Source organism: Prunus mume, linkage group LG7 (genome assembly GCF_029339155.1).
Source record: "Prunus mume cultivar Tortuosa linkage group LG7, ASM2933915v1, whole genome shotgun sequence".
Lineage (NCBI taxonomy): Eukaryota > Viridiplantae > Streptophyta > Magnoliopsida > Rosales > Rosaceae > Prunus > Prunus mume.
Genome location: NC_142704.1, coordinates 15,388,146 through 15,457,679, shown reverse-complemented (window position 1 = coordinate 15,457,679; position 69,534 = coordinate 15,388,146). Strand labels below are relative to the sequence as shown.

Here is a 69,534-nt window from a genome sequence, read left to right as displayed (position 1 = left end):
CTAGGAGTTTGGGATGAAGAAAAGAAAGATTAGAAGGATCGATTGCCAAAGGAGAGCACTCCATTAACCAAAAAGCCAATTGGGTAGCAAAGCAATATTGAAACCCCAAGAAGTCCCTCTTCCCAATAAAATGCATCTACAAAGAATGAGAACATTGAGAAGAGACAGAAAAAGAAAAGAAGATAAGTTGTAAGAAGACGAGGAAGGTTATGTAGATTTAAAAAGATGGAACTTAGAGCATAATTTTTTTAATAATTGTTTTCGTAACTCGACCTAGACTTAGGCCATTCACACCATGATAACGCATTTGTAATTGACATCCAATACACAACTGAGTTGGGGTTAACATGCTCTTCCGACAAAGAAAGGAGGGTAACGTCTACTAATATGGAGTATTGAGTATTAATCACGAGATAGATATGACTGTGTTCGATTCAATGAACAAGTAAAAATGCTTAATCATGCCCAATTAATATTATTAGTTCTAACTTGGCTTTGCGCTGCTTCCATTGAATGTAACACACATTTCTGAAACTGAAAATTTTGCCATATAATTAATGCTTCACAACAACAAATATTTGCTCCATTTGTGTTTTGAATAATGAGAAACTAGCTACCATGTTGAGAATCATGAGGGCATAATGGTAAATTTACATGAGAGATGGGGAGGTGACCAACCCAGATTGGGCCTTGGGCTCGGAGTCCGGACAGAGTGTCTCGTTAATCCAAACAACAAAAAGGACAAAAGCACCCCTATAAGACAACCCTTTTTCATCCAATCCAACCTCGGTTTTCCACATTGACCCTACAGTCTCACTGAACAGTCCTACCACCACCGCTTTTTGTCTTTCCCTAAAGGGAAGGGAGGGACCGGTCAGGGACAAAATGGTCACACCACAAATTTTTGCATTTCAACCCGGGCCCCACTTTTTGCCACGTGGAATCCGACGTGGCGGTCCTCACAAGTACCCCGAACCAGCACTTGCCATTTTGCGATGCTAGACGCCAGGTGTAACCGTCAACCCAGAGGAGCCAACAACTGCACCCAACAACAAAAAATTAAAAACATTAAAATTTTTTTTTTTTTTAGAGAGACAAAGTCTTTCTCTCTCTATAAAAATGAGGTCAGTCAGTCTACTCAACTAAATATATAAAATCACTGCCACTCTCTCTCTCTCTGTTTACTTTCTCACTCTCTCTCTCTCTCACTGCTTCTCTCTTCTTTTTGTTTATTTTTCGTTTTTTAAATGGTGCTATTTGGGTTGTTGAGCTTTGCCGGAAAATCGTGTAGCAGACAATTTTCTCGGTAGCCAAACAGCGGAAGCGAGTCAAATGTGATGGGAAGTGGAGTCTCGAGCCTCTCCTCTTGCTTCCGGCCGGTTCACCGGACCAACCACCACCACCCAGACCACAACGACGTCGTCTTCGCGGCCTCTGAGCCGTTGGACGAAACCCTAGGCCACTCTTTCTGCTACGTCCGCTCCTCAGCTCGCTTCCTCTCACCTACTCAGTCGGATCGCTTCATTTCCCCTTCCAACTCGCTCCGGTTCTCTCCCTCTCACGAGCCGGGCGCGAGGACCCGACCCGGCCTGCACGAGACCGGGTTCAAAGCCATATCTGGGGCTTCCGTGAGTGCTAATAGCTCCACTCCCAGAACTGTCCTCCAGCTTGACAATATTTACGACGATGCCACTGACAGTGTTCTCGGTGGTTTCGGAGGTGGAGTCCGGGGGAGCATAGTCAATGGTTTCGAGAGTACGTCGTCGTTTAGCGCCTTGCCTCTTCAGCCCGTGCCACGTGGCGGCGAGCGCGACCCCTCGGGCCCAATGGAGCGGGCTGGGTTCTTCCTGTCCGGTCCAATAGAGCGCGGCGCCCTCTCCGGTCCGCTCGACCCGAACCCGAACGCGCATGGACCGGACGGCCAGGTTCACTTTTCGGCGCCGCTCGGTGGCCTTTACGTGAAAAAGAGGCGGAAGAAGGGCATTTCGGGAATTCGGAAGGCGTTGTACCGGAACTTCTCGGAGAAGAAGCAGCGGCCCTGGGTGGTTCCGGTGCTCAATTTCGTTGGACGGAAGGAGGGCCCACCGCCGCCCGGGGACGAGGCGGAGCCCAAGAGCGAGACCAATGTCCAGTGGGCTCTTGGAAAAGCGGGGGAGGATCGCGTACATGTGGTTGTATCGGAAGAACAAGGTTGGTTGTTTGTTGGGATTTACGATGGGTTTAACGGACCTGATGCGCCGGAATTTTTGATGGGCAATCTCTACCGTGCATTTTACAACGAGCTTCAGGGATTGTTTTGGGAGGTTGATGAAGATGATCAAACCCCAGGAGCCGAAGAAGCCAATAACACTAACCCACCAAATGTAGCTACAGAGAGTGAAGTTGTTGTAGATGTTAAAATTGATGGAAATGATTCGAATTCGAACCCCTTGGCTGAAGCTGATCGGACAAAGAGAGTGACCTTTCAATCGGAGGGTAGGAGGCGGCGGCTTTGGGAATTGCTAGCTGAGGCTGAGGCTGAAGACGGGCTTGACCTTTCGGGTTCTGAGAGGTTTGCGTTTTCTGTCGATGACGCACTTACAGTGAGCAATGAGGGTTCTGGTTCTGCAGTTAGTAGACGGTGGCTTTTGCTGTCAAAATTGAAACAGGGATTGTCCAAGCACAAAGAGGGTCAGGGTCATGGTAGGAAGTTGTTTCCATGGAGGTTTGGTTTGGAGGATAAAGAGGAGGTTGAGGTTGAGAATACAGTGGAGGAGAGGTCTGCTCCAACTGGTAGGAGGAGGAAGGAGGGTCCGGTGGATCACGAATTGGTATTGAGTGCATTGTCAAGGGCTTTACAAGTGACTGAGAATGCTTATTTGGAGATGACTGATAAGGTTCTTGATACGAATCCAGAACTTGCTTTGATGGGGTCGTGTTTGTTGGTTGTGCTAATGAGGGATGAGGATGTGTATGTGATGAATTTAGGGGATAGTCGGGCAATTGTTGCTCATTATGAGCCTGAAGAAGGTGGTTCAAGCATGGAATCAAGAGGGCACAAGGATAATGGGTTGAGCGCTGAGGATATAACTGAGTCGTCCTCGGCTGTGGCCAATGAGGCTCCTACTCAGGCAATGAAATTAACCGCACTGCAGCTGTCCACCGATCACAGCACGAGCATTGAAGAAGTAAGTTCTCTTGTCATTATTTATGCTGCCTTAGCTCTCATGGTACTGCATTCCTATTTGGTGAGATTGTTTTGCCTGATGAGTTGGTGTGTTTTAATGTTCTTTTAAACGAAGAATACCACTTGTATAAACAATGTTTTGAAAGGCATAAGTCCAGTTGGTTGTTTTCCATGGTCTCTTGGTTCCTTTAGTTTCTTCTGTTCCTTAACAATTTTGAAGCAGCATGCCTTGCAATTTTATCTCCTGCTCATGCATCTTGGTCTCAGATTCTAACTTCTTCTGTATGTCAAGTTGTTGAGAGAAAGTACACTGGTCGAAGCACACTTCTTGCCGATGTGCTTAATGCCAGATATTCTTCTGACTGTTAGAGCTAGATAAATATTTATTTACTTCATACTTTTGCTCTGCGACTTCTTTGATTGCATTATGCCTTTCCAATTATGTGTTTTAGGTTTTGTTGACTTGCTGGAGGTGAAGAAAGTATTGACGTCAGATTTATTTGCTTTTCATGGGTTATACAGTGCACATTCCTGAATGCACTGACTGTGGTCACAGCAGTTTATGGTTCAGAGGTCTCCTTTTTTATTCTTAGAAAATGCCACATTGGTCTTATGCTCCATATGAATCCGACACATGCAGAAGTGAATGGTGAACTTTGTTTTTACTGATCATGTCTCTGTTTGTTCCTTTATCTTCTGATGTTTCTTAAAGTGTTAGGAAACATGTGGAAAATTTAAGGAATCCCAATTCATTGGCAATCTATATCCAGACTGTTTTAATAAACTGTTCCTCATCGTATTTTCCATTCCTTGAACCTAATCCTGTATAATCAACCTCAGCCATCTGTTTTCCCTTGGGGGTGGGGACAGCAGGCTGAAAGAACTGAAGAAGCTTCCTTTTCCCTTCCCATCTAGATGTCTTGTCATTTCTCCATATCGTCACGTATTCTCCCAATGGATAGGGACGATGTAGAAGCTTCCTTGCAGGTTTCGTTTCCTGTGTGCTTTCTTGAATGTGTAATGTCCCCTCATGGATCTATAGTTGATGTACGTTTGTTGATAATTATCGAGGGTTTTCTGTCACTTTCCTGGTTACCTCAGCATTCCAGAAAGTTACTTTTAGTTCTCAATAACAATGCTCCTGGGCACTCATTTTTGTCATTTCATTGGTGGCGTTGTTTGGGTGTTCTGCTTTGTACTTGTCTTGTTGGTTTAATCTTTATTTTCCTCTTTCCTGTCCATAGTGTCCTCTGGTGACTATTATTAATTTCCTTGGTTAGCTTCCTGGCCATGTTGATGCAACTTAGCTACTATCACTATTTTTTAATTTTTTATTTTTAACCATTTCTGTTTACCTTATGCAGGAAGTAATAAGAATCAAGAATGAACATCCAGATGACAAACATTGTATTGTCAACGACAGAGTGAAAGGTCGTCTTAAAGTTACCAGAGCATTTGGGGCAGGATTTCTGAAACAGGTCCTACAGATATACTTGTTAACTGCCCCAATAAATTTCACTTTTTTGCATGGTTTGGTGTCATTCCTTTTTGGCTGGTACATACATATAAGAATATTAAGTGTCTGGTAGAGGCCAAAAAATTGTCATGATTATCTGTTTCCATTCAGTTTTTCCAACTTCCTAATTCACCAAGATTGGCTTATTCTTCATTTTGCTTAGATATTTAAATTATATATCGTATGGAGAAAAGAAAAACTAATTAAGTCAATTTGAGTATAAGATAGTGGTACATCATTCTGTTATAAAAGAGGTACACTGATTGAAGGTGCTTACTTCATAGACTTGAGAACCAGAGCATTAGCTTAAATCTTGCAAGTGACCAATGTGCATATTTTTCTTGTCTGCAAATGAGGGGAGGGAGTAGAATGCTTATTTTTTCTTCGTAACTTTCCATATCCGTGCATGATCCTGTACACATATCTTGGAAAGTTGTGGCATGATATGCCCTGTTCATTAATTGAGCGACCTTACATGATAGCTCTTATTGATATATAGTTTCAACTGTCCCAGGTTGTGCACAGTCAGCTTCAATTGTGTACATATGTTGTCTATACCGTATGCAAAATACTTTGCTCTATGGCTCAATCAATATGAAGATAAATTGCTTTTCTTTGGTATAATTAAACAAAAACAGTATCTGAAGGAAAATGCTACTAAAATGGTTTATGATTTTTGACTGTTGCATGAAACTTTCCATGTACAACTACTTGTGGATGCAGAGTCCAGTGTGAAAAATATTTTACAGTAGGTAATAATGTGATCTGCATTTTTGGTGCAGCCTAAGTGGAATGACACATTGTTGGAAATGTTTCGAAATGAGTACATTGGTACCACACCATACATATCATGTTTGCCTTCTCTCCGCCACCATAGACTCTGTCCTAGTGATCAGTTCTTAATCCTCTCGTCGGACGGTTTGTATCAGTATTTTAGCAATCAGGAAGTAGTTTCTCATGTTGAAAATTTTATGGAGAAGTTCCCAGATGGAGACCCTGCACAACACCTGATAGAGGAGCTTCTTTTCCGTGCTGCAAAGAAAGCTGGTATGTTTCACCAGTTATCCTGCCTATTATATTGTGTAAATTGTTTATGCATACTTTTTGCTGTTTTTTGTTTTGTTTTGTGATTTGAGTGGTTGTGCAAGAATAATGCATGACTTAGAAGGTGTTAGGATGCAGGCACTAGTCTTTACTGTCGGAAATTCTTACCCTCAGGAAGAGATAACTGCACTGACCATAGTTTTGACATTGCCCTATTATTGTGATGTTTTTCATATTTGCACCTATATCCTGTCCTTGGATTCAATTGTAGTTAGTATGTCATATTTCATGATTACGGAAGGACAACACTATTTGTGCTCCCCAAAAGGCCACAAATGGCAGTATTATAAGCACTTCTGTATAGAAGTGCAGGATACAGAAAGGGAGCATTCCTCCCTCTTCTTGCCAAAACAATTTGGTTTTATTGGGCTAACAGGATGAAGGCATATATGGTCTGTTTTTTTAACCCTCTTTTTAACAGAAATTATTTGCATTTTCTTCAAAATTGAGTTCTAATTTGTATAACTTGTCTAGGATAAGTTACAGTGTTATTTAGAGTTCTATTTGATTCAATTTGGGGTGGAGGTGGATCTTTGGGCTTCAGTGTCTGACAAATTTAGACATATTCCTTTCTTTTTCTTAGGGAATGCTGTTTCTTTTGTCAACTGGGAAACCTTAATGGTATTTGGTTGTCAGATGTAATGCTGTTAGTTGTCTGGGTTTAATTGATAGGTTTTTAGGTTTTTTTTTTTTTTTTTTTTTTCAATCCAAAAAATGGGTTTTGATTGTATCTCCAGTGCACTGCTTCCTCACTGTTGCTGTCTCCTGTTCAGTTTTCATGAATAAAATTATCATATTTTATTTTTAGAGGGAAAACGAAGAGAGGGGAAGGTTTAAGTACTTGGAAGTGGTTGCTTATTTAAAATTTTCTATTCTTTAACTAATAAAATCTCTTTTGCTGAGATATACATGTATATGTGCATACATGTGTCCTTCGGTGCATGAGTGCGGTGAAGGTGCCTATGAGCGTATACTGATAATTTGTATTAGATTTCAGTAATAGTTAGAATTTTCCCTGTGCTTTTCCCTTGAGTGATTACACAGAATGCTGAAGCATTAGTTATTGGTGGATAAATGGAGTTCTACGAAGGGTTTGCCTTTTAGGTTTATGCACCTAAGGGTTTAGGTTTTTGGCCTCTCTAAAACATAGACTGCCAAATACTTGTAATGGGAAATGATAGTAGATCTTAAATTTTTCATTGGTCTCATCCTAAATTGAAACTGGGGAGAATATTTCATTTGTTTTTAAAGCTTTGCACTTGTGTAACTGAAGAAACTTTCATTTTTATATCTCTAAGTAGAGGGCTAAATAGAAGGAAGATGAAGTTACTTCTTGCACCAGGTTTGGTACTCTTTAGGTGAGAAGATCTCTGTTTTCATTAGATTCATGTAAAACGAAGAGATAAAGTTGGATTGTGGAATAGAAATTGGCAGTAACGACTACTGATCCACTACATTTAGTTTTTTTTTTCCTTCTTTCTTTCTGATTTTGTCTCTGCTTTTGAGTTTGGCCACTGTCGCTGTATATAATTCTGCAGGGTATCTAGCTTTAAACTGGAACTGTTTTGGCTTGCAGGAATGGATTTCCATGAATTACTGGACATCCCACAAGGAGACCGCAGGAAGTACCATGACGATGTCACCGTTATGGTTATATCGCTTGAAGGAAGAATTTGGAAGTCATCAGGAAAGTACCTTTGACAACTTTATACACAGGCAGTATTCTCTATAAAAAGGGGACATTGCAATTTCAATTTTCAGCTAGAGATATTCTTCAAGCAGTATGGAAAGCTTTGCTGCTGACAGTTCCATGGGTCCATTAGGTTTTTGTTCTCTCACAGCATAAGCATACAACTAATACGGATGGTAATGGCAAAATACTGATGTTAGATATCATCCAATACTTAATAGATGCAAAAATATTGGGTTCAGGACAAAATGAGATTTTGCAGATGGGAGGTTGTTGGGGGAAATGCTCTTTAGGGGAAAGAAATCTTTTCTTTTTGTCCCTTTTCTTTTAGACTTCTTCATTTTTTGTTTAAAGAAAAAAAAAATAGAAAATTTGCATAGGTGGAGGCTCTTCGATTTCATCTGTGCCTCTCTTTTCTTCTTTTCCAGAGCGGAAAATGTGTTTGTAAATTGGTGGGGGTACAGATTTACTTACCGAAAACTTTGAGCATTCCCTTGTCAATACTGAGCATCTGTAATTTTGAAGGTGGGTTTTCCACCATTGCGGATCACAAGAGTTCAAAATTTTACCAACTTTCTGGTGTAGAATTTATGTTGCCTTTTAAAGTTTTGTTTCACCATGAAGAAGTCAAAACAGATAACAAGAGTTCAAAATTTTACCAACTTTCTTGTGTAGAATTTATGTTGCCTTTCAAAGTTTTGTTTCACCATGAAGAAGTCAAAACATATGGTGGAAAACTAGTAAAGGGAAATTAGAAAGGTTGCTTGGTACTTGGTAGCAAGCGCAACCTAAAAGTGAGAGAATTCTTGACCCAAAAAAAGGTGAGCAGGAAATCTTGACCAAAAAGAAGGGGCAAGAAATCTGCCATGAAAATAAGTTTGGAAATCTGGTTTCTACTGTTGGATTGATTTAAGACAAAAGAAAATTTGTGTCGAGGCTAATAAATCAGACTACAAGATTAACGGATGTACTTTGCACTTTGCACTTTGCACTTGAGTTCAAATTTCTCACCCCACCCCCCAGCGTAGTTTAGATTAGATTAAAATAGAGTATCGTTTGTATAAAAAAAAATAAAAATAAAAATTATTGTAAGGCTTGATTAATTACTATATGAAGATGAAACCTTATCAGGTCAGTGGTGAAAGCTCTTTAAAGTTATATATGGATCTCATGCTTAAAAATTAGGGCTACAAAAAGTTTTTGTGAAACATACATCGATCCAAATAAGATAATACATTTCACATTTGAACGAGGATGTAAAAAACTAGAAATTACAAAGTATAAACATACATATAAGCATTGATGAAGGATGACTGTTAGTTGGTCCAACAGTTAAGCTGTGATGGCTGTAGATGGAGCCTGTGACTGCACCCAAGATACTAAATCCTCCCTGGTCGCCACAAAACGACCAGCTTTCTCTTCACTCTTCCTAAATGGTGCAGCCAATTTCTCCACATGAGAAGCAAAGGAATGAGCCAGCCCTTGAGAGAACTTGTGTGTTCCGGTACCCGTTTGGGCTGAAAACAACTCTGGCAACGCCTCCTCACGCTGAACAATTTTGTAGAGTGTTCCCATCCACTCTTCAAGTGCAGTGTGAGCTGCACCAATGGACAGTGACCTAACATCCAAACACCACTCCCTCGAAGTCTTGTTGTGTAAACCCGGATACAACCCGTATAGGGTTCCCAGATAGAGCAACTCATGAGCTCTCTCATGGTTGTTTTTGTTTCGGCATATATCTATCAAGCAATTACAGAAGGGTCTCCGGGATTCAACCGACGTGCCACTGACAACATCCCTGAACTCATCTTTAATTGTCTCAAACCCAAGTTTCTTATCTTGCAGCACTCTGACAAGGGTAACCAACTTGGGATTAGCCTGCTGCAAACAAGAGAGGACCTTATCCTCATCCTCAGTTTTTTCACACAATGACACAACAGACAGTAAGCACCCACAAAGCCTATCATCTGGTTTAACACCTCTTTCAACTGCAACACCAAAGACTCGAACCATATCGCCGAATCTTCTAGCTTTCCCCAAGCACTGAATCAAACAAGTGCACCCCATGACATTCAGCTCAATCCCCAACTCAGACATTTCTTCAAACAACCCCATTGCCTCATCAACATTCCCTCCACTCCCAAAAATGTTCAACATTGCCGTGTAACTCCAACTGTCTGGCCTACAATGCTCCGACTGCTTCATATCCCCGAAAAGCTTCTTAGCTTCCTCGTCCAAACCAAGGTCAGCACACATATTCAACAATGTGTTATACAAAATGAAGTCCATAGGCCACTCGTTCGACCTCATTCGTTCCCATAATTCCAAAGCATCTCGAGCCCACCTAGCCTTGCCATAGATCTTAACAAGCGCTGTCAATGTTTTCTCATTTGGTTTCAGCCCGGATCCCACCATTTCTTCGAATAAGCTTCGTGCTAAACCAGGCTTTCCAGCCTTGCCCATTGCCTCTAACAAAGTATTGTACACAACCAAATTAGGCTGCACACCAAGAGCAGCCATTTCCTGCAAAACATACCTAATGCCATCATAGTCCCCAGCCTCACCAAACATCTTACCCAAGACAGAAAATGCAATGGGGTCTGGTTTCCAACCACTAGCTCTCCCTCTCTCATATAAACTAAGAACCTCCTCAACCTTTCCCAATTTGGCATAAACATCTAAAATAGCAGAGTAAGTCACCTCATCAGGCATTAAACCAGTCTTGTACATCCTCTCAAACCACTCCACTGCCTTGTCAAAAAGCTTGGACCTCTTGGCACAAGTAATTATAGTGGAGTAAGTAATGTTATCAAGCTCAATCTCATTGCTTACCATCTCCTCAGCAAGCTCTTCAATGAGTTGAAACTGCCTCCCAAACCTCAAAGACTTCATTGTGACATTGTAGAATATGGTATCCATGGGAAACGAATTCTGGGCCTTCACCCAATTGAAGAACATATGGGTTTTCTGCCATGGCTTCAAGCTATTGAGTATCAAAAGCGCATTTTCTCTAGTGGGTGGGTGTGGGATTTCTTCAAGAGCAGCCAAGAAAGCACTTTGAGAGGCATCACAATCATTGAGCTTATGAGCAAACTGCCTGAGATCTCTCACCTGAGGATTGTAAGAGTAAAGTGACCGTTTCTGCCTCTGCAGAGAGAGCACAGAGCGTTTAGGCTTAGCGGGGTTCACCCAAATGGACTTCGGCTTGGAAAGCAATTGGGATTGTTCTTTGGGAGGGTTGGAGAGAGTGGTTGAGGTTAGAGGCTGGAGTTGCTCAGACAAAGATAAAGATGAGTTTTTTTTGTTGTTGTTGTCGTTCTTCTTGTTGTTGTGCTTGCTGTTGGGTTCTGCTAAATCTGGTGGAGATTTTGGAGGAGACTTGGTGGACCTGCAAGAAAGGTTGAATCTTTTGGTTGGAATTTGTCTAAACGGTGAAGTGAAGAAGATGGGTCTCTTTGTTTCTGAGGAATTCACAGTAAAATGGACAGCAGAAGTAGCAGCCATAAGATTGATTGAGAGAGTGTTATTTTCGGAAGAACAGGAAACCTAAACTTATTATAATGGAGCTACTGCTAAGGAAGATGTTCTTCTGGATATTTTGTCACCTTATCTAAATGCAAGCAAAATTTGAACGAATCCTAAAATGAATTAACATGAAATTATTTGGGAAATTGCAAAAGTAAAAATTGGGAAATTTTAAAAAGCTAAGGGAAAAAAGAAAAAAAAAAATGGTTATAAGATCCACCACAAGGGTGGGTAGCCTTAACCGGATGTGTGGTAACAGGTAAGCTCGAAAGCTGTTCCCGTCCCTGTCAGGGGAGATGCCAACCATCTCTCCTTTCTACGAACACGGTCTGTGGGTTAAAACTGTTGTATATAAAGCAGTGCAAATTTATATACTTTGTCGATGTGGGATTCTGGTGCTTCTTTCATTTGGGTTTTCCGTGCACTTATTTGGGCTCTTCTAGGCTTGGTGACTAGATTGACCTGGGTGGAAACCAAATAAACGAGATTGGTATATGAGAAGTAAACATGTTTTCCATTAAACTATGATTTGGGTTTTCTTTTGGAAGTGATTTGCATATAATATTTTGATTGAGGGGACTATTGTTTTTTTTTCCCTTTTTTGTTTTGTTTTTGTTTTGGCACAAAGTGAGGCAACTTTTTGTGATAAACAAGTGATTCCCACAAAGAACCATTTCTCCATAAATATAAAAAAATGTAATTCTCGATAGACTTAGTTTGGTTTCAAAACAAGTAATCACATAAAACTAATACGTGCTATCATCAAATTAAAGTTTGACAAGATTGGGCATTCACATTGATAAAGAAATTTCATAGGGAAAAAGAGAGAGTATAAGTGTATGTAATGAAGAAGGCATTTTCTCATGAATTGGTGTTTATAGGTTGAATAAAACAATTAACACACCCAATATAAACTCTAATTTGTAAAAAACAAAAGGACTATGTAAATAAGACCAGGAAAGGAAATAGATTTCAATTTCCATTTCAAGTTTTTTTTAATTTAAATTTGTTTTTATTTTATAATTTGACAAACTAGACAAGTGGAAAATGATAAAGGGCTGTTGGTAACATATTTAGGGGCTCGTTTTTGTTTTTTGAGCCCAAAGACGAATAAAAAATGCGTTCGGTGAGTTATTGACAAAAACACGGAAAATATTTTGGGAGAATGAATTCACGCGTAAAGCGTAAAATGTGAAAACGCCAAAATGACGTTTTCTCCTTTCTCAACTCCAAATTAGAGAATAAGGGATCCTATTTGGGAAAACGGAGAAAACACGGGAAATAGAAACACCTCCTCCTCTTCTACGTCGCTCAAGCTTTCCTCCATCTTCTCTTAGGAAGACTAGAAATTCCTTGCTTCTCACTCTTGCAATCTTCCCACACACTCTCTTAGAAGATCTTGGTAAGAAAAATTTCTATGAAAAATTTCGTTTCAGACTTGGGTTTTTCTATATGATGTATCCGAAATTTTTTTCTTCTATGATTTTGAGACTACCTATGCTTTTGCTTCTTAGTCTCTTAGAAGGTCTTGCTGCTTAGCCTTTTGGAAGATTTGGTACGAAATTATTTTATTTTTATGCTATTTATGTGTTTAGATTTGGGTATGAAGACTGGTGTTATTTGTGTTTAGATTTGGAGTTTTCTTTATGCTAACTTTAATTTTAGTTCTGTTTATGTTGATGGTTGAATTTTTTTACCTTTTTTGTTGTTGTCAGATTGTATTTTTACGAGTTTGCTCTATTTGCCTTTATTTTTCTGTGCAATCGATCTTGACTAGGACTGAATGTTGTCAATTGCAAGATATTCCTTTTGCTTTATCTATTTTCTGGTCAAGAAAAATGTGTATGAATTAACTCACGCATGAACCCAGATGACATCACCAACAATAGATAAGACCAATGCAACCAAAGCAAAAGGTAAACCTAGCAATAAACCCTATTGTCTGCAACGTCCCATTCTTTTTGTTTCATCTGTTTTCTAGTTTTAGTTTGCAATATTTTTTTTTGGCTTTAGACTAGTTTAGGAATGCTATTTGGTAGTTTCTAGTTGTGAATGACATGTGCAGATTATGCAAAAGGTGGTGGCAAGAATTATGACCTTTTTATGTGGTCACATGATGCATTACATGATTGAAGTTTGCTATAATTTTCTTTCTTTAAAAGGATATGGCCTCCAAGAATGTTGATGATCAAGAAAAAATATCATGGCCTCCAAAATAGGAGACAATATTCATACATATATTGCATGAACATGTGAAGAAGGGTAACTTGCAAACATCAACTTTTAAAATGAAAGTTTGGACAAAAAATAAGTGATGAGTTGTATGCACAATATGGACTAAAAGGTACTACTCCACAACTTGGAATCTAAATTTAATAGACTGCGAAAAGTACATCGCGACTTCTCCAATTTGATTGAGCATATAGGATTTGGGTGGGATCCTATTGCAAACACAGTGACTGCCTCAGAGGATGTTTGAGCAAGTTACTTGAAGGTATTATAATAATGTCATAGAGTAAGTCTTTGTATTATTATTTTTATTTAATCGACTGTAGGGGCTTTTTCGTTCCGGCATTTACTGATGGGCATGGGCTGTTGTAAAGAGCCAAATATGTGAAACTGCCCCTGAGTCTGAGTTCAAGAATCAGGCCCCAATAGTGCGTCGAAAGGTTCGTGGAGTCTTAGGAAACACCTTGGCTTCCTTCACCAACAAAACCAACAGTTGCTTACAGATAAATATTATGGCTTAGCATGAGAAGCTTGTGGCATGAGAGCTGAGCATTCATTAGTTTAGCATGAGAGAGAGAAGGCTTGGGTTTCCTATAAGAAACAAAGGTTTATAGTAAGGGGAAGAGAGAGTTTTTGGGAGAATTTGTTGAGGGGAGAGAGGAAGAGATGAGGGAAGAGGAATGAGTGGCTTGAGCAAGTTTCCGACAGCTTAACCAAAGTTTCGTCAAGCTCTTGAGTGGCTTGACAGAAGAGAAAAAGGGAAACAATGGAAACATGGCTTGAAATCGAAGGGTTCCAGAGGAGAGAGGTGATGCTTGCTCTCTCTGGATGTGTTTATGAGAAAGAAAGGAAGAAGATGGAAGAACAGAGCATGAAATTGGACCTTCCAACAATGAGTAAGGATGTTGCTTGCTCTGGCAGAGTTTGCCAGAGGAGAAAAAGGAAAGAGATGGAAGAATAAAGCTGGAAATTAGAGGGTTCCAGTAGTGAGAGAGGATGCTTGCTCTCCCTGAATTTCCTCTGGGTGTTATTCTTTACTGGGTAGGAAATGCCCATTTTTATAGGCACTTGAAGGCTCCAATTTTATCAAGTCTTCTTCTCCATTTTTCCTCACTTTATTCCATTCAATCCCCTTTGGTGAAATCTCCCCAACCCTAGCACATATGAGCAAATCTTTTTGGGGTTCCAAGACTTTCCTGCAGCTGAGCTCCTTCATTTGGGTGAGGAGCCTCTTGCTTTTCCTTCTTGTTTTCCCACCAGAGCTTGCAGAGGAAAGAATGACTAAGGGTGTTGGTCAAAAGGTGGTTTACTTCCAGCAGCCTGTGCACATGAGTTTGCCTTGATCTTGACAAGGTGCTGGGAGTAGCTTGTGTTCACGTGGGTTTGCCTTGGTTTTGACAAGATACTGGATATTTTGATTAATGTGGGATATTTTCAAGTGTTGTGGACTATGGCTATTGGATATTTTTCTAAGATGTTTGGGCCTTTTCTTAAGGTGATGGTCTATTGGGTTTTCTCTTAAGCTTACCCATATGTTTGGGCTGAAGGAATGAACTTGAGTTTTGGTGCTCCCAAGTAGCCCAAAACTTCCACTTCTTGGACCATCAGTGGATCTCGTAAATACTCATAACCATCCATAACACAACCAGCTCAGCAAGCCTCAGGCATTCGCGTGGCTTGGGCCCACTTAAACTTGTAGAGTGGCGTGTTGCTTATTTTCTTGGTGTGGTACGTGTGCAAGCATATATAACGAACTCTTGCGTACCTAAGTTGGGTTTCTTCCCAAGTTAGGTGTCGTATTGGGCTAGAAATATATTTGGGCCTAACCTTAGATTTTTTGGGCCTCAACACCAACTCCTCACATAGGAATTGTTTGTGACATTTGATATAATATAATTTTCATGCTTTGTAGAGTAAGCCAAAATCGAAGCAATTTCGCACGCAAGTCTTAGAGCACTATCAACTTTTAGGGGAGATATTCAACACTACTACTGCAACCGAGTAGTTTGCATTGTGCTTCTAGTCAACTTCCTCCTAACTCAGATGATGAACGTAAGTTAGAAAACAACTTCCTTAACACCGGAGTTCACTTTGATGTTGACTTGGATGATGATGGTGACAACCCTCAACTTGTGAGTGGTAAAGGGAAAAGAAAGTGTGCAAGTGTTGCTCCAGGTGAAGGTATAAACATAAGATTACAATTAATATTATTATGTACATTATTTGTGTCTTGCAAGTAATAAATTAAAATGACATGGTATTACTATGTTGTGGATGCTGGATATTCAAATGTGCCTAGATTCTTGGCAACCTACCAAGGTGAGAGATATCATTTGCGTGATTATAGAGGACCTTGACAAGCACCAAGAGGTCCTATGGAGTTGTTCAACTATAGGCATTCCTCATTACATAATTGAGTGATGTTTTGGAGTTTTTAAAGCTCGTTTTCCAATTTTGAAATTGATGTCTAATTATCCTCCGAGAAGGCAACAATGAATTCCTACTACATGTTGTGTGTTATATAATTTTATAAGAAAAGAAGCTCGTCATGACAGGATGTTTGAAGAGTTTCAAGTTGAAGATATGATCATTGATTCAGAAAATACAACACCACCAAACATAAATGTCTGTAGGAAAGATTGCACAAATGGGCGACATTAGAGACAAGATCGCAGCGAATTTATGGTGGGATTTTATTTAGTGTTTATGACAACATGATTTTAAATTTTATATTGCCTATATTTTCTAATATTTGTGAGACTATGAGAGATTTGATAAGATCATTTTTGGTTAGCTAGCATGTATTGGATAATGATAATTAATTATACCATTGCACAATTTTTAAGAATTTTTTTGGCTTATTAATAGGTCTGATAAGATATGTGCTACAATATTGTTGCCAAAAGCATATTCAATATTTCTGTTATTTTCATATGTTCGTACCAAATACGTTTTCACTGTTTTCGTTATCGGAAAATGTTTTCTAGTTAGCGTACCAGACGCATTCTCGAATCTTGAAAATGTTACCAGATGGACCCTTGTTTCTGCATTGTCTTATTTCACAAAATTCAAACTAAATTAATTTATTGGAATCACATACGTTTGTAGTAATGCTCACAAATTCATAAGATAAAGAATTAATTGGTAGCACTTATCTAGGGGTATATGATACTGGACTCTCAATATCTCGATTCCATCATAACTCCCGCTTGAAAATTACGTCATATATGAGACCTAAGCTAGTCATATATTTTACTTAATGACAATCAATTATAGAGAAAAAAAAAAAAAGGGTGTTGTTAAACGAACCCTAAAATTAACTGAGTACATTTTTTACTAAACTATTTATTAAATTTCTAATGTACCTTAATATAAAATGACTAAAATGGATATATTGAACTGTGAAACAAATGTAATTTTAATAAATACACCATACTCACCATATTCAACCCTAATCAAATGTAATATATTAACCATATTCAACCCTAATCAAATGTAATATATTAGAGCGACAACCTTCTATATTTGAATTTGAACTTTTGTTTTGTACACAGATAAATGCTACAGAGTAGGCTGCATTTGGGTCTATATTTGTGTATTTCTGCATCATAGGCAGTGAAAGTGACATTAAACAATATACGACAGTGATGATTGACATCGATCCAATTAATCCTATCGATATGTCTCTCTGAGATAGAGTAACTTTTTATTTAATTATACAAATCAAAGAAACAAATTTTCCTTCAGCGTATGTAATATTCATTGCCATGGAGTCCAATATCAATATCAAATTGGATTGCATTTACACATACAGTTTTTATATATTTCATACTCATATACATAATATAAGATTAAGCCTAGTTCCATTTCTTGTCACCGTAATCGTTTAGGTTTTTGAACTCTAGAGGCTGTATGGGGAAGAAAAATCCTGATTTGAGTCGGAATTCCTCAGCCAAAGGAACATAGGTTTTTCATGTTAAAACAAAAGTATATTGCAAGTTTTCTAGACGTTGGATATTTTTTAAACGATGTGGCATGCTTGAATTAAAAGACTAGTAGATCTTAGCAGAGAAAAAACAAGCAGAAGATCTGAATCCATTATTAAGAAATTGAACATATTTTGAGTTCTATTATGACATAACCAAGATTTCCAAACATTAATTGTGATGAAAATGTATGGATTCTTAGCCCCCCGGAATTGAAATACGAATGACAATATGAAACTAATTGTTTTTAGCTAGAGAAATGCTACTTAAAAGGAGTAAAGTTCGAATCTAATATAACAACTTCCATAATAAACTTGCCCACCTCTCCTTCCATGACTTTGACTAAGAAGTTTCTCAATTACAACATCAAGGCACTTCATACAATTTTCGCTAGAAAGATCTCTAGTACATTGAGCCGCACCATAAATTGAATACTTGTTATATATCGAAATACTTAGATTCCTATGAGCACATAATGGTGGGTTAACATAAGCTAAGAGCATACTTGTTTTAATAACTTATTAACATTCTGATCAAACAACAATGGGGCCTTAACGAGTCCAGTATGCACTAAAGAGACCCAAACATCCTTTATACCAAATTATAGCAGCTCGGTTGTAAAGGGCAATGTTTGTGAAGCTCTTGACTTGCTGCAGGGATACATCTTCTACAAAGTGTAAGGTTGTAAGGGCAATGGGCGAATAACCTCATTTTGTTTATGGTGGAAATCGTAAAGCCAATATAAATTCTTAACATCCAATTCATACTATAGCATAATTACATTTAGTTTCACTACTGTTGTCAAAGGTGCTACAAATTTCTTCTTTGTGTCTTCCCACTTACAGTGGTGCTCATACAATGATGGCTTGCCCGCTGAAGAGTTCTCTAAGTCAAGCTTGTTGGGAGGCACTAGGTCATCGTGCGCTATAACAAGTATTTTTGAGAATAATTTAAACTCATAATATTTCCTTCTCTTATTCGGGCTTTCAATTTTGCACACAAAAAATTGATCAGGACCTTCTTTCCCTCCATGCCCCTTGGTGTTTGTGGGCCACACTACAAACAATTATAAAATTAAGGAGGTGCAACTTTTTTTTTTTTTTTTCTTTATTAAAGTTTGGATGGGTAAGGAGTATGTGTCATTAGGAATTCGAACATGAGATCATTGATTTACTGACAAATACTCTTATCTTTAAGCTATTAACCTGAGGTGCAGCTATATTGGGCCATTCATCTCATAAACATGTCATTTGGTTCAAGAATTCTGTATGGATAAGGTGACTCAATTGTCTACAACTTGTGAAATATGACAGAATGATCAACACCATAATGATACATGATTAAGTGCAAAATTAGTTTTTGTCTTTTCTATGTTTAATACATTGTTTAGGTCCCCCCCACCCTCACAGCTCCACCACTGACCTCAGCTGACAAATGTAATCTTCCTTGAATTTTCTAAGTTTGAACAATAAAAAACTTTCACATCTTCCTTGAATTTTCTAAATTTTCTAAATTTGAACAATTTAAAATTTTCACTTTAATAAACATGACACGATCCTAGAATGAAAAGACTAAAATAATATGACCCAACTTGACCTGAGCCTAAAATATACAAAACATTGTGAAACACAAGGCAATAAAGGAGAACAATATGGTCGTTAGGAAGGAGAGAGAGAGAGAGAGAGAGAGATAGCAATGTGGTTGTAGAATTCTGTAGTGAGGGCCTCTCCAATATGGTTTTGACTTGGGAGCACTGCACAAGACGGCAAAAGCTGCAAAACGAGGCAATTTGATTTAGTCACGATTCGTAATTATACCCTGCTTAGTGTTTGACCAAAACCAAGTTATTTATATCATTATCGTTTTTTATTTTTTGTTGCCAAAATTGGTATCTTTATCGATTGAAACACCAGAAGATCTCCATCTACCACAAAATCTCAAGATTTGCTTGCTCTTCGTAAATAACGTCTTATTGGTCAACTAATTACTCAGTTAATTAGTTTAGCAAAACCCTATCGGGTTCCATGTTGGGACGTGTCTGCTAATTCAATGCTCATTGAGTCATACATCGGTGTCTTTAACAAGTCAATGATGATCAGAGGAAACATTATCAAGATAATTGTGATTTGTGTCTTGGTGAAGGGGGAGGTGATGTTTGGCTTTTGGGTAATAGTGTTTGGAGGCTGCTTTGATTTGGCGTTTTCCTCATGATCAAATTATTACGAGCCCTAATAACTTGATAATGACCAAATTCATAATTACCCACCAATAAAAAAAATGTTAGAAGATGCAGCCAAAGGAATTCAGACTTTTTCTTTTGCATTATCAAAGATCTCCTACAAATCTAGCCGCCACTAATTTGGGAAAACAATTTGTCACGTCTCTCTAACTCTTCGTCAAATGGTCATGTATATGAAGAAATTATAGAATACTGACCCCTTAATAATTTAGATCACATGAACGAGACAGTTAATGAGAAATACGAAAGATTTTTTTAGCCTAAATATTCAAAAAATATATATATTTTTCTATAAATTTTTATTTTTTATTTTTAAGAATTAGCGATTTCATTGATATCAAAATAGGATTACAAATTGAACACCCTTGAAGCATCAAATTTTAGTTGATGCTACATTTGAAAAGGGTATTTTTGTAAGAGAAGTCCTAGTTAAATATTTATGAGTTGTTCTATGGACACCTCAAATATAACAATATATTATTTGATTAATTTAAAAAAGGGAATGATATTAAGAATAAAAACTCCTAATGAAATTGATTCTAAGTAAGCACTAAAACCAAACGCAACCAATTCATCAACATGTTTGAGTAAATCCAAAATCAAATAACCATCAAACGTCTTTGTTCTTTGGCCTTGGATTTATTGCTAAGTTGAATTTTTGGAGCAACCCCAAACCCTTCTCTTTTGGAGCATTAGTCTGCCATGTATTATGTATATTGACATTTCTGTCAAAGTGTAAGTGTGTGTGTGTTACAACTGCCATTGATGTACATTGGCACCAACAGACAAATGGGCCGAAAGCAGTAGACAAAGAAGGACCAAGATAAGCAAGATAAGGCAATCTTCTCATTTTCCAAGTCCCCATAAAACAATAACATATGCTGCCCTTATTTTGTCATGCCATCGTTGAATTCATTCACAAATAGAGCAGCGTGAGTCATGGCCTTCTTTTTCCATTGACTTCATTTCACATTTAGTCTCATCAACTGCTGCACAGTACTGTACACTTGGACTTCAACTACTTTTAATCATTAATCATACTAATGACAATTTACAGCTGATATTATGATGAGTATACTTTTGTCCTAACTAAAGCTTTCATTTACCCTCATGTCATTTCAGTTTTATTTGGTCAAACAAATATATCTCTTTAATCCATTTCCAAATGGAGCGTGTTAAGGAAAATTTTGACAACTAATTAAGGCGTGGGAGGGAATAGAAAGAGTGGTTGAATAAAAATTATACATTTTTTTTTTGAATTTAAAGTTTTTTTTTTTATAATAGGAATTCATTAATCAAATCATCAAGACAAAATATTCTGGCATGAGTAAGAGTGGCCTCGTTAAAACCTCCCTAAAGAAAACCCAATTGGACAAAACTTCAGGAGAGGAAAAAGAGTACCACACATGTCAAATTACACTTGAAAACTTAACCAAAGACATTGGACTCAGGCCTATCAATGTCCTTCAATTTTTTATTTTATTTTTAATAATCAGTAAATTACATTGAAATCTCAAGAAAGCAAAACATAAGAAAGAAAGGGCCAACCAGAGTGACTCTTCTTTGTAGACATTGATTTAGCCAAGTTGGTTAGAGTAGATGTGCTTCCTACTCTACACCCGAGTTCAAATTCCTCTGCCCGTAGTTTAGATTAAATTAAAGTAGAATATTGCTTATATGAAAAACAAAGTGGCTCTTCTTCAACCCAAGTATTAAAAGCTAGGTTCCTTAATGTAAGGCTCATACAACAATTCATAATGATACTAACTTGAGAAATAGTCATTAGAGCACTTCCACCTGTTTGCCATGGCAAAGGACAAGGGCAAGGCAATAGATGTTACTATACGTGAAATAAGAACACCTGGTTACAATAAGGCAAGGGCTCTTCTTATAGAGATTTGGCGTTGTGCCTACATCCCCTTGGTGATCGCTCTAAGAAATTCACTAGTAATAAGAACACCTTTGGTTACAATAAAGAACCCATTAGCTCTTACTATAGGACTTCAACTACTTTTGATCATTAATCATACTAATAACGATTTACGGCTGATTTGATGATGAGTATACTTTTGTCCCAACTAAAGCTTTCGTTTACCCTCATGTCATTTCAGTTTTATTTGGTCAAACAAATATATCTCTTTAATCCCTTTCCAAATGGAGCATATTAAGGAAAATTTTGACAACTAATTAAGGCGTGGGAGGGAATAGGAAGAGTGTGTTCAATAAATACATTTTATTTTATTTTAAATTGCAAAGTGTGACTATGTATGTATAGTTGATATAATGCATTTCAATCAATGTCCTTCGGTTTTTTACTTTATTTTTAATAATCAGTAAATTACATTGAAATCTCAAGAAAGCAAATCATAAGAAAGAGAAAGGGCCAACCAAAGTGACTCTTCTTTGCAGACATTGACTTAGCCAAGTTGGTTAAAGCGGATGTGCTCCCCACTCTGCACCCGAGTTCAAATCCCCCTTCCCGTAGTTTAGATTAAATTAAAGTAGAATATTGCTTATATGAAAAACAAAGTGGCTCTTCTTCAACCTAAGTATTAAAAGCTAGGTTCCTTAATGTAAGGCTCATATAACAATTCATAATGATACTAACTTGAGAAATAGTCATTAGAGCACTTCCAACCATTTTCCATGGCAAAGGGCAAAGGCAAGACAAGGCTGTTACTATTCACGTGAAATAAGAACACCTTTGGTTACAATAAGGCAAGGGCTCTTCTTATAGAGATTTGGCTTTGTGCCTACATCCCCTTGGTGATTGCTCTGAGAAATTCACTAGTAATAAGAACACCTTTGGTTACAATAAAGAACCCCATTAGCTCTTACTATACCCTAGCTCTATTTTTTTGCTTGAGTCTAAGAACAGCCACTTGAGCGCGACCTGCATCCGCTCAAGCGACAACACACAGTCTTTGGATCTTCACCCCTGTTCTGACTTGTTTCCTCCATTCCTTTAGCATAATTTCGGTGAGCCAAATCAACACTCATTTGTGTCTGAGTGTTTGCACGTAAATGACCACCATGGTTGGTACTAAACTGGATGTCTTAGGTCTTGGGTTAGGGGCATATGCCCAACCAACCCTTCACTATCGAGACACCACTCGAAAGGAATTCGGTCGACACTTGCTATCAGACCTAGCAGGGGTGCCTCATCTCATGGTTGGCATCTTCATGATCAGGTCATATAGGGGTACTCAACTCCAAGACTTGGCCCTGAAGTGTCTAGAACAGCAAAGGCACCGCCTTTCTAAATTTTCGTTTCGAACCTGCAGCTTTCCACATGTCAGCCACTTATTAGACCTCATGCTAGACAAGACAAAGAACAAATGAACCCTAAGCATCACTGCCTCAATGAATCGTGTAAATATCCTCTCATGATCCACGTGGCAGTACACTATTGGACCTCCACTCAAATACCCTATTGGCTTAAAAGTAGCCATTTCTTCCCCGGTTGACGAGACTGTACTTCCTCCCTTTGTCTTTAAAAAGGGGTCTTGGTGCAACGGAGATGAGATCTTCACACTTTCTTTCCCATATAATTCAAGCATTCCACGCTGCTCTTGTAAACCCTTTTTTTCTTTTGTGCATTCCACAAAACCTCAAACTAAACACAGGATTGAATAATTGTGATTGATATTATATTTCAGAACAATTGAATAAAGCTGCTTTTCCATGCCCTTGGAAGCTGGAAAATGGGTTCAAAAAAGTATTTGGTTTTTGGGAAAATTTTGCATCTCCAGTTTGGAAAACATAAGGACTTGCTAGGTAGCTAACAACAATGCATATGGCAGGCAATAGAGAAAAAGTATGCCTCAAGCTAGCAACCAATAAAATAAAGTTCATCTCAAAATTAGACATCCACACACTTAAGGTGTGGGAGGGAATATGAAGAGGGTGGTTGAATAAACACGTTCGTTTGGTACGTCGGACTGTATTGACTAATTTATGATGGATAATATTAATTTGTTCCGGAGAGTACCGCCTGTTTATCCATAATATTATAAGGCGTTTGGTGTTGTTCGGATAAATAGTCTGACTAAGTTATACTGTGTTTTGGTGCTGTTTCAGATAACATCGGATCATACTATTTTCTTACATAAAATTCTTTGATAATATAAGTAGAAATATAGACCATATAATTTGCAACAAAAGCATAATATATTTTTTTTTATAGACAATATTATATATATATATATAATTAAGAAAAAAAGAGAATATATTGAAGCCCAACAAAAGTAGGCAAGAAAAGAATCAACAACAAACTATAGCAACACATAAATAACCAAAAAACAAACCAACAAAGCACCAAAAGTAGGAAAAAAATACAGCAAGAAAAATATAGCCACATGTATTGTTCTAATTGCTAACTTGGGATGATAATTTGATTATTGAGTTGGATACCTGGAGAAGATGAAATATATAAAGGAAAAAACGCAAGAAAACTCAGCAGCATGTATTGAGCTGGATACACAGACGCATGATGATAATTTGATAATTTGATTATTGAGTTGGATACACAGCTGCATGTATTGTTCCAATACATAAAGAAAATAGGCTTAATTATGTATATGCCCCCTGTGCTTTCCAACTTATCTCAGATTACCACTTGTGTTTGCAAACGGCTCAAAGTACCCTAATATTTAAAAAAACCGTCTCACGTTACCCTTTCCGTCAGTTTTTTTGAAGTTCCGCTATTTAACGTTACTATTCATCCCCAAAATTCCATAACAGCAACTCATCCCCTTTGTTACTGTTCATCCAACTAGTTTTTGGGCTGCCATCTCCTCATCCGGCCACCCCAATCGACGACATGGGTATCAAAAGAACCAGCACGTTGTCCTCTACAACCCTCACATCTCATCCGCTACCAACCGCAGTCTAGATCGACGAAAAAAGCAAGAAATTGGCCGATTTTTACCCAAAATCTCCATCGCTCGTTCGGGCGATTCTGAGCACCATTTGCTTCGATCCAGGTATGGTTTTTCAACCTTTCGACCTGTTCTTGCTGCTAGTTGTGTTGGTTATGAGAAATTTCTGAGTTTTGGAGGGTAAATAAGCGATGAACAGTAACAAAGGGGATGGGCTGCTGTTCTGGAATTTTTGGGGGATGAACAGAACGCTTGTAACGGAACTTCAAAAAAACTAACGGAAAGGGTAACGTGAGACGGTTTTTTAAACGTTGGGGGTACTTTGAGCCGTTTGCAAACACAAGTGGTAATCTGAGATAAGTTGGAAAGCACATGGGGCATGTACATAATTAAGCCAAGAAAATACAACAAGAAAAAAAAAGTCAAAAAGGAAAAACTCATAACCTAATTTCCACAAAAATTTAATAAAAAAGGAAATATATAAAGACAGAGAAGATGAAGCAAGAAGAAGAGAGTAAGAGAGAGAGAGAGAGAGAGAGAGAGAGAGATGGATACCTGGAGAAGAGTGAAGAGAATAAACTTAGAGAAGATAGTAGAGAAGAACCCTTTGGAGAAGAAGATGAAAATAGCGTCGTCGGATTTTTCACATAAGTGTGTGTGTTCTTTTTCCCTAACTGTATAATTAAGTGTATTATCTAAACCGGGGTGTGTGAGTTGTATTAGTTAGTCAGGTAATTAAATAATACAAGTTGACACCAAACACTTGATATGGACTATTTACTCATATCCAGAGTCTAAGGCCATCTATAGTCATAGGGCTAAATTTAGTTCAGGGCTAAAAATTTAGTCCCTCAAAATTTTTCCATCTCCAGCCATGCAGGCCTATATTTTAGGATCCTTTATATTTTATTATATTGAAAAGGGGAGTGGGTAGTGCTTTAATGATTGGTTGTTGAAAAGCACATGGATGAGGCCCACTATAAATTTGGCCTAGGCCAAAGCTAGGCTACATTTGGCCCAGTTGGAGGGCTAAAGGGCCAAATGTGGCCCTCCAAATTTGGCCAAAATTTTATTTAGCCCATGGCTAGAGATGAGTTTTGCATTAATTTTGGGTTATATTTGAGATATAACCCAAAGTTGGGGATAGCCTAATATGGTGTACCAAAGAAGCCCTATACATTTTATTTTTTTATATTGCGAAGTGTGAATATGTATGTATAGTTTGATATAATGCATTTCAATCAATGTTCTTTGGTTTATTTTTATTTTTATAATCAATACATTACATTGAAATCTCAAGAAAGCACATCATAAGAAAGAGAACTAAGTGGTTCTTCTTCGCAAACATAGACTTACCAAAGTTGGTTAGAGCGGATGTACTCTCTACTCTGCACCCAAGTTCAAATTCCCCTCCTTGTAGTTTAGATAAATTGAAAGTAGAATACCACTTATATAAAAATAAAGTGGCTCTTCTTCAACCCAAGTATTAAAAGCTAGGTTCCTCAATGTAAGGCTCATACAAGAATTCATAAATAATATATGATACTAACTTGAGAAATAGTCATTATGAAGAAGCCAATAGCAGTAGTATAGTCTTCCTCTCTATTCAATATTTGCACAGTGCACGATTACAATCAAAAGAGTATATATGGTGTAGCTACAAGTTAGGGGACCTCACTATATATGTTGTCTTCAATTAGGTTTCCCACACATAAAGGAAAACCCTAATTATTCAAGCATTGTGAGCATCCTATCTATTAACGAGTAGAATTGAATGGTCAACGTAGGACTCTAAAGAGGTCAAAGTTAAAGGGCTATGGGTTTGGCTTGAAGTGGTCAAACCTAGGGCTGGCCATTTCTACCGAAACTCAGCCAAATTGCTCGAACTAGACTGGTTTGGTCGGTTTGGTTTGGTTTCTTATTTTTTTATTTTAAAATTTAGTAGCATAATTAGACCGAATCGGATGAACCCATCCAGTTCACAGTTGCCAGTTTTACAGACCGCGGTTTGTTGAACCGAATCTATCAACTCCAGAAGACCTTAAACATTTATAAAAACTATACTAAATGGGTTTCAAACCCTTGACATGTAAGTCTTTGTTATGTCAGCATACCATTGTTGTGGTTGATATTCTTGTGTTATAATAATAGTATAGAGATGATATTTATACACTTCCCAATAGGATTTAAAAATATTACAAAAGTGTTAGGGTCAAAACCTTAATATATCTTCCTTTTTCATCTCAGCACCATCTTCTTCTTCTTCCTCCTCTTATTCCTTCTCTCTTCTTCCACTATTTATTCTCTCTCTCTCTCTCTCTCTCTCTCTCTTCTTCCTCCCTTTCTTTCTTTCCTTTATTACTTTGCAAAGTTGTTGTCGTCTTCTAGAGCCCATAGTCCAAGCCTAGTGAAGCCATCGTTGGTGCTTGCCAAAACCGACTGTAACCACCCTGATTTCTCTGCGAACCGACTGAAGTCAATCTCTTGTCTCCATAAAAGCATGGGGAAGAGGGAGTGTCAGGTGATCGTTTTGGTCATTGCTCTACACATGGTAGGCTTTATGGTGCATTAAGTGAGGAGTCCACATTTGGTCGATACGTGGCACAAGGTTAGGTCTGCATCCCACAAATCATGGGCTTTGGAGGCATGTGTCTCAAATTGCTCCCTTTTACAAAAATAGTGCATGAGACTCAACTTCTTTTAGGGGTTGAGCCGACTAGATTTGGACTACCATGGGCTAGGTATGTCCTTGTTTTGACCCAATCACAAGCATTTCTTTAAGATCTCTACACACTGGGTCATATATGGTATACAAGGTGGTGATGACGTGGCCTCCTCATGGGGAACCTTATTAGTCATTCAATTTAGGTAGATAAATATGTCAGAAAAAGTTCCCCAACTCTCTAGTCTAAGGTTCTTTATTGGGTTGAGGCTTGAATCAGCCTTTTGTTCCAAGTCGAATGGTTGATACTTGTAAAATTTGCACCCAAGTTTGGGTGGGTTAGTCTGGCCAGGTTGACTCGTAAGGCATCGAGAGTTCTCCCTTCCCCCACTTTAGACCAACAAGAAACACCTCATTGTTGTTGATGAACTATGCAATTGGCACACATACACAAACCACACAAAATAGAAGTGCACACACACACACACATGCACACTACATAATAAAAGCAAAAATATTGAGAGAACACAAGAATTTATAGAGATTCGGCGTTGTACCTACATCCTCTTGGTGATCGCCCTGAGAAATTCACTAGTAATAAGAACACCTTTGGTTACAATGAAGAACCCCATTAGCTCTTACTATACCCTAGCTCTATTATTTTGCGTGAGTCTAAGAACAGCCACCTGAGCACGTCTCGCGTCTGCTCAAGCAACAACACACTGTCTTTGAATTAACAGCCCCGTTCTGACTTGCTTCCTCTATTCCTTCAGATCTTTTAGGTGAGCCAACATCAACACTCCTTTGTGTCTGATGTTTGCACGTAAGTGACCATCATGGTTATTACTAAACTGGATGTCTTAGGTCTTGAGTTAGGGGCAGATGCCCAACCAACCCTTCACTATCGAGACACCACCTAAAAGGAATTCGGTCGACACCTGCGATCAGACCTAGTAGGGTTGCCTCATCTCATGGTTGGCACCGTCATGATCAGGTCATATGAGGGTAATTAGCTCGGAGACTTGGCCTTAAGGTGTCCAGAACAACGAAAGCACCACCTTCCCAAATTGTGGCTTTAAACCTGCAGCTTTCCATATGTCAGCCACTTATTAGACTTTATGCTAGACATGACAAAAAACAAATGAACCATGAGCGTCACAGCCTTAATGAATCGCGAAATATCCTCTCATGATCCACATGTCAGTACACTTTTAGGCTTTCATTCAAACACTCACTTGGCTTAAAAGTAGCTGCTTCTTCCCACGCTGAAGAGACTGTACCTCCTCCCTTTGCCTATAAAAGGGGGTCTTGGTGCAATGGGAGATAAGATATTCTCACTTTCTTTCCCATAGAATTCAAGCATTCCACGCTTCTTTTGTAAACCATTTTTTTCTTTTGTGCATTCCACAAAAACTTAAACTAAATACATGATTGAATAATTATGATTGATATTATATGTTTCCAAGATGAGGATATATATACAAGTACAAGTTGACTTTTCCTACAAGAAAAAGTAACTAGCTAATTACAAGGAATCCTAACCAAGTAGTTATTCTAATTAGGTAAATGTGAATTACACTAGGAAATCATGGATCATGAGATCCTTGGATTATGGCTCACGCCAACAGTCCAACTCAAGTTGGGGCATAGATATCTCATATGCCCAACTTGTCAAGTGAGTCATGAAAAACCTTTGCTGACACCGCATGCATTAAGACATCTGCTAGCTGTTCTTCTGACTTGACAAAAGGTATATCAATTAGCTTATCTACCAGCCTCTCCTTGATAAAATGCATATCGACTTCAGCATGCTTAGTTCTATAATATTGAACTGGATTATTTGCTATCTCTCTCGTAGCTTGGTTGTCACAGTAAAGCTCCATGACTTTCTTTGGTGCAAAACCAATTTTGGACATAAGTATCCTTAGCCAAAGAAACTTATAAACTCCCTGTGCTATGCCCCTGTATTCTGCCTCAGCTGAAGATTGAGCCACCACATTTTGTTTCTTACTTCGCCATGTAACCAAATTACCCCAAATGAAAGTGAAGTAACCTGATGTAGAACGTCTATCTGTTATATTGTCTGCCTAATTTTCATGTGTATAACCCTTGACATCCAAATTTCCTAGTTTTCTGAATATCAAGCCTTGGCTTGGAACTTTCTTCTAATAACTCAAAATCCTCATAACTGTCGCTAAGTGATCATCGCTAGGAGAATGCATGAACTGGCTAACAACACTAACTGCATATATATTATTTAGCTTAGTATGCCAAAGATAAATTAGTCTTCCCACTAAGCTCTGATATATCTCCTTGTTGGGTGGCACTTGATCAGGATAGATTGCTAGGTGATGATTTTGCACAATAAGGGTTCTGGCTGGTGCACACCCTAACATACCAGTTTCTGTCAACAGGTCTAAAACATACTTTATTTGAGATAGACAAATACTAGTAGCAGAGCGAGTTACTTCAATTCCTAGAAAATACTTCAAAGCCCCCAAATCCTTCACTTAAACTCTGAGGCTAAGTACTTCTGTAATTTACCCATTTCAACAACATCATCACGAGTATCTACCAAATCATCGACATAGATTATCAGTAAAGTAAACTTACCATCCCTACGTTTGATAAATAGGGTATGATCCGAGTTACTTTAATGATATCCATACTTCTTCATTGCTTCAATGAACCACCCAAACTATGCTCGCGGAGACTACTACAATCCATAAAGAGCCTTTCTAAGCCTACTTACCTTCCCATTACTAAGAGACAACCCATAACAGGTGGTATGTCCATGTACACTTCTTCTTCTAGATCTCTATGCAAAAAGGCATTCTTCACATTGAATTTCATGAGAGGCCAATCTATATTAACTGCTAAGGACAATATAATTCGTATCGTATTCATTTTTGCTACCGGAGCAAACGTATCATGATAATCAACTCCATGCGTCTACGTAGACCCTTTGGCCACAACTCTTGCTTTATATCTGTCTATTATTCCGTCCGCTTTGTGCTTAGCTATGTACACCAATCGACATCCAATAGGTTTCTTTCCTTCAGGTTGTGGAACTATCTCCTATGTTCCATTCTTCTGTAAGGCCTCTATATTCACATTCATTGTTTCCACCCACTTTGGGTCTTGCAAAGCTTTTTCCAATATATTAGGAATTTTAATTCCTTCCATATGACTAACAAATTTTGTACCTTGAGGAGACAATTTGTGTGTGGAGACATAATCATCAATCGCATATTTCACCTTTCCTTCTGATGAGAATCTGTCTCGTGGTATTCCTTTGTTTGTTCGTGCATGTAATTTTTTCAAAATTTCAACAATATTTTGAGAAGCACTAGGATTTGAAAGACTTACCACAGGGATGTTCAGTGGAGCATGAGCAGGTATGTTCGAGATAGAGGGATCACTGCTGTCCAGTTCAAGGTTGTTCAACTCGACTGGTCGGCACTGCCTTTAGCAGCTGCTTGGCTCTACTCAGCACAGTTGAGCAGCTAGGGTTCCAACACACTATTTTGTGCTTCTTTCCCCCGTATTTCTATCTCAAACCAATTATGTGCTTCTTTTACTGTATTCTCCCTTTGAAGGACATGATTGGGCATGTGTAACAGAAAAAAAATATCATTCTTCACAAATGTAACATCCATGGTAACATAAAAAGGGCAACTGGAGGGATAGTAACATGAGTAACCTTTTTGTTGAGGTGCAAAACCCACAAAGACACAGTGGAGGGTGCACGAATCCAACTTGGTCCGAGGACATTTATTGAGATGGACATACACCACACAACCCAAAATGCGCGGAGTAAGATTAAGATGGGAACAAACAAGAACATGAGTAGCCAATGTGTGAAGTGGTGTTTTAAAACCTAAAAGACATGAAGGCATACGATTAAGAAGGTATATAGCTTATTGAATAGCTACAATCCAAAGGGTTTGGGGAACAGACCCCCCAATAAGGAAAGCTTGTGCAGTCTCAAGGATATGACGATTTTGCATTTAGTCACACCATTCTGTTCTAGAGTTTGTGGATACGTAGTTTCATGGAGAATATATTTTTCAGTGAAAAAGTCTGCGAGTGTGTGGTTAACAAATTCCCATCCATTATCTAAACGAACAACTTTAATCGAACACAAATTCTTGAAGAAAGAACCAACTTCACTTTTATGCTTCATAATATAAAGCCAAATTAACCGAGTACAATCCTCAATGAAGATCACAAACCACTGAACACCAAAGACAGTAGTAATCAGATATGCACCCCAAACATCTGAATAGATTAAATCAAAAGGAGATGTGCTTTTATTTGCAACAATACAAGTCTCACACTGAAAATCAGAAAGTTTTACTCCACTAACTAGAGATGGAATAAAAAAACTACAAATAACCAAAGGAAACATGACCTAATCGCAAATTCCATAACCAAATCTTCTTATGCTTCTTACTGAAAATGCCCTGAACTTGATAAACCTAACCCGGTGCAATATCATCCATATAGGAAAACCCCACTCTCTTAGTACCACACCCAATGATCTCCTTGGTTGGAATATCCTAAAGAAAACAAAAGGAAGAGAACATGAGCACGCAACAATCCAACTATTCAGTAACTTGCCCAATTGATAATAAATTATGGGACAAATCTTGAACAAGCAAAGTTTTTTGTAAAGAGAGGGTAGGAGTAAGAGTGATGGAACTAGCCCGAGTGACTGAGTTAGATTCGCCGTTGGTAGTAACCACACTTGTTTTGGTAGGAGCAGTCATAGAATGAAACAAGGATTTATCATAGGTCATATGATCAGTAGCACCCGAATTGATAATCTAACTTGTAACTCGTTGGTCGGAAAACACCAAAGCTTTTCCCTGGTTACCTTCGCAGTCAGCACGCTCTAGAATGGATAACTAAGAGAGAACAGTATGAGAATCATCAACTGAAGGAGCTACCGTGGGCGAGGTTGAGACACCCAAGGTAGCATCGACGACAGGGCCAATGGAAGACTGGCCGGCGGCGAAGACAACAACTACACCTTTCTCGCCATTCTTTTTCTTCACCTGCGTCGTATTTCGTTGCTTTTGGTTTTCAAGGAACCACTCTGAAAACCCATTCTTCTGGCTTTCATTGCTTCTAGCCTCTGTATGACGACTCCCATTACTGTAAGTGCAATGCATGTTTTCTTTTTCCTCAAGGGTTGGACGGGGAAATGAAAAACTAGCAGCACGAGCTTTGGAAATTATTACAACAGAGGATTTAGTCTTTCCATCCTTCTTGAGCATCGTCTCCCATCATTAGGCCTTTTTACAAACAAAAACAAACGACTCCTCCAATTTTGGCAATGGACTCAACCTCAACAAATCTCCTCTAATTTTATCAAACACCTCATTTAGATGTGCAAGAAAATAATAAACATGGTCTTTCTGTATCCCCGCCTGTAGAATCTTCGCATCATTAAGGCACTTCATGTTGATTGGACGACGACAGTCTAGTTCTAACCAAACGCTCTTGAGCTCATTAAAGTAAGATGCAATATCGCGACCTCCTTAAGTAATACGGGTTGCTTTACACTGTAATTCATAAATCTATGACTCATCAGACGCATCATAATACATTTAGGCTGTACTCTCCCAGACATCTTTAGATGTTGGTAGATCTAAAAACAGTTCTACCAAATCAGGTTCCATGGTTTTTATCAACCATCCTTTAATAATGGAGTCCTCAATATACCATGAATCAAAGCTCAGAGCGTTTTCCTCAGCTGGAGCCACCTCCCATGTCAGATAACCTTTTTTTCCTGGTCTGACACATAAAGCAACATCATCTTTGACTAAGTTCTATAGTTCTTTCCATTCAATTGTATGGTGAATGGGCCAACGGAAGTATTATTACAAACTATAAAAATTGGTTGTACCATGTCAAGATTTTTGAGGGGTTTCTGAAGCACTGGATTTTGCGATTGCGGTAGGGTTTTCTGGGGTATCTTCGAAAGCTATGAAGGAGAGAACAAGTTTGGATGGGTTAGTGTTGTAGGAGTCTTTTGCCACACTAGGTTTGTGACGACAAGGGATTAGCCTCTGTTTTGCGGCTGCTTTTTTTTGTATTTTTTTTTTTTTGTTTTTTGTTTTTTTTTTTTTTGTATTCGGAGCTAGAGGATGACGATGGGTAGGATTTGTATTTTTGTTTGAGAGACCGGGGTTAACCGGCTCTGATACCAACTTAAAATAAACACATAATTGAATAATTGTGATTGATATTATATTTCTCAAAGAGGAGAATATATATACGAGTACAAGTTGACTTTTCCTACAAGGAAAAGTAATTAGCTAATTACAAGGAATCCTAACTAGGTAATTATTCTAATTAGGTAACGTGAATTACACCAGTAAGTGAGAAATCATGGGATCCCTTAATTATGGCTCACGCCAACGCAAAATACCTACGTCCTTGTAGTTATGAACATCAAGTGTGAATAACACACCACCTTAGTTTCTCATTTACTTTCTCAACCTCATTTTGATCATGAATACCTTGTCCACTCTTTGGTTAATGTCTTGCGACCTAAACTCCAAAGCAAGAAAGTTACTTGGTTCTAGACTCATTCGTTTTACTTGTACTATTTTTGGCTCCTATATAACTGCTTATATCAATCCTACAAAACATCTTCACATTCTTATTTGTATGATCTATGCTGCCAAGGACGGTATTGTTCACATGCTTAAGTGGGTTGTAGTCTAGTGCAAAAATATGTAGAAAACTAAAGGAGGCCCAAATTTTATAAGTTATTTCTACTCCCTAAAAATTTTAGCCTACCCCACTTGCCTTCGTTTAATATTCTTTTTGGCCAAATGTTGTAACTTGCCTTTGTTTAATATTAGTCCAACCTTTTTTGGGTTGACTCTAATATAATATAGCTAATAAAAAAATACATATTGTTATTCAATAGTATATCTTCACGCACTTGCATTCTCTTTGCCTACTTACCTTTTTTTATTTTCAAATTTTACCAAATAACCTTAAACCCTATTCTTTGGCTTTTGTTTGGCCTAACAAAATAGTCCTCTGTTTTCTTTTCTCTCAACCATGAAAAAGTATCTCATATCTCTTTGAACTTTGATTAAGAGGCAATAAAGAATCATAGGTGTTTTTACTTTATTTCCTCTCAAGGTAAACTTGATTGTAGTTTTCAATCTATTTGCTTATGCTGTGTATTTACTAAAGAATGCTATTCTAAATATTTGGGTTTATATTATATGTATTTCTACTACCGGTATTGACAAATTAAGGTGATTTGAAACTCCACCAACGCTACAATACACTCAGGTTCAAGTACAATAAACCTTATTATTTTATTTTATTTTTTGCTTTATGTACAATAAATCTTTATAGTAGATACACTGAATATTAGTGTTAAATATTGGCTTTATGTTCCATGGCTGCAGTTGGATTGCATATGTTTTGGATTGCTTCTGTTGGATTGCATTTGCATTGCTTCTAGCTTTATAGTATTCTTGTTTGGACATAATGTCACATTTTGATGATAATAGACCAACAAAGAGGGGAAAAACAATTGATTCATTCGTCAAAAAAATGGGTAATGATACTTCAATTCGGGAAGAACCTATGCATCTCAAACCTCAAATAGTTGGACCTAAAGAATTTGATGCTACTTCTTTAGAACTGGATCCAGGGAAACGCATTGCAATTTCTGAATACCCCATTAATCAACATGATGAGATTCAAAGGGCGTATATCAATTACGGCTCAAGGCAACAATTGAGAATGTTCGATGGCTTACATTTCAAGCATCCGCTCTTAGAGGTAATGATGAATTGATAGACTCAATGAATCGTGTTGAATTGATAAAATATACAGCTATGAATTTAGTACGTAATACAAAAGATATTCTTAAGGAATTTATATTGGATGGATGGGATATTTTTGTAGAAAATGTGGAATCATTTTGCAAAAAAATGACATCGATATGTTAGATATGAATGCTTGTTATAAAGTTGGTACACGTCGTTCTTGTCAACAACGTGATGATATTACAATGGAGCTACGAAGTTGATTTATTCAATGATACAATAGATTATCAATTGGAAGAGTTAAATAGTAGATTCAGTGAAGGAACAATGGAACTTCTTATTCTTAGTTCTACTTTGGACCCTACCAATGATTTTAAAGCATTTAAGATTGATGATATTTGCAAGCTTGCAGAGAAATTTTATCCTGCTGATTTCACTGTTAAAGACTTGCGTTTGTTGAGGTGTCAGCTAGAACTTTTTGAATTTGAAGTACATCAACAAGATCTTGATATCTTTCAAAATACGTCTACTCTTTCTGAACTATGTCAAGTATTATATAAAGCAAACAGAGCAAAGGCATATTATTTGATTGATAGGTTGGTTCATTTAGTGTTAATTCTTCCATTTTGTACAGCAACTACATAACGAGCATTTTCAGCTATGAAACATGTTAAGACTATACTTCGCAACAAGATGGAGGATGAGTATCTTGCAGACTCCCTTATTGTCTATATTGAGAAAGAACTTTGTGTAAATATTAATTCAAATTCAATAATCAATGACTTTGATTCACTCAAGGAGCGTAGGGTTCCACTTCACTAGGCCAGCTCTGTTTTTATTTTTTTGCAATGTAATATTTGTTTGATGTTTGACAATATGTGTTTAATAGTATATATATATATATATATATATATATGAGAAAAGTAAGCTTATAATAGATATCTCATTATATATAATATAAAAAATTAATTCACCCCTAAAAGAATTCCTAGTTCCCTCCTTGTATGCTGCTATTATTTGCGGTGGAAATAGCCATAGTGCGATGGGATTATATGCTCAAACCAATGTCAAGAAGACGAAATAGTATAATCAGTTTCAAACCGTCAAGTGCATTCGATATGATTGAATGAAATTAGAAGTTATATATTAGAACGTATTCTTATTATTAGAGAGGCGTGTAATTAGATAAGATATATCATACATCCTTGTTATTCCAATGGATGATTAAAAAGATGAATATTGAAACTTGTCATATATAACTTAAATTTACTTCTCACTAGCTATTCGTATGCTTATATGAATGTTTTACATTGCCGTTTGTTTATGTCAAAAACTCTCCCTGCACCATTTTTCCAAATGCCTTAATTTTGGACAAAAGAGGACCAAGTACAAACTGTGAAGAAAAATAAAGTGCAAACTATAAATTTGATCACTGTTCTGGCCAAAAGAGATTTTGATATCTTTATTTTTGTCCTTTTCCTAGTGTGAAATGCCCATATATGGTTCCATATGTTCTCAACTACCCATATATAGTTCTCTCACCAAAAAACTTACAATCCAATCCACAGCCTATAATCCAAAAAAAAAAAAACAGAAGAAAAATATCAAATTCAGCGTTTCTGATAGACTTGAAATCAAGCACTGTTTAAGAGTATCAACAAGCTAAGCACACCTTAGCTTAGCCTGGTCCTAAAGCAAAAATTGAACTTACCAAAAGAGAAAAGCAAGAATTTAATTCCATAGGTTTTACTAGTGTAAAAGCACTAATAGATGTAGACAGTGCGTCAGTTGGTCCCACTTAAAGGCTACGCAGATCATTGATCAAGTAACCATTACATCTCCAGACTGTGAATTAAGTGGACTCAACTAGAGTCTTCATCTTCCCACTAGGTCCTGTTTGCTTAATTCCAAAAAGTTGAGTAAGCACTTTTGTTACTTTCCTTTTGGGCAGTGTGGGGGCCAAGATAGAAGATGACAGCATCACCTCAATAACACAAGGAAAAAGTGCTTTTGTCCGACGCAGAATGATGTGGAAGGAGCTTGGTGACTACTGCAGCTCTACATGGAAACCCAAATTCCCCAAAACCACTGCTGGCTTTGAGTTTAAGAACTTTCAATTCTCTAGCTTTAGGCATCCTCACATTCATTTGTGCTTGTAGATTCATCTACATATCCATGAATAACTAACACTACTAAAAATTTATTCAAATGATTATATGCCTAACAGGAAAAAGTTGAAATGCGATAATATTTGTCACGTTCTAATTCTATATATCTTTTAGTAGTTTATTTCACCGATGTCAAGAAATGTGGATTGAAAACTATCTCACCAATTAACATGTCTATAACCTAATTTAACCGCGGTTCGAGCAAGATAAAAATAAGTTGTATAACATAATGTGCAAAATTGAATTAGAACGATGAGGCCCCATAATCATGTACCATATGATGAGGGGTACAATAGAAAACATGTTGTCGGGTTACTTTACTTGACTATAATATATAGTATGGTTATACTTTGTAACTGTGTTCTAGTATCATAAAATAATTCAAGTTATATATAATCATAAGTTTATCTATCTCCTCACGTAATGAGAGAAATACACAGCCGATGACCTTAACAATTATAAATTATGTACTCAAGAATTGCTCATATATGATTATTACGTGATGGGAGAGATAAACACATAATCTTAATGAGTTACTACAGTGTGTGAACTGAGTTCAAGTTATGTGGACGTGGGCCAGTACCATTTAGAATTTTGTGTACGCGTCAGACAAGCAATCTTTTGAAACTTTCGGTGTCTGTGTGCATTTTTGGACTGTTTGTTCCCCCAAATACCTATATATAAGCACACCCCATTTCCCACTCCTTTTACTCTACCTTTCTTACTCCTCTTCTATTTTGTTTTCTCGACACTGGCCCTTGTTCTAACAACAACTCTTTATTGGTCACATTTTCCCAACTGCCACTGCCCCCACATTAATTTTTTTTCTTCAATTTCTAGCAAAATTTGAATGGTTTTAAGTGTTGTGATAGGTTCCAGTTTTGGAAGTTCTAACTAGTTTTTGTAGTTGAAGTCCTTGTGCATTTTCTGTTTGAATACAAGAATTTGACACTCTTATAGTGAAATTTGAGCAATATCAGCTTCCGGGTATTGCTTCAAAGCCTTAAATTTTGTTCCTTCTCATCTTGTTTTGGGAATTTAAAGAAAATCTGTGAGGGGGGTTGGTGGGGGGTGACAAATCGATCATACGAAGCACATTTTCAAAGACAATGATTCTGCTCTTCAACGGGTTCAACCTGTGGAAGTTTTACTCAGTTCTTGATAAGAAATTAATTTTTGATAAAAGCTTTTATTTCTGGATTTTCCAGATCTTCAATACGTACAGTTTGGGCTCATAGCTACAACTTTCATATCATTCCTCATTATCTTCCTAGCTCTCTGCTGTTATAATTTTCATATATATTTTTTTCTTTCAAATTGGGATACTTTTAAGAATTTGGATTAGTTAGGAGGAGAGTGGAGTTATGGGTGGAGCATCACTACCACCAGGTTTTAGGTTCCACCCAACTGATGAGGAACTAGTGGGATATTATCTTAAAAGAAAAGTGGAAGGGCTTGAATTTGAGCTGGAGGTTATCCCTGTGATCGATTTGTACAAATTTGATCCCTGGGAGTTACCAGGTAACCATTTAAACAATTTCATTACATTTTTATCTGGTGTTTTGCTTTCTCAGAGATTGAATATGTATGTTAGTGTGTATCTGCTTACTAGTCTGAACAGAGGATGCCATAAAGATAGTTTTTTTTTCCTTTTTTGTTCATTTGAACTTCTTTTCTTCTTCTTTATGAACTAAGCCTTGCCAGCATCTCCCTTTTCTGATTGGGCATGTGGGCTTCTTTATTTCCAAAAAGCCAAGCTAATTGGCTTTAGATATTCTTCTATAACAACTCAAATTAAATAAAGTACAAGAACAGTGAAACTTGTTTCCTTTCCAAATTCCAATTGGTTTCAGTAATTCTGGCAATCTGATATATACCTGTGTTTTTATTGCAGAAAAATCATTCCTTCCTAGATGTGACATGGAATGGTTCTTCTTCTGTGCACGTGATCGAAAGTATCCAAATGGCTCAAGAACAAACAGAGCTACTAAAGCTGGCTACTGGAAGGCCACTGGAAAAGACCGGAAGGTTGTCTGTCAATCCACTGTCACTGGGTACCGCAAGACCCTTGTTTTCTATCGTGGACGTGCTCCTTTAGGCGATAGAACAGATTGGATCATGCATGAATACCGTCTCAGTGATGATCTTGCTCAGGGGCCATCAGGTCATCAGGTACATCTACAATGTTATTATGTTTGTTAGACAGTTCCGTAGCTTAATACTACCATTTTCGTTTTAGAGAGCTTTAGATACCTGTTAGTTCAAAAAACTGAAGTTATATTTGGCATTTTGATAATCTCCGCAGGGAGTTTTTGCTTTGTGCCGTGTTATTAAAAAGAATGAGAATGCACAGAAGACAAATGATTCCCATGGAGAGCCCAAGGCCAAGAGGGTTGGAAGTGCTTCGAACAGTGGGGAGGATTTGAGCTCAACAAGAATCTCAAACGAGCCCTTGAACATCTCTGATGATTTATCCTCTCAAGCGAGTTACCAGCATAACGAGAGTCGTTATTCAAGCCATGTTACTTCTCCATATGAAGTTAATCCAATAGCAGAGTTTGAGCCAACTTCAAGAGAGACCAACCCTGCAGACTTCTGGGTCTCGCCTGATTTTATTCTTGATTCTTCGAAGGTATTAATGCAAGAAAAAGAAAACGAAGAAATTTTGTAAGACTAATGCTCATATTCTTATAACTTTCTCAAACATTTTTCCTTGGCTTTATTGCAGGACTACCCACAGTTACAAGAAGCTATGCCTAATTACTTTCCACAGTACAAAAGTGCAATGGCATCATGGCAGTCATATGAAAACACAGAATCACCTTATTCCTCATACTCAAATTTCACAGGGGACGTAACAATGGCCGATAATGCGAATCAAGTAGCCGACATGTCACCTTTCTCTGGACACACAGGCTACATGGGCTATTATGGGAATGAGGAAATGCAATTTGAAGGTTTTGACCAGCCTAGTTCACTGAGAAATCCAACACCCTTCTGAAAAGAAAAGAAAGGACAGAGACTCTGTCATTTCACTGCAGGGTCTGAAAACCATACTCCAATTTGTATGCAAGTTAGCATAGATGGGAGTTTGGGGAAACTTGGAGAACTTTGGTCGCAGGAAGACAACATGGTCATTGTGATGTAGGGGTCTGCCCGGTGCCGGATTGATCAACCAGAGTACAATGTATTATGTCATCCAGAGGGGATATCCAAGACAACGCCTTTTAACGTTGTTTCTTGGCGGTTAAAAATAATTATCACTCTTCTTTTACATATAATGAGTGGTTTGTGTTCTCTGCAGAAGAACTGTACGGACTTTATCTGTTGTTTGGAGTTGTTTCAGAAGTTACTTGTAATCTTCCCCCTTGTCTTTTTTTTTTATAATAAACTATGCAGTGTATTAGTATCTCTGGGTGACAATCACTTTTTTCGATTGCACTTGGAGTTGGTTTTTACTAGCTTTAAGGTTTTACAAAGTATGCTTCTTAAGCTACCTTGTTGTGGTTACAATATATACTGTAATTTTCCTTGCCATGAGCATGTGGAAGCATCTTTATGTATTTGATTCCTTTTCTATGATACTAGAAATTATTAACTTGTCTTACTTCTTGCTTTCTAAATGGTTGATCTCTTTTAACTATTTCCACTTTTCATAAGGCAAAGAACAATAGGTTTGTAAGTATTCAAGGTAAAGACTAAAGATAGTCAGAGGAACAAAGAGAAAAGTGGCTACATGTGAACTGAAAAATAGTACTTGTGTCTTAACTTTCAACCAACAAAGTTATCTTCTTCAATCATAATGCCCTTCAAATTATTGGAGTTTTCCAAACTTAATATTCTCTTGAGATTTAAAGCTAGTGAGAAAGTGCATTTTAAAAGGGTTGATAAGCCATCCCATTAAGAAGTTACATCCAGACACATCCTTTTAAACTTTTTGGTTGGTTTGTAATCAATGGAATTGGTGGGGGTCACTTGGGTTTTGGTGGATAGCTAAAAGAGCTTCACTCCTAGAATTTCATCACCAAATTAAGATTCACTTCCTATTGCACTCGATCTCTTGTTTTTGGCTGATTCCAATCAAAATTACTTTATAACTTTCAGATCTTACAGCATATTTGATAGTAAATGGAAAACTCGAAGGGTAAGGGATTGACGGGCCCCATGATACATTGCCACCACCTTATCTCTTCTAAAGCTTTTTTTTAATGGTTAGCAATCAAACAATGGTTGTCTACAAAGAACAGGGCCTTTGTTCTTCCAAAGGAAAATGGAGTTGAGGGATCTCATAAAAAATTTAAGTTGATCACTGTTCTAAAAAAATTCAGTTTATGAATTTACAGGTTGCAGGGGTTCGAACTTGAAATCTCATGCTCTAACAGGATCACATCCTTTTTGGTTGTGACTTCTGAAAGCAAACCTTTGTAAGACTTCTGTGTTTGGTTGTGAATTTAAGCTGGAATCTGCAGTTGAATGTGGAAATAAATAGTGGAAGTGCTTTTATATACCACACTTGGACAGAAGTGGTATGGGGGTGCTGCTGATGAAAGCTAAGACAGGCTAAGAGCTGTGCTCAAATTGGAGCTTCCAGATTTGTTACCTAATTTAGTAGTTGGTGTGGTTTGATTTTGGGGCAGCAGCCACCCATCAGAATTTCAACCATTCTTCTGCCTCTGAGGTGCTTTAGGAAACCCCAAACTGAAGATTTTCTGATTGAAAAGTGCAGCTCTTTATGGTGTGAACATTCCACCAAAGTAAACAAATTATAACTTTAGTTTTGTGACAACAGATTTAATAAGGGCAGGATGCCTTGGAAAGGCCACAAAAGGTGTCATTCCAGACCCAATGAGTTTCAAATAAATGTCCATTTCTCTCAGCTCAAGTTTTCCAATTGTTCCCTGCCTCCCCCTTCATCACTTTCTTAAGCATCTTGATAAAAAATAGACTATACTATTGTGACTTTAGGAATGCTATCTTAAAAGGCCTATAATTTACTCTTTTTCTATCCAAGACCCACCATTATTTTCTGAAACAGAATCTCCCGCCCCCTAATCTTTCACTCTCAGCACCTACTGCTTGGCGCCTAAAGTATCGAATAAGCACGCCCAGTTACTTTTCCCTTGTAGTGGAAACAAATAAACGAGTATTCTCCACTTGTTTTGGTTGAAAACGAAATGAAATGAGGCAGCAGCTACATCTGCAAAGTCAAATGACCAATGCAAATGAGGCAGGTTCATTTCTTTGCAAGTCTCCTTCTGCAAAATTTGAGACGTTCGAAGAGTGCCTAAAACAATGATTTCTAATGCCACGAAACATGTATAGGCGAAAATCTCACATGTAACCTAGTCAAGGACTAGTACGTGACCAATTATTGTGAGGAGAGGGTTGTTTATTGAACTTGAGCAATGAGGACACCATTTTATTATGTCTAGTACAAACTTGCAATTTGAGGGCTACAATAAACTTCAACTTCTTCAAGGGTTGCTCTAGACTCATCCCCAAAAAGTGACTCCTTCCCATCTTCCCTCTTTGCATATGACAATCCTAATCTAGATTTGGCTTGCCTTAAATCACCAATACCCGAATTAGTATCCGGACCTGCAAAACCCCCCATAACCGGCGCTAGAGGTGGCCCGATAAGCAGACCATCGGCCCCAAATTGTGGCCCGCCCCGAGCATAATCGAAAAGGGCTGCCCCACTGCCTCCTACTTTGGGTAGAACAATTGGGTCAGCTATTTCATTATCTGTCCAGTAGAAGAGGAATGCATCAAAAGTGTCATAGTAATCATCTGTGCTTCTGTAGCCTTCAGGGTTGAATGCCCCAAACTTGAAGGACTTGTTTGTGTAGCCAATTATGGCGCATGGCCCCTTGAAGTCACAGCAGTTGTGGAAATTAGCTGCACTAAATCCATCAATGGTGGCCTTATAGCAACACTTCAGTTCCCTACCTGCTCAAAATCATTTCAAGTCTTAAAGCGTAAGGACCCTATGATTGGATCTGTTTTCATATTTTACGCCCTCTCATAATGATATGTGAACCAAAAGAAATAAAAAACAACAAACCCACCATTATGTTTGTATTGAATATTTTTGGGGAGAGACATGTGACTGCTAGAGGCATTATGCATTAGAGATGTACAAGAATTATGGGTTTTGATTAATGATTAGTGATGCATGTGAAATGCAATTGGGAGAGAGAGAGAGAGAGAGAGAGAGAGAGAGAGATGAGAGAGAGCATATACCACTTAAGAAAGTTTTGCCAAGCAGAGAAGGAGAGAATGGAAGATCAGTTTCATGGTACTTGTTGGTCTGTGGCAATTCATCCTGTTTTCTCTTGCCTATGTTCCACCCAAACAAGCTACATGGGCTGCTTCTTCTCTTCCACCCATAACATACAGTGTGGTTTGAGAAGCAAGAAGCCATGCTCAGATGAAATGGCTAATTACTAATCCACACCCAACAAACACTCTCTCATTCACTGACATCCTCACAAATATTGGCAAGAGCTCAAGTATCTTATCCTCATACTTTCTCTACCCCAGAATTGACATTTGTCAACTATTGGTTTAATTTTTTTAGAGTCAACTGGTTTTTGTTTTTTTATTTTTGACAAATCATCATACTTATATGTTGTAACCCAGTTTGGCTATATCATTATTGTGCATCATATTCATGCTCATCCAGAATTATAATTTATGTAAATCGAATTGTAAATAAAAATAGTTATTAAAATTCTTTATGGGCCTATAATATTATTGAAGCCCATGAAGCACAGAAACAAAAACAATATTTACCGTTAGTTTGTACAATTATTCAACAAATGGGTCCATAGCTCAGTGGTAGAGCATTTGACTGCAGATCAAGAGGTCACCGGTTCGAACCCGGTTGGGCCCTTGAAAACCTCCTTTTTTATGCTTAATTCTTCCAAGTCATTTAGCCGCACCAGATTTTAAACTGAATAATTGAAGTGCAAATTATTTTTTACAATAACCACAACAGAACCTGGAAAATGAATAATCTGATCAAAACAATAACATTGATGGCTTTGGTTTCAATTATTTGAACTAGATTATTATTATCTGGTATGAAGTTATGAATGAACATTTGTCTGTAAAAAAGACAGGTAAAAATATGTCAAATAGTTTCATTTAACAATAAGCCAGCCACTGCCAATAAACAAGACATAGCAAAATACTTTTACATCTTTTATTATCAATCAGCCCCATGACAAGGCAGTTGATTTTGAGCAGGATTCACTGGTGGCTTCTCACAAGTCACAACAATATCCTCAACTCCATGTTGATACTCTTTGAAGCATGCAATCCTTCCCAGTTCTTCAACTTCAGTAATCACATTGTCAAGCTTTGCCACAGTCTCCACCAGCAAGGAAGCAAAAGCTGCAAAAGGAAGTGCTTCTGAGAACTCAAGGCCAGTGATAGCAATTTTGCTCAGCTGGGGCCTCAAGAATTTCCTCTCCGGCTCCTTTGACTGCTCGGTTGTCCTCTTGTTTTTCCAGTCGAGCAATGCTGAGCTGTCGGTTTTCACACTCGATAGCGAGACTCCTTGCTTTTGAGTGGCGTGAGCAGCTGCCAGAGCAAGCATGTTGGTGGCCTGGTTGCTGTTGGAGCCAAGGAACAGTCTTGGTTGTGATTTTATGGCAGTGTTAAGGTCTTGCAAAGCTTCATGGAGATGATCGGAGAGTATCTCGGGGGAGCAATGGCGACGGTTTCTTATACTGCTGGCAAGTTCCCTTAGCCCTTTCGATACTTCTCCCGCAAGTCGAATGCAGGGGTCCTTGAATAGACCTCTAACAGATCTTGGTGTCTGCAAGAGAAATTCCCAAAAAAAAAGAAAAAACCTCATCAATAATTAAGAAAAACACGGCAAAAATGAGATCCCCTTTTTGGCTGAAGCATGTGAAACTATTTTCCAAATCTGTGATCTGTCATAACAAGAAGCATGTGACAGATTTTCTTATTCAGTATGAACTAATTATGAGGTTCTCTGACTCATAATCATAATTCATAACCATCATCATCCTTTAGAATTTTGTCTTTTTCTTTGTCTCTTGGAATGAATATATTACGTATCATATGTATTATTAGAAATTTTTTTTGGGGCATGCATACCATATTGTCTGTTTTAGCTGAATAGATCCATTCAAGTTTTACCTGAATTTCGGTTTGTATACATCCATGTAGAGCAACAACTGTGTAGCCAAAATGGCGAAGAACGTTTCCCAACTTCACGTAGCGCTGCCATGGAAATCTGTAGCAGTGTCTTGAGTGCCTTGGTTCCCAACTTGCATGTAGCGCCTGCTCATATTGCAACAACAAAAACATTCAAGAGGCAGAGAAAGACTCAGTGTCTATCCATGACATCAAATTTAATAAATAAATTAAACCAAAAGGATTTCAAAGGACCTACCATTGTTTCGTCCATAGATTTTGAGTCCAAAACAGCCTTATAACCTTCATATATGGGATCCTCCGTCGATTGGTCTCCAGATACTTCTTTTTCTGCATCGCTGAAGTATTCGTTGACACAAGCTGCAAAATCAGAAGCTACTCATTACTTGTATCATTGGCATAATCATATTAATTTGAGAAGTTATTTAGATTAGGATTAGAAGGTAAAGGCATAATAATAAGCAGCTTTGCATACCTTCAATAGCTCTAGCTAGGCCTTCAAGCTTGAACACTGTAGAATTATGTAGCTCTTCTCCTGACCAATTTGGAAATACCAGTAGACTCATTAACAGGCAGACACCACAACCTATGGCAATGGTGTAGAAGCGCTCATGTGCAATCTTCAGGACATTGTCGATGCGGTAGCTTGACACGGTTATCAGGTTGAAGGTCAAGAGAAATATCACAATTCCATAATCATAGTTCCTCCTAATATAAGGAAAGAACCTCATGTATGTAGCTGCAGATCCTGCCAAATAAAAAAAATAAAAATAAAAACAAAAGGAAAAGATATCCAAATATTAAACTAGTGATTTTTTTTTCTCTAATTTCAGAGGGAATACATAATAGCATAAGGAACTGAAAATTTAACAAATGAGTAAAATTTAGATTGAAAAATTATGCTAAAAAGAACTACTTTAGATTAACATAAACGCCAAGGTCCACTTGGAAATCTTGGTCTTTTTTAGCTCTCTAGAAAATGTCTAAACGTTGCTTAGCTAATAAAGATGAGCTTACCTATCAGAAAAACTGCAGCTCCGATGAAAACTGCTCGAGAAGTCCGACCAGATTTAGTTGCAACATACTCAATGAAAAATGCCAATGATCCAGCTATCAGTGTTCCCAATCCTCTGTTGAGTCCTTTGCATAAAGTTGCCCCTATTTTCAAAGAGCAACAAACACATCAGACACATATATACTTTTGTTCATCACATATGTATCTTAATTAAAACAAGCATAGGCTAATAACTAAGATTCAAAAAAAGTTGAGCAAAGTAATAACCTGCAGTGAACTCTAGCACAACAACCACAGTCATGACAGCCCAAATGGCATTCTGGCCAATCCCAACATACAGCGGCTGTATCAGGTATAACAAGGAGACCAGTGTCAAAGCCAAGCCAACTTTCAAAGCATGGATCACCCTTCTCGGGTCCTCTCGTCCCACCTTCCACACTGTCTCCCAAACCAAACCCGGAAATCGCCTCATCTTATCAACAAGAATTCGCAAACTCTTTTCTGCGTTCCCTTTACTTTTGCCAGAATTTGTGTCATCCATTTCCATGCCTGCATGAACTTTGGGAAACATATAGGAAAACCCCCAAAAAATTTAGAGGACACACAAACTGAAAATGGTGGAGGGAATTGTTGTGGAGAAATTGGCAATTGTAATGCAATACAGTGATCAGATGATTCTGATAACTATATTTTGATACACACATACATACATACATATGTATATGTGCATATGTGTGTGTGTATGTATAATTAAGCAGTACAGGAACAAGACCATGCAGCCATAATTTGGGAAGTATTAAAATAATGGCAAGTATATGCTTTGGCTGGCTGGCTGGCTGGCTGGGAGTCTTTGTTGTACTATGCAGAGAACCCCAACTTTCTCTGATACAGCTTAGCGTTACTTTATATAGGGTGTGAAAGTGAGATTGGTGACTCTTGCTACATTTCACATGCCTATCACAAAAGTGTGCTCATATTAATTGTGGGTTGCTTTCACAGATGGTAAGAGTCAATACACAATAGAAAACTGATTTCCTCACTAAGACTCAACCCTGATTAGAGGTTCCTATAATTCACACTTTTTTTTTTCTTTTATACAGGAGAAATTGAGGGAGGGGGAAATCGAAGTGCAGGAATAATGCTCTTAATCACTTGAGCTACAAGCCCCTTGCCATCTTCACTCTTTTTTGTTGCATAAGCAAAAAGAAAATTCATTTTAACTTTTTGGGCATAGGGTTTCACTGACTGACACATTTACCACTCAACAAAGTCTAAAATTTGTATTGAGAATATACCTTCTTAGATCTCAAACACTTAAACCAATATCTCAACTATCAAATTATAATCTCATACTCATATAAATTAAGATTAATAAGATTAATCTTGAACTTTTTCTCTGCATAAAGATGTCATCCAAATGAAACCCCAAAATTGTTTAGCAGAATCTAAACTTGTTTATTAATCATCTGCATCTGCTTAATTAGCAAAGAAAACAAGTATCAAAACTAAAGTTAATTACTGTCTTCATCAAAACAAGGGGTGGTACTACAAGATCTGATGTACCATACCGATTGTTTGTGCAAAAATCCTCTCGGGAGAATATTCGCCTGTGGATTCTTCCGATGTTGAAATTTTGAGTTTGGTCAACGGTGAAGCGTTGACAAGTGACAAAAGGTTGGTGTGGAAAAGAAATAATGCACGCAGCATTAAAAAGTGCAGCTAGCAGCAGTCTTCAGGCTCACGGGTAACAAGTTATCACACAGCCAAGACTTGCCAGAAAAGAAAAGGAAGGAAAGGCAAGCTTATTGTTAAACCTAACATTATGATTTTCTTGAACCACTTTGTTGCATGTAGGCATAGAGAGGCATAGAGAGGCATAGCTGTTGTTCTCAAACAGCTGTGTGTGTTTGATTTTTTGGGTTTTGGAAACATCTCTCGTGCATTCTCAACTTCTCAATGTGAAGCTTAGGTTTCACCACTTGGCATCTTCTAGCTCCTTCTCCTCCATCTGACCTGCTTCATGCTACCGGCTTAGGAGGGCTCGTGGCTGATTTTTATTTTCTCCCTCTGTAATTTATATTTGCTTAGTTTGTATTAATAATGAGGTAAGAAAAGCAGTACAATTTGCACCACATATTGTAGCAAAAAGAAGCAGAACGGCTAAGAAATCTGTTGAAAAAGATTCCAACTTGGCCTAAGCCAGTGCCTCCTATTATTCGTTGTGATAGTGAAGCAATACTATTCAAGGGAATTGATCTGACTGAACATCTCTTTTGATCACTTATTAATTCCCCCATTGCTTTCTAGAAAACAAAGTCATCGGAAACTAATTTCTGCGGAGCATTGTTCCTAGTTAGTCTTGAACGTTGTTGTTTATCTATTTGGTGTGCTTGAGGCAAATAAAGTCTGAAAGAAAGCATTTCTATAACGTTTCTTGAAACGTTAAGGGTTTCTTGAAACGTCACTTTCTTCATAGACACATATAGACAACACTTCCTGTATTGATGATATGTTTGTATTTTCATATAATATTATCAAAAATGAAACCATAAAATGAAAAAAAACACCCTCGCCTCAAAGAAAAGCTTTAAATTAGAGATGACAAATTTGGACACACAAAAAGGACACAAAATAATCGCACTCATGCCATAACCCGAAAATGCCACTAATTAACATGTTTAACAATCATATCGTATTGTGTTAACTAGTTGTGACATCAATGTACGTACCCCATTCTCGCCAGGATTCGCGAGTATCACCACAACTTCAATCAATGCACCTAGAATTGGACATGCCGGTCTGGAAACCAAGCTGCAGATCATTTGGCAGCTGCCGCACTATGGAGGTCGAGCCTGGAAGTCTAGATATCCAGACCCCCCGCCTCACTTGTGCACGTTCTCTACAACAACGAACGTCTCCCTTGCCCTCCAACAAGTGCCTAATGTTGTGTGCCGGTCTAGATGGCTCTAACTCCTCTGAGTGTCTTGTCGTGTCTCACCCAGTGATTGGTTGTCTGGACGCGGTTCTTGTGCTATGTTAGATGTTTTATTGTTGGTTTCCTTTGTTATGTTGTGTTTTAGTAAAAAGTAGTTAAAACTTCAATGTTGTTAGCTTATGTACATGCTAATAAACGAATTAATCGTGTGAACCTGGAGGTAACAGAACTGGACTTATGTGTGTCATCTCATGTTACATGTGTAATAAAAATTCCATGTGCGGCGGTGCAAATTAGTTGACAAGATATATAGTAATTGAATCGTGTTCGTGTTAATTCTGGTTGTGTAACTGTGTTAAAGTATTGTCGACACAATGCGCGAACACAAATTGTTATTCCTACTTTAAATTAATAACGCTTGACAACCCTCTTAGAGAAAATGTATCAAACCAAACCAAACCCATTCCAAATTTCAAGATCTTGGTTCAAAATAGAGAGAGAAATCTCTATTGCCAAATTCTGAGGCACCTTATGATTTGCTGCGTGCAATATTCATTCACCTTGAGATATGATAATTATTATATGGGCAATGTATTTAGGGCAATTGATTTTTCATGAATCACCACCTAGATTTGCATTAATTCTCAATGCAAGCACTCGGATACTCTCATTACCAAATAATGACATGCAGAAAGATTTCTATAGATCCTCATATTGCATGCCAAGGAACAATGGAAATGCACAAAGATCTCAAACCCTACATATAGAAGATCAATATGTAGCATGAAATTGGAGCCATATCTTTGTCTTCTGTGCTAGCTTTTGGACAACAATTTCTCAACCCTTCCAGTGAATAATTATAAACTTTTCATCCAGAAAACCACCATCAATATATATTAGAGATTTCATTATGGAAGGTAATTGCAAATCTTCTAGCTTCTTTTATAGTAATTCCATATGTCGCTTGTTTAGTTCTTTACCTTTGATCAAGATGCTAGGGTTTTTACTAACATTTGTTTCTCTACGTGTGGTTGCTTTACCTATTTTACTACTTTACTAACATTTGTTTCAAGGTTCGAATAACTCTATATCTTTTATTTTCATTTCTTACAAAATCTGCTTGGAATGATTTGAATCAAGGACCTTGTACCATTAACTCATTGCTTAGCTCCTTATGCATGCGTAAAGAGTAATTTTTTCCTTACGAGCTGAGGCTGGCAAATCACAATTTGACACATGCTGCTAATTTTTCCATGACAAGTCATTCTCATGTATAAATAGAAAGGTGTCGAGCTGTGATTTGCCTACCATACATCATACATCTTCACCAAGTTGTTTTATTTTTCTCTCTTTTTACAGAAGTCCAAGTTGTTAATGCAATGTATGCTTTGTCTATATAATTTGAGTTTTTACGTCTAAAAAATAATGATGTAAATTCTTTATAGATGCTTCTTGTTTTCAACATTTCAGATAAGAGAGATGCAGGAGATATTGATGCAAGGCAAAAGGTGCTTGTTGGTTTAGTGCCGCTGCTCTTTGTCATCTTCATGGTTGCGTATTATGTGTATAACCATAGAAAACGAAGCCAGCAGGATGGTTAGACATTGGAGAGTATTTAGTTCCCAATTCCTCTCAACATGGCATTGTAGCAAGTCATAATTTTTTGTTGCTAATTAGGGCACTTCCATGATTTTTTTTGTTTGCCTACCATACATTATGGAGAAGATGTACGGTAGGTAAACACATTGTGGGGCAATGGTGAAAAAAATCCAGCATTAAACAAACAATCAAAAAATTGAGAGAAAAAAACAATTCACACACCATTATACACTTGTAATCAGCACATCTCCATGGAGGAAATAGGAACAGAAAAACTCAGATAGCTCATATCTAGTTTCACTGTTTCAAATTTCCAGACTATATGCTACTGCCCTATAACATGCTCCAAAATAAAATCAGCACCATTTTACAGCAATCATAACAATCAATTATTTCCTCGTTGAGCTGCAAATGTACGTTACTATATAAAAAGCATTAGCCGATTTCGCTAATGAAACAGGGATGGAAACAACCGAGAAACAGATGTTCTTGTCACTCCAAATTGTAAAAACACAAGCTGGAAAAAAGGCTTTCTTTTTATATTAGCACATATCTATTTTGCTGATGTGCTCAGCATGTAGCCTGAATGACCAAGGAAATAAGAACTGTATATTATTTGGTATACCTGAAATAGTCATACTCAGGGAGAAGACAGAATCTTTCTCTGGGAGGACTAAGAACTTGCACCAAAAACACGAATCCTATGTTCAATGGGAGCCCGGCAACATGGGCAGGTGGCTTTACCTTTTTTCCCATAATCATCATTGCAATTGGCACAAAGAACTTGATGCGCACATGGCAGGAAAACAACAGAGACTTCATCTTTCATACAAATTATGCATTCCCTATCACAGTTGACTTCTTTCTCTGATGAATTCTCCAGGTTATCTAATTCACGAAGCAGCTTAGCAATAGTTTCTCCTTGGGGTTTTGCACCCTCAGAAATTGCTTTTGGCAAAGCATTTGATGGATGAAGCAATTCGGTAGACTGGGCAGATATTTTTAGGCGTGAGAGTTCCTGCTCAAGTCTTTGGAGGTCATCCTTGTGACGCTGGAAATCTATTTCTATCTTTAGGCGCAGAGCCTCAACCTTTCGTTTATTACTAGCCTCAGCTGCTTCCTTAGCACGTTGTTCCTCTTCCACTTGTGCTAAGGCTTCCTCCTTAGCCTTCAGCTCCTGCCCCCATTTCACCTGTAACAAGAAAATAGCTCAGCAGAATTGGTGCACTGGTATGGGATATGTAGAATCCAAAGATCAATAAATATTAATACGAAACTCCAAAGCACATTATGTAAGCACATCAATGGAGAGTGATTTTTTACCACCAACCAAAATGCTCAACCCCACAAGCTTTATAAAAAAAAAAAATTGGAAAAAAAAGGGTTAGCTGTGGCACCCCAGCCAGGGAGTGCTGCTGCCATTGAAAGTTGACCCAAAAAAACAGGTGGGCTTTGGTTTAGAGATATTTTGAGAGTAGTGATGGATTACGTGAGCACTTCAGTGATTGGTACTTTTAATCTTACCATATAAATTTTGTAGAACAAAAAAAGTGAAAGGGAGGAAGAATAGAGGGAATCGTAAAGGCGAGAGAGAGAGAGAGAGAGTGACAACAGTCTGAAACCCTATGACTCTTTTACATGGCAATCCCAAAATGATTAAGTAAAAAAACACCTTACAATTAAACCCTGATAATTAATACCTAAACTATAGAAGTGGGTTGTTCTAATTTGAACCCCCCAAATTCCTCAATTGATTCACTCACTTATTTGTAAATTTATAAACCCATTGAATAAAAAGAAAAATAAATCAAAGATAAAATTTGGGGGGAAAAGACCTTTCATCCCCTTCACACCCCCATCCAAGAGGTGCCAGAATCTAGCATCTAAGGTTTTTACTAAGTTTAAAAAATTAAAAGACAAACTTTGGAATAGAAAAAAAGGATTTCTAATCTGTCCCTTACGCAAACCCTCTCGCTACTAATTTTACCAACCAGTTTACTCCATTCAAAATGTAAGGAAAACTTTACCTAACAACAAAGCGAAAACTTCAAGAAAAATGGATGTGAGTCCCAATTTGGTGGCTACACTCCCTATAAATAACAGGACAAACAACATCGCAAATGTACCAACTTCATCAATGTCAATATTGACTTGGTGATTGTTGCAGTTAGCCATATTTATACGGCTACACAAAATAGCTACAGCAAAACCGAACAGAACTTTAGAACGATTAGAAAAAACCATATACATATTCATACATAATTGCCACCAAAAAAGAAGTACCCATGTAAATATGAGTACACAAACAGTACAAAAAATAAAATAAAATTTATTGGTAAGCAACCCTTAGTCACCATCTCAGCCTTTACCACTGAAATTCAACTTCAAAACCCATCAAAATCCCCACCAAAACAACCATTAAAAACAACAAATCCACCCATCACCTTGAAAACTGCAGGCCCTTTAACCCAAAATATAAAGCCTGCCCCTAAAACTCCCGAACTAGGGAGAGAAACAGAAGCTGAGTTGTTTAATAAAGCAATGCTGATGCCAACAAAAGTCTAAAGACTATACTCACACAACTGAAAATATCACAAAGTTTCAGTCAACAACTTAAGCTGACCAAGGATGGGAAGCTGATTTTGCCTGAGAAATTACCAGCGTAAAACTATATTTTCAATTACCAAAAAAAATTGAGGGGGGTCAAGTTAGCAAATTTGGGGTTCAAACAGAACCACCTTTTGGTTTATCACTTATGATACACAGAAATAGGCAGCTAAATATGATGACTAGTTTCTTTGTGCGCATTTGCAACGTTTCAGATACAATTGTAAAAAGTATGATATAAATACCCATTACAATATACAGAGAGCTTCCATTGAAGGATCCCTCAAATAAGCTTATTTGAGGGACACCCCTTGTAGGGCCCACTCCGGATTGTATTTCACTAATCCAAACCGTCTATTTTGTAGATACACATTCAAAGATCATTTCTACAAAAAATCACTTAAATCTGATATCATTTGACCATTCAATTGAGTTATTGAAATTTTAGTACTTTCTTGAAGCACCGTGTTCATTAATTTTGTAGGACACAATTGGATGTCGAAACGGTTTTCGATTTGTCTAATTTTTTGTAAGGATGATCTATGAATGAAGACCTAAAAAATAGATGGTTTTGATCATTGGAAAAAAATTTGTAGGGTACCCTAAAGGGCGTCCCTCAAATAAAATTATTTGAGGGATCCCTCAATAGAAGGGGACTGTATATATATATATATATATATATATATATATAAGCTTACTACATTTCTCAAACATGGTTAACCCATTAAGATATCTGCAATGCTTGTTCAATACTTCAATGCAATAATGTCAGCATTCTGTCATCCTTGAACTATTGAACAACCATTGCGGATGCTCTCATAAAAATAAATGAAACTAAAAAATTAAAAATTAAAATCCAATCAACTATCAAACCTATAGCCAACAATCACAGTTCCAGTGATACAAAAAACTGGTAAATTAGAATTTAGAAAAAATAAAAACCCCAGAACCAACCTGAAGATATTAACAGTTTAAAGCGAAAGGAGCATCTAGCTAGGACACAGTACAGGATTTGCTATGAAAACATTTTAAGTCAAGAAAACTTTACCCAGAACCCAAGTGATATAGGACCAATTACATGATAAATGAAGTATTCCAAACTTCATGGAATTGCAACAATACACTTCAGTACTTCACAAGTGGCTTCTTAGGTGGAGAAAGATTACAAAACAGCAATAAAAGGTTGGAAACTCCAAACTCCCCATCATATCATAAGCATATTCAAAGTACAACAGAATGAAATCAGACAGATAATAGACCAAAGAATACCAGCCTATGATCCTTGACTTCTTCATTACTCTAAACCAAACTCTAGAATCCCATGCTTTTAGATGGCAAGGAGCCTGAGCTTGCATATTGTAGTATCTAAACTATTCCTCCACTCAATGATCCCTCTTCCATTAAACTGTAAGACCTTAAGTTTTGAGTGGTTACTCAAGTGGTTGCTTCACTTAAGTTAGTTGTTCGAAACTAAAAATTTGGTTCTAATCAAGGGGTTGCTTGACTTTCTATGAATCAAAAAACATGGCCCTATGTAACCAGACATACTAACAAGATGTAACTTCAAATAACATAAACATGCACTATGTAAAGAGACACCTGAGGTGGGTATCCATGTGCAGAGATAAAATATATGAAGTCAACAAACCTCAGCTTCTTTCTGATCATGCTTCATCCGAGCCAAATGTTGCTGCAATTCTGAAATCTTCTCTTTCTCCTCTGCAATCTCTTCCTGCAGTTTAATTTTTTGTTTCTCCCATGCCAACATCCTCTTCAGGCACTTTTTCTCCCTCTTTGCAACCTCCAAACAGGTTAAGACTGACTCTGAAGCACTCAGTTTAGAAGCCTCCATCTCTGCTCTAATTTCTGCATTCTCAGTCTCAAGCCGTCTCACAGCTGCATTTGCCCTGTCCACTTGACCACTGGCCTTTCTTAATGCATTCTCCATGTCCGATAGTCTCTTCATAGTTGAGTCCTCAAGAGTTTGTTTCCCTTTCTTCAACCTTTGAGTCTCCTCCCTTTCAAGCCTCAGCATTTTAAGCTCCGCCAGGTCATGGCTGAGCTTTGTTGCAGCTTGCATAGCCTTTTGGTGGGCCCACTCCTTCCGGTCCTTAACTTGCTTCTCAAGCTCTTCAACCTGATGAAGAAGATTTACTATCACCTCATTCTTTTGATCTTCCCCCACAAACTCTAAATTCTCATCAAGATTCAAATCACGAAACTTACTCAATACTGAGTTAACCACCTCCTGGTTCTTCGAATTTCGTGTTTTCTCAGAGTGCTGAACCGGAACTTCAGACCCCAGTGCAACCGGGGTATCCCCACTCGCCAAATTACTCAGGCAAGCCTGTGGTTGTGCATTTAACTGTTTTGAGTTTGCTCGAAAACCAGCTGCAAATATTGCAACATTCCTTTTCAACAATGACTTCATTGAAGGAGAAAGGTTAAACCTCTTGGGACACTCAATATCCCTTTGCAAAGTCAACTCAGCACCATAAGAGAAAAACCCATGAACAGGAAACTCTGAACCTCCCCCATTTCCAAACCCCCAACCACCGTGAAACCTACAAAGAGCCGGAGCCATAACACCAACCGAATGGTTACCATTACTACCAGACTCAACACTAGTAGATATCAAACTACTATTTTCAATACCTCCTCCGGGAAGCACAGGAATTTCCATAGTACTTGCTCGACCCACATGAAGATCACTCATAAGCAAACACCACATGGCATCACCTTTAGTCAAATGTGGTCTAACTTGCTGCAACATACACACCATACCCGCAAGCGAGTACTCCTCTAACTGCCTCAAGTCAGCAAAAACGGGCTCAGCCTCATCCGACTTTCCATTACTGCTACCACAATTACTATTCAAATAAGCCAATGAGTTATGCAAAATGTTGGTCAGCACATCCATGCCACCATAGCAGTGCCCATTTCTCAATATCGCTTTAAGCGCAGCATCCTCATCATAACCCAATGCAACTAGCTTAGAAATAGCCTCATTGTACAAAAATTCTAAATTCTTCAAAAGAATTTCTTCTAATTGTTCCTCAGTGCAGTAACCCCACCCACTCTCATCGAAATTGGAGTTGGGGCTTGGGCTCGATTTAGGGTTCTGGGTGGAATCGTTGTTGGAACCCAGATGATGATTGAATGGTTTGAGACCCGATTCGAGTATGGATTTAGAGATTGATGCTCTATCAATGTGGCAACAATAATCGAAATCGGGTTTTGCAGATCGGGGCCTACGATTTGTACGGATGTGCTTCTCTCTCACAGTGCAACCCATTGTGTGTAGTATATGTAATTATATATCTAGCTGTATCTATAGGCTCAAAAAAAAAAAAATTATAAAAACAAATCGTTAAAATAAAAGCAGGAGAGTTACAAAGAAAGTGCATCGAAATATGATATTAACCAAAATGAAAATTTCAAGAAACTCACATGGAATTGGGGACGATCGGCGTCGGGCTGTTGTCACAGTTGGCGAAACTGAGAGAGAGAGAGCGAAGCGAGAATAGGAGGAGGGCATGCAAAACAGGAGGAGCTTTATATTTCTTTTTTCTTTCTTTTTTTTATTTCTTTTTGGTTAGGTGTTGAGTGAGCAGAGCGTGTGGAACGGGAAATTTGGAAAACCGACTGCTAATGTTTAACTTTTTTTTGGTTTTTGGGGGCAAATTGGTAAATGCATTAACCAGCCACATATACCATGTGTATTGTATGGTAAATCACCAAAAACACACAAAAATAACTCCAATGGCAGTTCGAAACGAAACCCCAAGGGGTTTCTTTCCTCCCAATGTCTAGCGCAACACAACAGCGCTAGACATAGCAAGGAAACTTCAAGATCCATCTCAAAAGACAAGAGGCGTGCCACTGCTGGTTAGGACAAGGCAAACCATTCTTGTTCAATATCCCAAACTAGCAAGAAAATATGGATTGGATAATGATGCATATTGGCGTTACTTGTTGGAGTATCTGGAAATCGGGATGTGCCCATATGTCCAAGATTTACCATTGAATTAGAAAAAAATCAACTGGCTGCTGAAACTTGGGATGCTAAAAGAGGTGATCTGATGATGTTGAGGGAGGACATTTCTCAGGAAACTTATTATCTGTGCTGGTGCCCGCCCCCCTTTAAGTTCATAAGTTGAATATTGATGCAACCTGGGAGAAACAATCTTTGCTGGCGGGTTTGAGGGCTGTTATTTGCCATGATGAAGGCAAATTTGTGCAAGGAGGTGGTGGAATCAGTTTGTCGTCTTCTCTCGCTGAGGCTGAGGCCCATGCAAGAACATGGAGAGGTTTAATCATAGCGAAAGATGCGGGCTGCACAAAACTTAGTGTGAAGGGCAATATTCAGAAAGGTAGTTGGGATCTTTACCCTATTCTAGCTGTGCCGGGCTGGGGTGGGATGGGATCATGGGAGGGCTATCAAACGTTAGATTATTTAAAGGATTAAGATATTTCGAAATGCACGTAATGTAAATGTAGAAACTAAAAATCCCTACTTCCGATTGTTCGCCCTTTTTTTTTAACGGATAATGTCCAAACTCCAATCCAACTACTAAATTTGTTTGGTAACGATTTTGATTTACTTATTTTTGAAAGGAAGAATTCTTGTGAGTTTTATTTGGGCAAGGCTTTCAGAGCTAAGCCAAGTATTTCTTTTCTTTTAAACACAGAAAGATATCAATTTATATATCTGATTTGAAGAATAATGTACGTGTATTTTACGGAACATTCTTGGGCAGAGAATTGAGCCCGCCGTTTTAGAAAACAATTTTCAGAAAATGACCTTATTAAAAAAATTAGTTTTTTGCTAAAAGTCGGCTACTATTTTGCCATATGAAACTCACAAGAGCCTTCTTCTTTTTTTTTTTTTAATAAAATAAAATGCATTAGTTTATTGCACCGTTATCTTGGAAAAACAGTGTCAGTAAAGGTACCAATTGGATTTCAAGAGTAATTATATTATACTTTGAAACATAAATTCATCAATGCACCCCTTAATTATACAATAATATTCCGATACCATATAATAATTTCTCTCTCGAATTTTAGCGAATGAAAATTCCAACTGAAGACAATTTCATAATTGTATCAACAAAAATTATCTCAAAGAGTAAGAGTTATTAACTTATTATCCGCACACATAATATAATAGGGTATGATGTTTTGTTATATTTTCTCTCTCAACCCACTAGGCCCAAGCAAAACCACTCTACAAGTAGAAAAGTTTTTGGTCTCACTCGAATAAATATGGACAATAGGCCATTACTGTGGCACAATTTCTTCAGAGGAAAAAAATGTAAGCAAGGTTTCAAACTAGTACCGGTTTGTTCTTGGTTGAATTTCTACCAATGGAGCAAAGTTTTGAGCAAAACCAGAACCAAAATCCCTTCTTCTTCTTCTTCTTCAATGACTGAAATTTAGCACTCTCTCTCTCGGCAACATAATCTGCCATGTACTGTACAACTGCCTGGTGATCAACAAACAAGTTGAATATGAGTTTTTTATATATCAAAGTTAGACATACACAGACTAAAAACCCTAGTAGCATATATATTTTGCATTACCTGGGCACCCATTTTTATAACTTCTTTTGGTGGAACTTCCAAAGGTGTCTCGTCCGCACGAAAAACTCTCAGTTTTGACAAAAGTCTGAAGGAGTGTGGTAAATTTCTAATCTGATCATCACTGATATCCAACTCTTCAAGCATCTCAAGATTTCCGATTGATCGTGGCAAGGCTCTTAAGTCTGCAAAATTGTTTGCAAGATTCAGTTTTTCTATGCTCACTGCAAAGCACAAGTTTTCGGGTATGGATTCTATTTCGTTGAAGCTGACATCAAGCTCCTTCAGATTGTTAAGATTCCCAACAGTTGTTGGCAACCCTTTAATTCTGTTGTAGTGAAGTGTAAGAACCTCTAAGCTTTCGAGCTTTCCAATTGCCTCTGGCAGAGCTCTTAGCTGATTGAAATCCAAATGTAGCTCCACAAGTGACGTGCAGGATCCAATCGTGTAAGGCAATTCCTCAAGCTCATTTGTTTCAGCATTCAATATCTTCAAACTGGCCAATTTCCCAATTACATCAGGCAAATGGGTGAACTGATTTGAACTCAAATCAAGGGTAATAAGGTTAATCAAGTTCCCAAATGAAGCTGGCAGAGACTTCAACAGGTTTGCATGGAGATCAAGATCAGTGAGATTGCTCAACTCACCAAATGACTCTGGAAGGTTTATAAGCTGGTTTGAGTGAATGTCAAGCTTTGTTAAGGCTTTAAGGCCACCCATCGTTGGCGGAAGGGCCATGATCCGGTTTTCAGAGAAGTCCAGTTCAGTGACTTCTGATAATTTCCCAAGCGATACAGGAAGCCACTCCACTTTATCTTCCAACTTCCCTTTAAGATCAAGAACTACAGCACCACTTTTAGCAGTGTTTTCAATGACAGCTGCCACCTTCATTAGACTCATTTTCTCAGAGTCCACCGCACCTATAACAATATCAAAACATTGAAGAAATTTTCAGCTAGCCATAAAACCCATCTCCTTTTTTAAAGATATACAACTTTTTGCCCTTACAATCTATACACATATCTACGCAACCATAATATGATAGTTGAACAAGAAAACAAAATGAAGAACAGAAAACATAGCTCATAAAAACATTCAATAGTTCTCATAGGATGGAGACTTTGAAGACAGAACAAGAAAGGACTAATATAAGACCTTTTATTTATTTATTTGAGGTTCATCAAAACATGAACATCGTATTGATTCAAAGGTTTTATACCCTCATGAATAAAATTTCAACATTCTTCTTCTCCAGGTGATAGCGGATAAAGATTTAGGAAATGAAAAAAAAGTTATCATTCCTCACAGAAGAACAAAAAAAAAAAAAACAGAAAAAAAATCGTACCACCTAAGTACTTTCAAATCCAAAGTATAATCATCACATCAAATATTATCTCGAACACATAATTCTTATATAAATTCATGCTTTTCATAGACTTCAATTCTCAAATTAAATTGAATTTTTTTTATGCTAACCTGAAGACAAAGTGGAAGCACTTCTCACCACACCCTTAAACCCATCTCTCTCTGATTCCTTATCTTCCTTCTTCATCGTCAAACTTTCATCACTGATCACAGTTTCTCTCCCAATTTTCTCAACTGGGTTCTCTAAATTAACATGTTTTTGAACCTGAGTATCACCAGAAACCAACCCAGAAACTGTCTGGATAAGATCATCAAAGGTCTGAAACAAACCCTCCATCTCAACCACATGAGCAGCCTCTTTCCTCTGGTCCTGGCTCTGAAACAAAACCATGGTTTTCTTCACCTCCTGCAACACAGAGAAGAGCTCTTCAGGGACATTTTCGGGCTTCTCTTGCTTTGATATCTCCTCAAGCTTCTTTTCCTCCTCACTGTTGACTGTTTTGAGCACAGACTGGGCTGCTTCAACCTCTTCAATGGAGGGTCTTGGTGGCAGGGACTTGTAGAGTTTCATTATTTCTTCTACTGTTTCTACACAGGCAGAGGATGGTGGAGGGTCTTCTTGCTTGCGCTTCACACCCATGGCTTTGGCGCTGTGGAGAGAGTTTGCCAAGCAAGAAAAGGATAGTCGGGAATTTTGAATTTCTTTTTGATTCTATGGGCTGCTAATCCTCCCTACTGTATAAAACAGGGGAACCATTTTCTTGTACCCTCTTTCTCCTATTGTCTTTTTCCTCTCTTTTTTTCCTTTTCTTAATGTAATATAATTTTCATTATTTTCTTTTTCTTTTTCAAAGATATGTTGGTTTTAGTAAGGTTTTTAACTTTCCAAAACATTACTTCAACTTCTCGGATTATTATTGATCAAAAATAAAACTTTTTTAAATTCAAAATAATTATTAAGATGACTTTTTTTTTTTTCCTTTTCTTTTTCTACAACAAAGCGGTGAAACGCAACTAAAACCTAGACATTTTTCAGTGTAACCATAACACTGTCACGTGGAATTACCAATCCTTCCACCATGTTTTTTTAATAAACTATTCATGCGTGTTGTAGTACATGTTTTATTTATTAATAGTATACTACCAAATACAAATACGTTATCCACTCATATTATAACACGTGAATTTGTAACATCACGTGATGATGTAATTATCACAACTCAAAATCTAAATTGAGCATAGCGGATAAATGCTATACCAAATTTCAACTATGATGACTTCTCCAATCTTTAATTTGCTTGAATTATATTTAAGTCACTTTTTTCAAAAGAGATAATAACAATTTCCTTTTCAAATACTTTAAAATTCAATCTTTAATTAGAATTCCATCCAAAATTCGCTGACTTTATTAAAAAAAAAGAAAAAGAGTTTCTATTAGCATGTCCCTACAAGTTCAAATTTGGATAGTAATCTTCTCTGTTTAAAGAACAAGATAACAATCAATAAGATTTGATCGGATTTTTTTTTTCCTTCTCTTTCATGATAAGATGGATGGGATTTATTTGGGAAAATTTTGTCTCTTTGCACGACTTACATGGCCTCGGTTAATTAATATAAACTGATTTTAAAAGATGGTAATTAATAAAGTTGATGATGGTGATTTTATTTGGAACGGACGCATTTGACCTTTTCCAGATGCATCATGCATGGGAGCCAAAAGTCTTAAACAAATGAGATACATCATACAAGGTTTCGTTCCTACCAAGGTATGACTGGCTGCCCTACAATTTTTCATTGACAAAGATTCCTACTATGTCGTGTTCTTACTATAAACAAGTCAAGAACTTACATGTTTAAAAAAAAGAGTGACGAATTTGTTTAAATATATTATGTAATTGTTGGAATAAACATAATTTATAGCTATATGTTAGAAGGCGTGACAAGCCAAATTTTTTTTATATAATAAAACTAATAAAAAACACTTCGGGCCAATGTCCGGCCTAATCTATCATCATCAATCAAAAGGACTTGTTTTTAATTTATTTGCATTATAAACTTGCTTTTGTTTGCAAGAGAAAGAGAGAGGATTGAAATTTTTTGCCTTTTTCTGTTTTCTTTTTCTTGCCAACAACAATAAAAAGGATTTTATTCATCAAAGAAAATATTAACATCTGTCTCTAGTGTTGGGAGGCCCTCACTATAGAATTCTTGCCCGAACATATCTCTTACATAGGCTTTTTTTAGTACTTGGACATTCATTTTTGCTAATATGTCAAGAGCTCAAATTAATAAGGATCGAAATTGTACGGGGAGATTATAATAAGGGGTTATAATGAAGGGGTCTTTACTAGCCGTCGGATCCATTGCAAAGCCATTATTGGACGGTCAGATTGAATCCCTCACTTTTGAATATGTATACCTTGTTGTGGGTCTCCTGTGTGGGCTGTCAAAAGCCTAAATAAAGTGAAATCTGGGCTCGGGCTGCCTGTACAGTTCAGATAAAAATGAAAATGAGAGCTGTGCCTGAGCTCTGGAGCCCAAAGGAAGTCCTATATATTTACTCTCTGTTTTTCGTTTTTGTTTTGCGTTGCCACGATTTTACTGCCCCAGCTGACCTCAAGGTAAGAATCTAAGCTTGAATGCTTTTCATCATTAATCTGAAGTTGTGTTTGATTCTGTAGTTTTTTATTGCAATTACAACTGGGTTGCTGTTTCTTTTTTCTTTATAGATATCTTTTAATACAACCCATCTGGGCAGAAGCTTTTGTTCTCCGATAATGTTTCTATATAGCCATTGACAAGTCTTTTTTGTGCCCCTTAATGTTTCTGCTGAGTAAAATTAAGTCTAGTTTTGTAGTTGTTTGAAAAGCAATGTGAAGTTTGTGTGTGTTGTTTTAGCAAATCAAGCAAACTGTGTTCATTGATTAGTTTGGCTCAGAGTTACAAAATGTATATTCTGATTGTTTAATTCTCCAGTCTCCAGGCTGGGAACTAGCTCCTTAGGATTGACACCAAATTGAAGAAGATAATGGGTGAAAGTACTAGTGTGACAAATGGGTTTTCTCAAAGCAGGATGGATCAGAAAATAAATGTCTATATATGGGACATGGATGAAACTCTTATACTGCTCAAGTCTTTGTTGAATGGAACGTATGCAGAGGCTTTCAATGGTTTGAAGAATATCCAAGAGGGTGTTGAAATCGGAAAGATGTGGGAGAAGCACATTCTTGCTTTGTGTGACGATCATTTCTTTTATGAACAAGTAAGTTTAGACCTTCAATTACAAATACAGATAGTCGTATGTATGTGTGTACGTACACTCTTTGCTGAGTTACATGGCATTTGAAATTTTGAAAATTTTGGGATTGGTGATGCAGATTGAGAACTACAATAAATCCTCTCTTGATGCCTTGAGCCAGTACGATGATGGGCGGAATCTTTCTGATTATGATTTCAACCAAGATGGGTTTGGTCCTCCATATGATGATTCCAACAATAGAAAATTGGCATATAGGCACAGATTCATAGCCCATAGATACAAACAGGTGTGCAAACACATCCTATTTGTAGAAGAAGTTTTTGTTCTTTTAATTTTGTCATGTTTTAAGTTTTACTTGTAAATTGGTGTATGCATGCAAAGTTTTCTTAAATTCTTCTACACCATTGAGACAGGCCTTTTGGTTTCAGGGTTGCGTTATTGAGAGTGCACTGTTCTAGCAGTGATAGTGATGCACTGGTTTCTTTGATGTACATGATCAATATGCAACATTTATCATTTTCTTATATGTTATAGAAATATAATTGGTTATAAATGCATTTAAAATTGGAAGGAACTGACCTAAAGATGTTACAAAACTCAAAAAATAGTCATGCAATGTTTTCCTCTTGCTTAAAATTTGATGTAAATAGGAAGAAATATATGTGTACTTTACCGTCATGCATGCAATGTTATCAAGGTAGTGCTTAGGGATGATTCTTCATCAAATAGATGTATAGAACACAATATATGGTCTTACTCTGGTAACAATATCATTTTCTTTCAAAGATTCAAGGGACAAATAAATCACATAACTAGCATAATCCTTACTCTCTTTTTTTAATCATAAGTCACCTGGGAAATTTATGCTTGATGGAGACAATCCACAGAGAGCTCATGTCATTTTGGAATCCTGAACATATTATGCTTGAGGAAAGAATTATTCTTGCCATGTGACTTAGCTTGATGGCTGTCTAACAGAATTTGGCTCTTCAGGGCTAGCTCCTGATGGACTAGCTACCTTGCACCTATTAATACCAATCTCAATTCCATTCTTATTAACAAATTTGATGTGTTAAAAAAAGTTAAATTGAGCTTACACCATACTCATTTGACATCTGTTCTTATTATTCATTTGTATAAAGAACTAGTGTGCTTTTGTTTTCCGATTAAGTCAGCTGCATAGGCTTCTGTAAACTATTTTGGATGTTTTAATGTTAGAGCTATCTGTAGAAAAATTCAAACATTTTCTGTTATTTCAGGGTTTGCACAGTTTCCTAAATCAAGAGATGATAAAAGACTTGGATGAGTTGTATGATATGACTGATAAATATACAGATAGATGGCTCTCCTCAGGTATTTGGTTTTATAATGTCCCAGCTTCTAGATTTTGGTATCTTTGCTTTTTTTCGTGATTGTTGTTCATTGGCCTATAAGCTTCTGGTTTAATGCTTTGAATACTTCCCTCTTCCTGGTGATATATTCCACAAGTCCTGGCCTTTTTTCCAGTATTCTAAATTGCAAAAATGTAAATACTATTAACAATTAAGGGGAAGCAATCTGATTGTATAAAAACTGATTCATTGTTATATTAGTAGACACTGGAAACCCATTGCTAAGCAAGCTGAGATTAATGTTTGGTGGGTTGGTGTAAGTTTTCCAACTTTGTTTCACTGAGGGTATCCTGAATCAGCATGGAAAATATTTCGAAATACTTTCTATGAATGAAAAGTTGGAACACAATCATTGAAAGGTCTATTACCAAGTCATACTAATAGTTTACAACTCATTGATCCTATAACTTGAACTCTTTGTGGTTATTCCACTTCAAGACAGTGTGCAACATGCAAAATGAATTTCTTTTACTGAGGACTGGTTTTTTTTTTTTTGGTTACTGTGAAATAAGGTTTTCAGATTAATAATTTTGTGGTATGTGAACCCAAAACAATGCTTTCTCTTTTTCGATGGGAAAAAAAATTAGGAAAGCAGAGGAAACGGATTATCGAGAAGATGTATCCATTAAACTAGACAAACTTATACAACCATGGTGGGAATGGAGCTACCAGAAAATAAGGAAGTTAGCATGAATGGTTTGCTAATTCGTACAGAATTGAGCAGTCAAACAAGAGTATTTTACACTAGTGAAAAGAATGCCCCCAAGGAATGTAATGGTGTTGGCTGTGATTGAATGAACAATGCTGGACAAATTAGTTTCTATGGGAACAGATTCAAAATCCCTGTCAACTATCAAGCAGTTAATGTGGTATGGTGGCAAGCATCTGAACCAAAGAAGAATGTCAATACTTGGAGGATCTAGGAAAGTCAAGATGATGATGTCACCTGTTTGGTAGGGAAATAGCACTTTTAATAACACATCCTATGCCTATTAGACAGTAATTGATTGCTAAACTTTATAGTTGCTATTTAGCTTTGATGATTGGTGATTGGTTGAGGATACGGAAGATGGAGCTAGTGCCTGTTTTGAACAGTGTCAGAAAAAAAATGTTTCTACCTTTAGGAGTTGTCTACCGTCATCATCTTTTAAACTGTAATGCCAGAAAATAATTGGCACACCCCTCCATCTTCCGTCTTTCGGAGACATCACCTCCTATAATAGATACTCTGCCATCGCATATAAGATTGTGTTATCTTGCTTCTCTTCACCTTAATGATGTTTGGGATGCACCCGTCAACACTTTCTGGTAATCCTAAGGAGCAGTTTGCTCTGTGTAGTGTCATAAATGCATTATGCCTCGACTTTGTTCTCTTCCATTATTAAACATTCTTCTATAGTTGCTCAAGAATTGTCTTCCTCCTGTATTAATGTAGCGCGCATCTTCTTGGAAGAGTGTTCTGCTGGGCACAAAAAGACATCTCTTGTGGCTGCTGATGGGATCAATGAATCTTCTGCTTCAAAGTATCAGCACATTAATCTTTTAGTGACATCTGGATCATTGATCCCCAGTCTTGTAAAATGCTTGCTCTTTCGACTCAACAATATGATAACAGATGAAAATGGTTAGTAATCCTTATCACTTAATGTCTGCGAAGCTTGTTATTTTTCTTTCTAGATTATTTTGTCATTAACGACACTGTAGCTAGTGTTAAGAATCAGAATTAATGTCCCCTAATGCAGTTTAAAATTATTGGAAAACTTGATTTGAAGTAGTGCGTATGCAAGAAGTGGAGTCCTGATGCGTCACATAGTTTTATTTTATTCTATTTGTTTCATGGATTCTGGTGATCGACATATAGACCTTGTTTTATGCATTAGTGGGGCTTTCAACAACTTATATGGGTACTGACAAATCTTTATAATTTCTTCAGTCTATAGTTCCTGGGAAGTGGGAAAACTGCAATGTTTTCAGCAGATCAAGGTGCGTTTTAACCACCCAAATGTCCGCTTCTGCGTAATTGGGGATGGATGGGAGGAGTGTGAAGCTGCGCAAGCAATGCAATGGCCATTGGTTAAGATTGATATGCGACCAGGAGGCTCTCACAGGTTTCCAGGCCTCACATCCAGGACCCTCGGATTTTATTTTTCTGTTGTATATGGGAGCTCTGATGTTGAAGATGAAGAAGAGTGAAACTCACTGGATTTGCAATGAGCTGTTCTTGGGACATCTGCCTGTACATAAAATCCAACCAATGTTAGGAATTATGTCTTGAAACAATTTGTATCAATCAACTCAGTTTGATGAAGATGACCACCAGATTAGCCAAAATTGATTGTATTTGTTCTTGTAGATTAATTGGTTGGCTTCATGCTAGGAATTGTAAACTTCTGTCTCGACGTGGATATTAATCTACACAGTTTTGGATTTGTTACCCTCAAAGTGATGCAAGATATCAACCAAACTGACAAGAAATTATCTCGTTTGTTAGAGAAGATTAGACTAGACTAGACTAGACGAGCAAAGTGGCTATATTTCATGTGCAATCAAGGCATAAGATGGATATTGTTGTCTAACTTGGAGGATGAAGGAGGACTATTCATAAGAGGTTGATGACTAAAATTTATCCCTCCTAATCCCATCATTTTCAATTGGATTATAGGGATAAGTTTTAGTTATCAACTTCTTATAGATAGTCCCCATGTTTCCTCCTAGTTAAACAACATATCCATGTTATGAATTGAATGCAAATGAAATGTAGACATTTTGCTAATCTTGTACAGTTTAGTCTAAAATCCTGTGACATTATTTGTGTTTAGAGGAACAAAAGAAGAAGAAGAAGAAACAGAGAAGGGAGGAAAAGAAAATTAAAACTAAAATCCTGTGACATTTGTGACATCAGTGTTGGACAATGACAAGAATTCTCAACCAATCCCTCATTTTCTCAGCAGGAAAAATAGAGAGAAAATTCACATTGTTTTCAAGCCAAATAAGATGAAGACAGATTTTGAGTAATGATACCATTTGCCGGTGGTGTGTATGGTGCTGGAGGAGTTGGATATGGGGCAAGTGGAGCTGGCATTATAAATTAAAGCTCAAAACTCTTTCACTCTTTCTCTTCTTAGATTCTAGAAGACAACTGCCTCGGATACAGGGGACATCACACATTCTTTCCATAACTGGCAAGAGGAAAAGAAAAGTTAGAAAACCCAACTGGAAGAGTGTTTTAGCTTTAAATAGAGAACTATATATAATGAGCATGATACAAGAAGCAGGATTATGCAACTTGTCAGTGACAAATTTAAAGTGAATTGGAGGAAAATTGGAAGAAGAAAATCTCGGAAACTTGCATTACCAAAAACCCAAAAGCTTATTTCAACTAAATTGAAAGGTGCATATATATATGTGCCCAAAAAAGCCATACCTGAAGATGCTCAGAAAGAGAAAGTGTATGCAATAAGCTATGGAATTCATTTGAATTCCTCCCAATGTAATCAAAATAGACTATCTAAATCGCAGAGATTAAAGTGTGGAATTTGGAGATAGGAAACATTCATATTTCCTATGAACGAGGGTCGGGGTATGAACTTAAAATTTGTCAACGAAGTTTGAGTTAAAAATGGCATTGACTTGTAGACCAGTAATCTTAGGTTCGCACTCCTATGGCACTTTGGTAGTGTGTGTGTGAGAAAACCCCATCTCCTTTTTTTTTTTTTTTTTTTCTTTTTAAATTCCCTTTCAAGATTGGTAAAAAAATATCACAAAATAAATAGGTAGTTGTTAATAGGGTATATCCTAGTTGGTTGAGCTCTTCCACCTCCAACTATATGAGCAGAAATTCGACACCCCAAAACACCTAATAAATATTTGTGTAAACCTCCCATCTCAATCGCTTGTACGAATAAATAAATAAATAGGTAGTTTTATATATGTAAGCATGACTTAAAAGTGTGTCATCATTTTTGTTTGTCTCCTCATTTTTTGGGTCATAATATCTCTCCTCCTTCTAGTAGTCACTTTTTTACAAATGTCACCATCCTAATAAATGAATCGATCCATAGAATCCTCCCTCCCCTTATCCCCTATTCTCTCTTCCTCATTTTGGATTTCCCCTAGCCTTGACTATGATAAGGCTCAGAATGGTGGTTTGGGTGATTGAATAGCTAAGAATTTTAGTTTGGAGTTTAATCCAAGGGCAGCACATTGATTAAGATGTCTGCATCTGATGTGATACTGTTGCAAGTGTCGACAAAATTGATTATATATTGTTCTGATTTCTCTGTTGTTGTTGATAGATAACTCTTTTTCTTCTTTTTGTTTGTTGGCTATTGCTTTCTTCAAATTATGATGCCTTGCTAAGTTAAGGGTACTCACCAATGAGCATGCTACGTACCAAGACCGTTTCATGAAGCGAATTCACATTGAAATTAATCGAAGCTAGTTTGGTAATTTATTCGTTTTTGTTAATATTTTTTTTTAGAGATAGAAAGAAAATATATGGATGAAAAAGAACGAAGAAAAGGCCATGAAAAAGATGAAGGACAGATGAATGAGGATAATTATAACAAAAAAAACAACTTAAAATTGTTTGTGGCTTGTAGTTTTTATATTTTCATTT

At 37.4% G+C, this 69,534-nt stretch overlaps 8 protein-coding genes, 1 long non-coding RNA gene, 2 other non-coding genes and 1 pseudogene across 13 annotated transcripts; 6 read left to right on the top strand and 6 right to left on the bottom strand.

Annotated features, from left to right (window-relative positions):
- The first annotated feature begins 1,136 nt into the window (after window positions 1–1,136).
- PLL1 (poltergeist like 1) lies at window positions 1,137–8,048 on the top strand. Its single transcript, XM_008240067.3, has 4 exons — window positions 1,137–3,167; window positions 4,531–4,644; window positions 5,465–5,729; window positions 7,363–8,048. The coding sequence occupies exons 1-4, from the start codon at window positions 1,338–1,340 to the stop codon at window positions 7,485–7,487; spliced, it is 2,334 nt and encodes a 777-aa protein (XP_008238289.1). The 5' UTR covers window positions 1,137–1,337; the 3' UTR covers window positions 7,488–8,048.
- A 564-nt stretch (window positions 8,049–8,612) lies between these two features.
- On the bottom strand, window positions 8,613–11,309 carry LOC103336927 (pentatricopeptide (PPR) repeat-containing protein). The gene has a single exon (XM_008240066.3). It carries the CDS (start codon window positions 10,978–10,980, stop codon window positions 8,809–8,811), a length of 2,172 nt encoding a protein of 723 aa, XP_008238288.2. The 5' UTR covers window positions 10,981–11,309; the 3' UTR covers window positions 8,613–8,808.
- On the bottom strand, window positions 11,197–11,327 carry LOC148915567 (U6atac minor spliceosomal RNA). The gene has a single exon (XR_016122419.1). It is a non-coding gene; the product is annotated as a U6atac minor spliceosomal RNA (small nuclear RNA).
- Window positions 11,328–12,216: 889 nt separating this feature from the next.
- LOC148915566 (uncharacterized) lies at window positions 12,217–16,078 on the top strand. Its single transcript, XR_016128461.1, has 2 exons — window positions 12,217–12,403; window positions 15,786–16,078. It is a non-coding gene; the product is annotated as an uncharacterized LOC148915566 (long non-coding RNA).
- Window positions 12,900–16,078, top strand: LOC148915565 (uncharacterized; annotated as a pseudogene).
- Window positions 16,079–37,697: 21,619 nt separating this feature from the next.
- Window positions 37,698–40,580, top strand: LOC103336926 (NAC domain-containing protein 71). Its single transcript, XM_016795674.2, has 4 exons — window positions 37,698–38,494; window positions 38,868–39,145; window positions 39,279–39,605; window positions 39,702–40,580. Exons 1-4 carry the CDS (start codon window positions 38,338–38,340, stop codon window positions 39,972–39,974), a joined length of 1,035 nt encoding a protein of 344 aa, XP_016651160.2. The 5' UTR covers window positions 37,698–38,337; the 3' UTR covers window positions 39,975–40,580.
- Window positions 40,581–42,334: 1,754 nt separating this feature from the next.
- On the bottom strand, window positions 42,335–43,496 carry LOC103336925 (TLDc domain protein). The gene is made up of 2 exons (XM_008240064.3): window positions 43,217–43,496; window positions 42,335–42,922 (listed from the first exon to the last, which is right to left on the bottom strand). The coding sequence occupies exons 1-2, from the start codon at window positions 43,395–43,397 to the stop codon at window positions 42,402–42,404; spliced, it is 702 nt and encodes a 233-aa protein (XP_008238286.1). The 5' UTR covers window positions 43,398–43,496; the 3' UTR covers window positions 42,335–42,401.
- A 300-nt stretch (window positions 43,497–43,796) lies between these two features.
- Window positions 43,797–43,868, top strand: TRNAC-GCA (transfer RNA cysteine (anticodon GCA)). The gene has a single exon. It is a non-coding gene; the product is annotated as a tRNA-Cys (tRNA).
- A 228-nt stretch (window positions 43,869–44,096) lies between these two features.
- Window positions 44,097–47,939, bottom strand: LOC103336924 (aluminum-activated malate transporter 12-like). 3 transcript variants are annotated; one of them, XM_089042034.1, is made up of 7 exons: window positions 47,747–47,939; window positions 46,446–46,736; window positions 46,181–46,321; window positions 45,639–45,911; window positions 45,402–45,523; window positions 45,146–45,289; window positions 44,097–44,798 (listed from the first exon to the last, which is right to left on the bottom strand). In XM_089042034.1, the coding sequence occupies exons 1-7, from the start codon at window positions 47,883–47,885 to the stop codon at window positions 44,187–44,189; spliced, it is 1,722 nt and encodes a 573-aa protein (XP_088898160.1). In that variant the 5' UTR covers window positions 47,886–47,939; the 3' UTR covers window positions 44,097–44,186. The 3 variants fall into 3 exon arrangements, with proteins under 3 accessions (XP_088898160.1, XP_088898161.1, XP_008238285.3); XM_089042035.1 differs by having other exon boundaries at window positions 46,446–46,727; XM_008240063.3 differs by lacking the exon at window positions 47,747–47,939 and having other exon boundaries at window positions 46,446–47,059.
- A 3,138-nt stretch (window positions 47,940–51,077) lies between these two features.
- LOC103336923 (MND1-interacting protein 1-like) lies at window positions 51,078–56,945 on the bottom strand. Its single transcript, XM_008240062.3, has 3 exons — window positions 56,770–56,945; window positions 54,968–56,650; window positions 51,078–51,904 (listed from the first exon to the last, which is right to left on the bottom strand). Exons 2-3 carry the CDS (start codon window positions 56,612–56,614, stop codon window positions 51,386–51,388), a joined length of 2,166 nt encoding a protein of 721 aa, XP_008238284.3. The 5' UTR covers window positions 56,615–56,650; window positions 56,770–56,945; the 3' UTR covers window positions 51,078–51,385.
- Window positions 56,946–58,383: 1,438 nt separating this feature from the next.
- On the bottom strand, window positions 58,384–60,987 carry LOC103336922 (plant intracellular Ras-group-related LRR protein 5-like). The gene is made up of 3 exons (XM_008240061.2): window positions 60,378–60,987; window positions 58,905–59,821; window positions 58,384–58,807 (listed from the first exon to the last, which is right to left on the bottom strand). Exons 1-3 carry the CDS (start codon window positions 60,904–60,906, stop codon window positions 58,649–58,651), a joined length of 1,605 nt encoding a protein of 534 aa, XP_008238283.2. The 5' UTR covers window positions 60,907–60,987; the 3' UTR covers window positions 58,384–58,648.
- A 1,729-nt stretch (window positions 60,988–62,716) lies between these two features.
- Window positions 62,717–67,358, top strand: EYA (eyes absent-like protein). Its single transcript, XM_008240059.2, has 6 exons — window positions 62,717–62,887; window positions 63,243–63,528; window positions 63,644–63,811; window positions 64,785–64,878; window positions 66,352–66,540; window positions 66,850–67,358. The coding sequence occupies exons 2-6, from the start codon at window positions 63,295–63,297 to the stop codon at window positions 67,107–67,109; spliced, it is 945 nt and encodes a 314-aa protein (XP_008238281.1). The 5' UTR covers window positions 62,717–62,887; window positions 63,243–63,294; the 3' UTR covers window positions 67,110–67,358.
- Window positions 67,359–69,534: the final 2,176 nt, after the last annotated feature.

Coding starts and splice junctions, on each gene's coding strand:
- PLL1 (XM_008240067.3), top strand. CDS start 1,338: ATGGGAAGTGGAGTCTCGAGCCTCTCCTCTTGCTTCCGGCCGGTTCAC. Junction 3,168..4,530: donor ACAGCACGAGCATTGAAGAA/GTAAGTTCTCTT, acceptor TACCTTATGCAG/GAAGTAATAAGAATCAAGAA. Junction 5,730..7,362: donor CCGTGCTGCAAAGAAAGCTG/GTATGTTTCACC, acceptor TTTGGCTTGCAG/GAATGGATTTCCATGAATTA.
- LOC103336927 (XM_008240066.3), bottom strand. CDS start 10,980: ATGGCTGCTACTTCTGCTGTCCATTTTACTGTGAATTCCTCAGAAACA.
- LOC103336926 (XM_016795674.2), top strand. CDS start 38,338: ATGGGTGGAGCATCACTACCACCAGGTTTTAGGTTCCACCCAACTGAT. Junction 38,495..38,867: donor TGATCCCTGGGAGTTACCAG/GTAACCATTTAA, acceptor TTTTTATTGCAG/AAAAATCATTCCTTCCTAGA. Junction 39,606..39,701: donor TTATTCTTGATTCTTCGAAG/GTATTAATGCAA, acceptor GCTTTATTGCAG/GACTACCCACAGTTACAAGA.
- LOC103336925 (XM_008240064.3), bottom strand. CDS start 43,397: ATGGCTTCTTGCTTCTCAAACCACACTGTATGTTATGGGTGGAAGAGA. Junction 42,923..43,216: donor TGGCAAAACTTTCTTAAGTG/GTATATGCTCTC, acceptor GATTTTGAGCAG/GTAGGGAACTGAAGTGTTGC.
- LOC103336924 (XM_089042034.1), bottom strand. CDS start 47,885: ATGCTGCGTGCATTATTTCTTTTCCACACCAACCTTTTGTCACTTGTC. Junction 46,322..46,445: donor TGTGCTAGAGTTCACTGCAG/GTTATTACTTTG, acceptor CTTTGAAAATAG/GGGCAACTTTATGCAAAGGA. Junction 45,290..45,401: donor AATCTATGGACGAAACAATG/GTAGGTCCTTTG, acceptor CAATATGAGCAG/GCGCTACATGCAAGTTGGGA.
- LOC103336923 (XM_008240062.3), bottom strand. CDS start 56,614: ATGGGTTGCACTGTGAGAGAGAAGCACATCCGTACAAATCGTAGGCCC. Junction 51,905..54,967: donor ATGATCAGAAAGAAGCTGAG/GTTTGTTGACTT, acceptor TTCTTGTTACAG/GTGAAATGGGGGCAGGAGCT.
- LOC103336922 (XM_008240061.2), bottom strand. CDS start 60,906: ATGGGTGTGAAGCGCAAGCAAGAAGACCCTCCACCATCCTCTGCCTGT. Junction 59,822..60,377: donor TGCTTCCACTTTGTCTTCAG/GTTAGCATAAAA, acceptor ATATTGTTATAG/GTGCGGTGGACTCTGAGAAA. Junction 58,808..58,904: donor TTATAAAAATGGGTGCCCAG/GTAATGCAAAAT, acceptor GTTGATCACCAG/GCAGTTGTACAGTACATGGC.
- EYA (XM_008240059.2), top strand. CDS start 63,295: ATGGGTGAAAGTACTAGTGTGACAAATGGGTTTTCTCAAAGCAGGATG. Junction 63,812..64,784: donor TAGCCCATAGATACAAACAG/GTGTGCAAACAC, acceptor CTGTTATTTCAG/GGTTTGCACAGTTTCCTAAA. Junction 64,879..66,351: donor AGATAGATGGCTCTCCTCAG/GTATTTGGTTTT, acceptor GTATTAATGTAG/CGCGCATCTTCTTGGAAGAG.